This window comes from Hypomesus transpacificus, chromosome 22, assembly GCF_021917145.1.
Source record: "Hypomesus transpacificus isolate Combined female chromosome 22, fHypTra1, whole genome shotgun sequence".
In the NCBI taxonomy this organism is placed as follows: domain Eukaryota; kingdom Metazoa; phylum Chordata; class Actinopteri; order Osmeriformes; family Osmeridae; genus Hypomesus; species Hypomesus transpacificus.
In genome coordinates, this window is record NC_061081.1 from 9758375 (window position 1) to 9825427 (window position 67053).

The following is a 67053-nucleotide window of genomic DNA, read 5'->3' on the forward strand; positions in this document are numbered from 1 at the left end:
CACAATTGCCTTAAAATCACATTTTGATGGCCTAAAGAAGAGCAAAGAGTCCTATTAGAGGTAAATTATGTACAATAACAACCAGAGAACTGGTTTCCAAAGCAATTTCCATGTCCTTGTGTGCATCAGGAGTGTGTTTGTGCAATATGGCCAGGTTCAAGTATTGTTCTTTTACATAAATAAGAGACTGAGTCTTGGATTGTGTATGAACAGAAAGGTCCATGGCCTGTTCAGAGATAATGACTTCAAAGACCTCATAAGAAGCAGTTGTCTATTTACAGTAATATCTCTGGTCACTTGCCCAAACACTCTTTGAAAGTTAATATAAACTGAATAGCTAAGGAGCATGCATGCAGCCATAATTAATTCTCCTTATGCTTGAAGTCACAAAAACATATTTTCTCATTCTTATAAATGTGAGATCATTTAATCTGTCCCTGGATATGTAGTCCCTATGTATCTGCACAGTGTGTGTGTGTGTGTGTGTGTGTGTGACTGTGTTTGTGTTTGTGTGTAAGGTTGCATGTGTGAAACTGTGTGCGTGTGTTAAGTAAGGTAAAACAGATGATCTTTGATGTGTTTTCCCAAATGTGTGAAATTGGGCTTCTGCCAAACAATGAATGTGCTTCTCCCTTAAGAGCCCTGGCACACCTCCAGCCTCTCAAGCACCTGAAGATAAACAACATATAATCGACGTTACGGCAGAAAATTGTTGCATCAAAACATTTCTTTCTCGACAAACAGAGAATACAAGCTTTGCTGCCACCCATAACTGTCTAATTACTAGACGGTGATGCTCTGCTTTTAAGAGACAGTATCTAAGGAAGGCCTGGGATGTTCTTTGTAAAGTACTTCCATTTCACCACAGTTGCACAGTTAGCATGCACATTAGTTACATGATCAATTATGTTTGTGTGCAGGCCCGTAGTCAGCCTAGTGATAGGGGCGGGGGGGATTCATTTTTTGTAATTTAGTGGAACTACCCAACTTTTGTCGAACTATCCGAACCCCCGTGTCTATGGGCCTGGTGTGTGTGTGTGTGTGTGTGTGTGACAGTCAGACTTGTGTGCATGCTCTATGTGAGAAGAGGAGCTAATATGTAAAGCTTTGGTCACGTGATCGAGGGGTATCCTTCATCTAAATTCGTATCTGACTTGGATTGAAAGGTTTCAGTATTATTATTATTTATTTATTTTTACTGGGGCATGTGCTCAAGTAAAAAGGGTCAAGGGACGCCGCTGCTTTGTGCATCTATGTTCACTGCATGGAGTTGAAACATGCACATCCATTCAGAAGTGCACACACACACACACAGCAAAGAGAGCAGAGTTAAGAACTTTCCTCTGAATGTGTGCCTGGCATTTTGAAATTTTAATGAATGGGGAAAGTCTCTCGCAGCAAGCTGCACTGAGACGCTTGGATACCGGAGCTAAATCTTCGTCAAGCATGAGGGAACAAAAATAAATTGCTGGAGTGGGGAGCTTGGAAAAATAACATCCCAGCCTACAGGGAGATAATGCCACCAGTGCATCCACCCATGGACCAAACACAGGACTGCATGCAGGTTAAGCAAGCCAGGTAAAGAAGCGCTCCTTTAGCACAGCTTGATGCATTTCTGGCCCGGAGAATCTGCAGACAAAAATGCCAGACATGACACGGCATGTTTAAGCAAACACTGTCCATTTAATAGCTTGTTTTGGTTGTAAATATTTCAACAGTGGACCTAAATAGGCCATGTCTGCTTCTGCTCACATGCTTATCCACACATTCTTGCAGAAGGTGCAATGAGAGTAATTGCTAGAAATGTCAGTGAGTGTTGAGAGCACTTTGAAACCAATGTAGAAGTTTGGAGAATCTTTGAGCATACGCTCTTCAATCACAAAAGTGGGAGGTGCTGAATGAGGGAGAGTGAGGAAAGGAAGATTGTCGGAGGTGGAGCAGATGTTGTGGCACTTTAGTGTGTAATTTTGTGTTTGGCAAAGTTTGCTGCTTCAGTATTTGTAGATTACTTTTTCACATTACTATGGTATACTGGAAAACAATTAGAAGTGTTTCAAAACTTTTTAAATAGGTCTACATTTATTGGCAAAAACATTAAATACATGCAAAGAGCCCCTCTTTTATGGCAATCTGATTTTATAATCCAATCAGTATAATTGTGATTTCACCTGACTAGTTCAAATGTTTTCTATGTCCTGATGATATGATTAGTGAAATTATGTTGGCTGTACATTTTATGCTAGGGCCAAAAAAGTGTGCAATGCGGGTTTTTGTGATTTTTAGGGGAGCAAATTAAGCTTTTATTTAAAATCATCTGATCCCTCTGCACAATAATCTAGAACAATGTGAATCAACACCACAACAGCTGAAGCTAAACCTTTCAAAACATTCACTACCAATAGTTTTGGCCATGACTGTACTGCTGCTTAGCGGGAAAGGTAACTGGTGATTGGTGTTAAAAAGCAGTATTTTGGGGGAAGGAGGGGGGGGGGGGATTCCCTCAGACTTTCACCCTCTTGCTGCAGTACTTTGCTATTGATTTCAGATAGTCCCATAGGGGGGAGAAGTGGAGTGAGTGAAAAAAAGAGAGAATGAGGGCAAGAGTGCGTCTGCCATTACTGTGGGCCAAAAGTTCAAGATGATCAATCTGACCACTAAATAAAAACTCTCCTCTTCTCCCCTGCTACTCCCCTCCCACCACGTGCTCTACATAAGTGCATGGTGCTTTGGCTTCCAACAAGGGTGCCTCAAGGTTGCTTTTGACAGGCTTGAATTTCAGAGAGCACAAATGCAGGCTATCATCCTGCCTAGCTGGTAATGCTATCATAAATGGACTTCCCGTCACAGCACAAAACCTCACACAGTTTAAAACTGATACTGTGGGGATAGAATATATGCCTGCTGAGAGAATGAGTATGTGGGCTTGTGTGTATAAGGGCACCTGACTGACAAAACCCCCAATATCCACCTACCCGTCACATATAGGGTGGTTTTGCTGATGACCGTAGAGAACTACGTCCGGTGAGACTGACTTCAGTACCTGGGCTGCAGTGGCTGCACCGACCGAGGGGCTACTATGGAAGCTAGGAGCCTTCGAGATGCACTCATGATTAGGTCCTTAATCTGCCAGTTCTTAGAGGGTACTGGAGAGACCCCAACACGCCAGAGTGCCTCAGACTTTTAATACACAAACATCTGTTCTGTTTGAAGGCAAATTACTACAAGGTCAGTTTAATGGTCCTTCAGTGCTACATACACACACATACATACACACAAAAACACACAATAACTTAGTCACCGGCATGCACATGCATCACAGTCCTGTGGGTAACTACACAAATACACTGTACAAACATATATACATCATGATACTGAGAGAAATAATTGAAAGGAGAGTGAAGTGTATTTGGCCTTCAGTTAGCCTACATAAGTGAAACAAACACAGGATATCACTGTTGTGCTCAAGGACTAGCTCTAGTCTGTAATTCACCGTTGGCACAGTGTAAAAGCATAAGGAAATAAGAACAGGAAAGTTTACATTTACAGGGTAATACCAGTATATTACTACTCTCTCTGGAGACCCTGCCCAGGAGAAATACATTATTTTTTGTTTTTGTTTTTTGTAAATCAGTCACTTTCTCTGAGATTGATGGTTTGCATTAAACAAGCAAGAAGGGAGCAACTATGGGGGAAGTTCAACTGCCAGTTAGTGGGCATTGTACATGGCACAAATGGCACAAACAGCCCAGTAATCATACAGTTTAAGGGTTATGTGATGCTTGAGGTAGAAACCAGGGTTTTTCCTGGCTCTGAATGGGCCTGTCGGGGTCACTACGCATGACAGTAGGCACGACCAGTCAGCGTAGAGTAGAGACAATGACTTACCTTGACAGGAATCAATGCATTTTCATGTTATTTCTGACCATTTGATAAACTAAAATGCCGGTTCAAAATTTTTTGAACCAGCACATTGGAAGAGAGAGGGGAAGTGAGTTTGAGGTAGGGAGATGTGGAGTTGGGAGATGGGAGGCAGTCCATTGCAGAGGTCACATCCTGCTTCAGAGCATTTCACCCTCTTCCAGATAAAAGGATCTGACAAGGCCATGGTAGTCTCTCTCATCAGCCTTCGGTCCATCAATGGCCACCCTGCAGCACACGTCAAGGTGGTCATTATTGAGTCGCTTCCTCAATGGTGTTTTCACTTGTTGAAAATGTAATGGAGGATGCAATGATTGTGCTAAAATAGAGGATTTAATTTTTTGATTTAGGTTTGTCTTTGCAATTGTGCAATTACCCATTTATGTAGGCCTAGCTATGATCATTATTGTGGTAATTTAGATAGAGACATTTTATGTACAATCAGCCTTAACGTTTGATATCATAAACTGCCATATCATTAAAACGTAGGCTATGTAGGTTTGAATCATTCTGAAATCATTGTTCATCCTTGCATAGTTAAAAACATGTTTTATTTGTGTTACGTTTTCTTTATTTTTTTCAGTTATTTTTCTATAAACATACTTTTTGATAGTGATCAATAAGGTTGAGATTTGTCTTCTTTTTAATCTATCTATAAGGTGAGGAAAGGCTTAAACACAATTTATGGGCATTGTTCCAACTGACAAATAATTACCGTTAATGAGGTCGTCAGGGACACACAAAAAACACTCTCTTTGAACATTATCCTGCATTTAACATGAAAGATCTAGGCAGTACTACAACTCTTTGCTTATTGGAAAACGCACGATGAAGGGATACTTGGGCAATCTGCGAGAGTCTTCTTCTCTGGGCCTGCCAATAAGTTCCCCGTGGGTGCCAGGAAACTCCATCCTGTAACTCCAGTGCCAGAGAGATTCTATTGAACTGTAGCTCTGTGAATGCAGATGTATTTACCCAGACTTACTACCATGGGAAACATCAATCAAACAGGCAGAGAGTCTCCAAACCACAAAGCTGAAGGAAAGCATTGATGTGCAAAAACGTAGCTAAATGATTTAAGTCCAGCCACTTCTTCAGCCACACTTAGCAAACTAAAGCCTGGTGAGAGAGAGAAGTCCTCAGAGAGAAACATGGAGGCCATTTAAATTTTCTCTGGTAAATTACTCAGGAACAGGTAAAGCAAGTAAGAATTGTTAATTCAAAGTTCCAAGTAAAAATGCTTTGGAAGGTCATTTAATAGCTACATGATGCCTTATTGCTGTCACTTGGCACTAGGCTAGTGTTTAATATTGAACATGAATGTTCGAATTTTCCTTGCAGTATCCTATGTGTGTATGTGTCTGTGTAAAAAAACATACAGACATAAAATACTGCACTGCAGACATTCCTACATAATTTGCATGGCAACTGAAAACAGTCTCAATCAGAACGCATAAGCAAGACTTATCTACAAGCCCAAATAGACTGGGGACAAATGCTTCATGTCAAACGTACAGGAAGTAACATTTTGCATTCACAACAAAATTCAACTCTACGTTGGAATGAAGTTTCAGAATAATGCCATGATGAAGGACTTGCATGAAGACTAGTTCCCTTTCTCACTTCAAAAATGGAATTTGACAAGTTTTCTTAAAACGACCCCATGTGTCCCTTCCTGTTGAAGCAGATTTAACTGTCAGGAAAGTTGTTATGCAAGCTCTCCTCTACCAAACATCTCATTCACAATTCATGTTCTTACTTCCCCCATACCCCCCTGCTTTGTTTTGGTTCTGCTGCCAAGAGTTTCAGATAAAGTTCTGTAAACTTGTCATCACCTTTTCCAATTCAAACTGCTGCACGCTGTGCTTCAAGGGTTATGCCTCACGGCAAGTCTCAAGCTCTGCGTAGCTTCCGGGGGAAATCTTTTCTTTCTTTCTTTATTCATAACACATCAGCATAACTCGGGACTCCCTTGCCTCGCCATGCGTTCCTTTGGAAGAGGACTTTGCCTCCAGAATGCCCTCATAGAAACAGGAATCACCTGCAGCATGCTGTAACTCTCCTGCAATGTGTTTGTTCTACTATTGACAGTATAAGTTTGATCTGGACACAAACAAAGTGAGCATTAGCATTGTATGGACACAGGTGTGTGGAATTGAGACCAACCATTTTTCAATTTCACATTCATTGTAATTTTCCTAGTATTATGCTCTGTATTTCTACATATAAATTCACTTTGATTACAAAAGGACAGTTGTGGAGCACAGCTGGTACAGTACAACTGGTCCACATCATGCTCAAACGTCTGTCAGACCGTAGTACCTAGGGCCAGGGGGGAGTGAGACCCACGGCTGGAGAAGGCTTTCTCAAAAGTTTCCTTATTTTGTAACTTACATGCAATTTGTTTCGTTATTTTTACAAATCAAATCAAAACTAGGCAGCAATGCACAAATGGCTCTTCAGTATAGTGTAGTTGTTCCTATAAATTGACAAACAAAGCGTTTTCTACCCTGCTCCACATAAACTAGTAGTCACAGACTCTGCTCATCAAGTGTGTATTCGTCATCATTTATTAGCATGTTTAATATCAGTAAATGATTTTATTTCAGTCAGTCATACATAACTTTTTGAACTGTCGATTTGAGGGCTTTGTAATTCAAAAATGTTGGAAGAACCTCCAAAGTTATCTACAGGCTGTGTACAAACAGGACAAAATCATTTGTCTTTCGACTTCCAAATCTAATTTCAAATAAAGCTGTTGTAGCTAGTGCGTCTACTGGGTTGAAGCAACTAAAGGCTTTCTTATGTAAACCCAATTTAGCCGCACCCACACAAAAAAAATTGGTCGGGTAGTTGGGTCTGGGATCGCTAGTGTTGGGGGAAAATATGTCCGAAAAGGACCTGTTTGGACCAATCAAATAGTCAGGGCGGGCTTTATACAATGATGGACAGATGATCAACAGCAACGTAATCAATCACGTCACCAACGAGCACTTTGGTTGAATTCGTTTTCAACAAACAACATATAACGTTGCTCTGATTGGTTGTATGTCCATCCAATTGAGCGAAGAGGCATTTTTTTCTGGGTTCAGTTGAAACACGCCCCATACTCAGTCCAACGGAGCGGTTTCAGACTCATAATCTGACTAGAATTAGACAGATTATTAGTCAGAAGTATGACAACGTCAGGCAACCTTGACCTCAAGACAGGATTCAGGGTAGGAATTAAAACAATTAAAACACTAATTATGATTCTGTACACAAGTTGTCTATGGCTGCATATGCTCACAGATGCACCTCGGTGGCTTCTCTGGAAATACTGAAACACAGAATATTTAATCATGGAATGTTTATTCAGCGTTAAAGACCACTGGGCAAATTATTATAGGGAGGTGACAGGATCGAACAACGGAGAACATCAAACGTCATGCCGATGGCAACACGCCAACATCTATTTGGCTTGTACGTCGCTTGTACTGGTCACTTCTACAAAGTTCTCACCGCTGTGAGGAGTTTCGATAACTCCACTCATCTCCAGGTGGGTGAACAATACTACCCAGCATGAGAGCTTTCCCCACCATCATTAGATGGATTCATGTGGTAAAGCATGACAAAACTGTGTCGCCAATTTAACTTCATTTAAAGATACAAAAGTATTTGATTAGTTCTCGTAACGAGATAGACCACATAGTGCGGCCACATGGTCAGTCACGATGGTGGATTAGGGTGTATTCTGGTGTCCAATTGAAGGAAATCCTAAACTTCTTTAGTGTGAAAATTCTCAGTTTGTATAGTCATGGTAGAATCCTCACTTGTGTGAAAACCTTTTCCTCACAGCAAAAATAAACCATCCTTAACTGTCTTGAAGAAGTAGAGCTTCTTGCCATTTTCCCACTTCTCTCTCTCTATTCCCTGAACAATTCCAAGCCAGCGGTTCTATTAAAACAATGCTGTCTCATGCAAATTGCACACCATCGTCAAGCTCCTCGGTTTTATCTCATATCCTCACTGCTCCCTCTCCTTAACACTCAACTGTCTCCCTCTTTTTCTCTCTCCCTTCCCTCTCATGCTTTTATGGAGATTGTGATAACCATATGTTGCAGGTGGAACCAAGACATGTCTATGAATCAATTCAAAGTCGTAGCTCTTTTTGAACTGAAGGCTACAATGCACTCATTGAACATGAAGCGCTCATGAAATAGAAGTGTTTCTCAGAACCACAGATCACCAGGAAGTAGTTTACAAAACACACAAACAGGCATTGGCTGGTATGTGGACTGACAACCCAGTCATGGATGTTGAAGCTATGTTAGTGTCAGATTAGAAACCAAGATCATCTTCAAGCGGTCTTCTCTTCACTCTTCAACTTGCACAGATACATGGTAGGCATTTAGTTGACTTAGTTAAGACCGAAGGTCCTGGCACAGCAAGTTTGTCCGGGCTTGATTAGAAAGCACTCATAACGCTTCCCATTAACCCAGTTTCTTTTAAAGACCTTTGATAAAGAAAATAAATGTATGTTCTGATGCTACATGGCATACAGTACAATCCTTGAACAGGCCTACAGCTTAAGTGGAACATCGGCGAGAACATTTGCATAGGCCATACAAACGTGGTCATTATTCAGGGAGCAAAAAAGGTTTTTCAGCAGCAACTGAGGAAAGTCCACCCACACCAATCCACGCCCACACTATTCTATGGAGCTGAGAGTAATCATGTACCTGGGTATGCAAATGATCTTTAAAAGCCTTGCAATATCTGAACTCCACAATTAGGCCTATGATTTCAAACCTGCATTAAAATAAGCTTTGACAATGACAGAACTGCGTGTGGTGTATGATTGATTTTACCTTTACCTTTTATTTCATTCAATCCTTAATACATTGAAGCAATTCTAAAACTAGTGCAGACATTGACCCCTTTAACCTTTCAATGAGATGTGTAAGCTACAGAATTAACAAAACACACATCACAGTGTACTTTCCACTACACATACATGTTTCTCTGTGGGAGTGGAGGGAAATAAAACCAGAGCACATAGAATAGTTTGAGAAATACTTCTTATTCAGGTAGACAGCCAGTGAGATCAGTCGGTGTTTTACAGTAAGAGTGACAAAGCAGAGAGGCAGGAGCTAGATCACCAAGGTTACCATGGCAACCGCTATGCTGCTAGCTGACTAGGGACATAAATGAATCGAAACAAACATCACACCACTGCTACTAAAACGGATGGATGACTGTTCTCCAAAAGGCTGGTACTTCCATGTCCAACAAGCTTGTTAAAAAGCTGTTGGGATAGATGACTATACCGTTTCTTCTTTTTGGAAAGGTGAGTTCATAGCTGATCTTGAACTAATGTGGGTCTTTGTGTGCCGATGGCCGTTGAACTGCGAAGGGGCATCCTGACGTTTCAAACTGCTCAGCATCATGGTGGGAGGGGCAGAAGGTTGGTGGAAGTGGTTGAGGGGCAGAGGGTTGGTCGCTGTTCTCCTCTCCCCTTTTATAACATCTTCCTCTTCTCAAACTCCTGTAGTAAACAATGAAGGGAAGGGAGAGAGATGGAATATGGTGGGAAGAGAGAGAGGAGGAAGGAGATGGGTGAGAGAGGAAGAGATGGAATAAGGAGAGGCAGTTATGATTTATTCATGGAGAATTCACAAGGCTTGTTTTGATCTTGTGCTACAGATCTGCTGTTAAGGGGAAACAAGGGGGGGGAGGGGTGTGGGGGTAGCACAGAGACCTTGACAAGGCATATTTTCCTTCTTCATGTGTGTGCATATATGGGAAATTGGCATTATCTGACCTTGACAAACAGAATAAAGACGTAGAACTAGCTTGTCAATATATTTTATATATATATATATATATATATATAAAATTAAAATAAGCAAGATCACATTCTATACATTGAAATTTAGTTACTTGGTACAACTCATGAATCAAAGTGCATGTCGACTGCTGACAAAGCATTATATTGCGATTAAACAAGAAGGTACTTATATATTCAATGGCAAAAACATCTCAACAGGCAGCAGTATGATAGAATATTCTTCCATTGTAACACAAATGATTTCATGCAAATACCATTTCCCAGAACTAGTATGCACGTTGCCTATCGTAAATGGACCAGCAGATCCCTGGCAGCCTACTGCCACCTAGTGGACACTTTAGTTTTTCTTTCACAGGGAAGATAATCTCTGGAGTTCTTCCCTGTTATCTGTTAAATAAGGCTGGGTGAAAGTCTCAAGCTGTAGATGAACTGTATCGCTAGGCATGGATCAAGGTATGTCCTTGACTGTGAGTAAGATGAGTATGTAGCATTGGGAAAGAGGTGACAGGAGGAGGAAAACAGGAGACATGAAAAGGGCTCGAGCGTGATTGAAAGACAGCTTTATAATACACAAAGGCAGGATATAGTAAGAGGAAGTGTGTGAGTGTGTGTAGGCTGTGGGTCAGTGGGTCAGTTCTGTAAAAAAAGCTGGAGACAAATGAGACAGTCAGGAAAGACAAAAGGGAAACATGAGGAGAAGATAGACAATGGGCAGATGAAGATGCAGGGACGGGTTATTCTTGTGAACTGACACAGAGGGAACAAAGGAGAGAACTGGAACACACATGATGAGACTGCTGAAATGCCTGCACTTGCACACACAACTCGTTGGCCCATTGTGAGCCCCCATTCCAGCTCCCAGCAAATATGTTTTCCCAGAACCAACACAACAGCATTACTGACCCGCTGAGTCTTGACTCCTGGTCGTTCCTGTGTGTGCAGGTCACTCTGTGGTGAAACCCCCACAGAGCTTTGTTAACTTGCTCTCCTTGTGAGGGCATTACTCCGATTACACTGACCAATTAGATTAAGACAGATGTATGAACGCAACGGGCGGCTAAATTAACAACCAGGACAAGCGTTTTTCATCATTACGAGCAATGATTATGAATTAAAGTGGGGGAAAACAAACTAGCGGGCTGTAAAGCCTCGCAAGCCCATATTGGCATGTGCAGTTCGCTGGTAATGAAAGAGGAAGATGATGAATGGGTGCAATACTCGCTTTCGCTTTTTATACATCTTGTTAAAACTACTTCTCCTGGTGATAAATTGAAATAAAGAGGCAACAGCATAATCTTGACTGCCATCAACAGACATGTATTAATTGATCCTTACATTGTTAACACTGTTGCTGTTTCTTTATTGCATATTAGGTTCAGCCCCAAAATATACAATCCACTAATGAAAAATTATTATAAAAAATTTAAGTAACCGTTTGTTTCCTGGCTGTACCAGGCTTTTTTTTGCAGTTTGCTTTTTGTATTTTGGTACACTAAAAACCAAGATTTCAATGCTGACCGATACATATGCAAACATTTTGTGAAGAGGACCCCATGAGAACTCCTGAGACAATTAAGAAGGGGACAATGTTAGCCTTGGGTCAACCCCAACCCCACCTCACAGTTAGGGCAGTGTCTCACCTTGAACATGGTACTCCCCAGCTGAGCAGGAGACATGCTGACCACCACCCCGGCCGACTGTAGGGCGGCTATCTTCTCTTTGGCTCCGCCCTTGCCTCCGGCGATGATTGCGCCTGCGTGACCCATTCGACGTCCTGGAGGGGCAGTTAGCCCCGCAATGAAGGACACCACAGGCTTGGCGTTAGCTCCCTGGTGAGGCAGCGAGATAGAGGAACAAACAGGGACGGATAGGGACACAAGGGAGAGACAGAGAACATCAGTATGAAAGCAAAACCTCTGAATCTCCAACCATCCGTCCTGAGCACAATGCACCAAATTCACTCAAATCAAAACACCCGCCGTGTTCTCACATGACCAACGCCTGTAACAAGTCCCCCCCCTTCTCCTTCTTTCCCCAGCTTCCATTACTAAAACAAAGGGTCAATCAGCCCATTTAATTGCATTGGTGGATGTGTGCTGATAGGGCCCCTGCCATTTAACATCATCTCATTTCTAAAAAGACAATTAGTCATGTTGCCACTGATTAGCTCTGCTCCTGGACACGCCACCTAGCCACTGATGGATGGGTGTATTCAACAGTTGAGATCATTTCCAGTTGGGGAGGAATGTATTACTACATCCTCAGGAATAACATTGTGCGTGTGCATGTGCATGTGTGAGAGTGAGTGAGTGAGAGAGAGACAGACAGACAGAGAGACAGAGACAGTGTGTGTGCCCATGCTTTGGTGGTTGCGGAGCACACTAGCAGACAAGGCTAGGCTGAATAACATGCCTCCCCTTTTTCGGCCAGGATGTCTGCTCCCTTCCAACTAATAGCCAGGGTCTGGCAAGTACACAAGATGGCTGCTATTAATTCACACAGGCAGCAACAAGGGATAATTGTTTAAGCTTTGCCAAGCAGTTAATCTGCTAAGACAATAAAAGAACCGAGCCGTTTTTACCTTGGCTAACAATACAGGGCTGATTAGAGTAGCTCTGGTGGACATGCTGTAGAACACACACCTTCACAAATCAAGGTAATAGAGGAAATTAAGTTAGAAGGGGAGACTAACTTTATTACTGTCCTCAAACTGACTTTTGCACATGAAGGCGGAACTGCTTTGAAAACACATGGAGCTGCCATTGTCCGGCCTGTTATCGCTGTGTTCAACAGAGCCATAGAGCTTGCTGGCTTCTCTCTCCTCTCTCTTCTTCAGTAATTAATTTGTACATTGACAAAACACCCCTCTGTGAATCAAGCCTTAAATCTACCTAAACAGTTTAAGGAACAATTATTCAAAGAATCCCCACATCGCAGGGAAGTACTGGTATAAAAGACAGAAGTGGGGAGGGTTACATTAGCATCACCCCTCTCCTAACATTTGTCTTTTATTGTTACCAGTGAAGATGTACGACTTTAATTATGAGACAAAAGAAAAAGGCAGGGAGAATTACTTTCTTCTAACCCTAAAGCAGTGGGGTTTGTTTTATAGAAAGAGGGGGGGGGGGGGCACTCCAGGGTGACACATAATTATGTCAGATTAAGACACCAAACTGTGAAACAATTACACTGCACAGTGGGTGTGTATGAATCCTGTGCACGTGTTCACACGTAAAAACCCAAAGGGACACACACAGTGTTCCGCTTCTCTGTTCTACAACTGACATGTGTTCCGAGTGAATTACAAGGGTTTGAGAGTAGAAGTAGCATTTGAAGTGATACTGACAATAAATAACCCCAAGGTTCAGACAGGGAAACTGCTCAATTCCTGGAATACATTTGTTTCAAACAATGAGTCGTCCGACATTCTCTAAAATTGAATGTGTAAATCCTGAATGCTGGAAATCCGACAAAAGAGAACAGGACACTTAACAGGTGGATAATGCTCAAAAAGCTCTTGCACTTTCACTCAAAATAACAAAAAAGAAGGAGTTGTTTCAGGTGAAACAACAATTTCAAGGTTTAACTAAACTGCTGCCTCTGGTGTGTGGGCGCTCCGACGTAAATCAACTTTTCAGAGGAGAGATCCAGCAGCTCTTACACGCTCTGTTGAGCTTTTTCATGCATGTCAGTGTTTCATACCAGTGGTCTCTGCTTGTCAACACTTTAGATGATTGGGTGAGGGTGTTTGTATGTCAGAGAGAGAAGTTATTCTCCTGAGACGATAGGTTGAGAGATTTGCATGCATTAGGGCTACTGGGAGCGAATCTAATTCATTTTGCAGCTCCTGAGCACCTCAGATGTGGGGAGAAAAACGTCATCCAGTACACACACACAAAAGTTCACGCAAAAATATTCCCAGACAAACTTTTGCATTGAGCACACGAGTAGTAGGCAGATACAAAGTGGGAGGGTGTGGGGGGGGGGGGGGGGGGGGAGGGGGGGAGAGGGGGGAGGCAATACAACTGTAACCTGCTGGGCAGTGAATGTGAACGACTGTGGAGATGAAAGGAATGAGCCAAACAGTGCTTCACTTTCATCTTTCCGTGATGGCTGGAGCTGCTCTTCAGCGGACAGGGGGAAGAAGAGAGTGGTTCATCACCAGGGCAGGAAATCAAGGATGACAGATTCAGAGAGGCTGGCTGTGACTTTACAGGGGGTGGGGGGGGGGGGGGGGGGGTTGGTAATGCATCTGAAGTAGAGCGTTGACCTTTGCATGCATGTCCAGTGGAGGAGGTGCTGTGTCGTCTGTGGCCCAAGATCACAGGAGTCACATTCATGAGTTGAGATTGGTGCGTGCGTGCGTGTGTAAATGGTGGATCTGAAAGTAGGTCATGAGTAGACAGGTGTCTTTGCGTGTGTATGTGCATGTCTGTGTGCATACGCGTGTGTGCATGTGTACGTGAGGTGTGTTCCCTTACAGAATTGTGCTGTTTGAGATACTCTGCAGCATTCTCCTCTGCGTTGCCTCCAATCTCCCCAATCAGGATTATGCCCTCTGTCTTGGGGTCCATCAGGAACACCTCCAGGCAGTCGATGAAGTTTGTCCCATTGAAGGGGTCTCCGCCAATACCTGGAGGAACACAGACAGGACATGGATAATACATTTGGAACTCCAAGCATTTCTTATATAACAGTGCAATTTAGACAAACCTGGTACCTCATACTAAAAAATTGGTATCGCCTCCGTTGAGGTTTTAAGCGAGCTGAGGTGATACCAAAAGGTGACGTGAAAACACAGACTACTGATTGGTCAGAGAGAATTGCAACATGGGACATTCTGCACAAAGCCACCATTTCACCCTTGAAACAATAGCGGAAAATAACAGTGGTCGCAATTATATTGGTTTTTCCCACTGGACTACTAGAATAAATTACAACCTGCAAAACCACACCATGGTCGATTGAGGAGGTGCAGAAGTTCCTGTTTGGTTGCCGCCAAAAGGATCCAGCAATATTGGTATGAGTGCCGTTTAAGACGACAGACAGCTGACTGCTGGCATAAAATTGAATCAGTGCTTTCAAATGGTTGCCTTTATGGATGAAACACTGGCTAGCTAATGGAAAAACAATATAAATGGATACTTTATTTCAGGACAGGTCAATAAAATTTAGTTTTTTATTCATTATTATTATTTTTGTATTAATTTAAATTACATTTAAATGATGTGTTAACAGATGCAAAAACTCTGTTTGCCTGCACATTGCAAATGTGTAAAATCAACTAACCTAACTAATCTATCTATAGTTCCAGGAATCTGTGTTGGTGTTGTCTCACCGACATCTTCATCACCGACAGCATCTCACTGTGCACTAGTATGTATAACCCTGTAAGACCCGACCCTATAATTTCAACTTCACCTTTAGCTCTCCAAAAAAACACATTTGCAAATAAGATTGTTTTGGAACAACTACATTTACATAACCAATGGGTCCTATTGTCTTGCCTTGCAATACTATTGGATAAATTTGGTCTTTCAAAAAACAAGAAATTAGCATTAAAGAGCTAAAGGTGACGTCATTTTAAAACAAGGGGTCTTACAGGGATAATATATTAATAATACTTGAATCTGTATGGAAGATTACAGTAGTCATTAGTTAATAATGTTTACACTGTTATGTGATTTATGTTAATAATGCGTGTTAAATGTGATACGTACCAATACAGAGTGACTGTCCCAGGCCCACTTGTGTAGTTTGGTGCACAGCTTCATATGTGAGAGTTCCTGACCTGGACACAATGCCTGATAAAAGAAGAGGACAATTACATTCAGATTCAAATATTAGAAAAAGAAAGAAGGAATGAAAGAAGGAATTAAGGAACGAGGTACGGTGGAAGGTTCGAATTAAGGAAAAAAATAAGACATGAAGGACGATAGGAAGGGAGGGAAGAAGAGGAGGGAAGAGAAAAAAGCTGTGAAGAAAGGAGTTTTGCAAACGCGGCTGTGACAGGGTCGAACTGTCCTCAGTCAGGCAGCAAGCAGAGATAACTATATAGCAGGGCTTTAAACAGTCTGTCACTCATCATGGACACACACTGGCTGACCAACTCAAACGTGGACAATCGTTGGCTTCACACTAAAACCAAGTTACCTCAACTATCCTGACTTGGCTAACACGGCTAAGTACTAAATTATTTGGGTTGCTTTTAACTACTAGATCAGATGCTCATGACTTGAAGATAAGTTTTATGTAGTCATTACGAGCAATACATAAACTAACTTGAACTTTCTATTTGGCACAGAGAAAGTACAAAGCACTATCCATCGCAGAATAAAAGGTTTCATGGGTCTTGAGCAGTGGAGAAAATCTTACCAATTCTTCCTTTCTTGTGAATGTGGCCAGGCATGATCCCAATCTTACATTCTCCAGGCTGAAAACATTAAAACAAGGAATGTATCGACCAATATTAAAGAGTGCCTGCATACTTGTGTCCGGTGTGTCTGTTATATGAGTGCATCAGTGTGTCTGTGACTGTCTGTGAGTGAGTGTCCGTGCGAGTGACTGAGTGAACGTGTCCACACGCTTACGTTGATGACTCCAGGGCAGTTGGGTCCTATGAGGCGGGTGATGCCCTGACGCAGGAGCTTGTGTTTGACCCGCACCATGTCCTGCTGGGGGATGCCCTCTGTGATGCACACTACCAGAGGCATCTCGGCGTCCACCGCCTCAATGATGGCCGCCGCCGCAAAAGGAGGGGGCACATAGATCACTGTCGCATGTGCCCCCGTGCCCTCTCTGGCCTATGACACATGCAAAAAAAAAAAGAGGTCAAAAGCTGAACTACAAAGAACATCTTCATATTCAAACAGAAGCAACAATTGTAATGTCAAAAGCAGTTTTGTATGTTATTTGCTAATTGGCTTAATCTTTCAAACATTACAAGTGCTTATGAAGGCATTTCAAAAGGTTCAAGGTTGGGCTATGCAGCTCACAAATTCTCTTTCTTCCCATAGTCTTTCAGGGGCTAATAATCTAGGAGAGGCATAAATAAATGCCTTAGGCTACAGACCAGGTTGTGCATATCTCATTTAGTTTGTTTCTACCTCGGATGACTTTTCAACAAACCCTCCATACAGTACTCCTCAATGTGATCTAATGGGTTCTGAGCCAACAACAGTTCTTATTTACGCACCTCCTTGACTGAGTTGAACACCGGCAGGCCCAGGTGAGTCTTGCCTCCCTTGCCTGGGGACACCCCTCCTACTAGCTTGGATCCATAGTCCAGAGACTGCTGACTATGAAATGTCCCCTAGAGGAAAACACAGAGGACACTGGTCAGTTACAGTATGTGTGTGTGTGGCATTGCTCACATACTATATCTGACTGGGAGTCAGATGTCTACATGGAAACAGGTCAGCGACAAAAACAATTTTACCTGACAAGATATACGTTAATTATTCATATTTTGTACAACAACAAACATGGCACCACAGGAGGAGGTATTTTCAATGCATGTACGACATAAAAAGTGGCAACTTCTCCAAAATTAACTGCTATACACTGACTACTACCTCTACGCTTGTTTAACCAGTGTTCCAATAAAGGCTATCAGTCTATTCAAATCAGTACACTAAATGCATTTTCAACAACTTGTACCAGCCCCTTTAGTTAATTACTGAGCATGTTAAAACACTGCAGCTTAGGGGCATAGGGAACAACTTCAGTACAAGTCCAAATCAATGACCCGTATGTCAAATCAATCATTACCAGTGGTTAACAGAGAAGAGGAACACTGAGTCAGCATTTTCCCCCTTAGTTCAGATATCTCTTAATTTCTTCTCTTTTGCCAGCTTTTTGCTCATTCTTTTTTATTTTTTTTCTCCTGAATGCCACGTGCTTTGCTAACATTGCTTTTTTTGTGCCCCAGGGCCCTCTCATAGCTAATGACAGAGACTATGATATTTAAGTATGATCTGCTTATCTAGACAGAAAGGAAAGTCAATGTGTGGCATTGAACCTAGAGTCATCCCTCTTCTCTTTCTAATCATCACAAGTGTTCATTAGAACTGTATTTAATAACCTTTAATTATGTCGAAGAGTCGTTGGAGAGAAAAGGGCGCTGGCGAGAATAAAAGAGGATGGAGGGGGAGGGAAGACTTGTGGTATAAATCTCTGAAGGTGAAAGGTGTACGCTTGTTGGATATGATTGACACGATATGATATGATTGATTTTTTTCTCTCCGCCTGGATAGGGTTCAAAGATAATTATTGAGGTCATTCGTTCTAATCTAAAATGGAATTGTCAAAATGAGCTACAACCAGGCTGACTGGAGAGAGAATGCTTCTGTGTGTGTGTCAGGCATTGAATATTTTAGATGTCAAGGGATATGTAATAAATACATGGAATATAGGACAAATGTTTATGTCAAACATTTACATTTATTCATTTAGCAGATGCTTTTATCCAAAACGACTTCCAAGAGAGAGCTTTACAAAGTGCAAGGGAGTCAAGTGGCTGAGCGGGTAGAGCATCGGGCTAGTAATCTGAAGGTTGCCAGTTCGATTCCCGGCCAGTACACATGACGTTGTGTCCTTGGGCAAGGCACTTCACCCTACTTGCCCCGGGGAGAATGTCCCTGTACTTACTGTAAGTCGCTCTGGATAAGAGCGTCTGCTAAATGACTAAATGACTAAATGTAAATGTAAAATGTAAATGTCACTGTTAATAACAACAAGATGGCCCCAAAGCATTGCGGGTAGCCAAAACAAGAAGCACATATTGTGAACAACCAAAAAATAAGTGCCAAAGGGAAGAACCATAAGAGCATGTAGTTAAGCAACAGAGTTATTTAGGTGGAGTTTACATGTGATATGGGATTAATACATATGATACATTTGGGACCCATGTTCATACACCCCAGTGTTTCCCCTATGTCGATTTTGTCGTGGCGGCCCGCCACAGCTAAATTTCTGCCGCCACGGTATCAGAAATAGGGCTGTACAAGATGTTAGGCCATCTATCAGCAGTGATTGTTAGAGTGCATGTCGGAGAATAGCACGGACACACGCTTCACAGCGCAGTTGAGATTGCGTGTGTGCGTCCTTGAGAACTGTAAGTCGTATAACTTACGTTTTCTGTTCATTAAAGCCTGTTATTGTATCAGTCTACAGTTATTGCAAATTTAACTCAACTGGTGATTTTCGTTGTTTGTATTCTTCCCATGCTAGCTTAATTGCATGTCTGTTGATTCGATAGCGATTGCTGCCCTTGCTCATGTTTGTATTTTAGGTGCATTATTATGCTGAAGTAGTTTTAATTAATAGTGGGTATATTTTTATTATTTGCTACAGAATGCTCAGCCTATCAAGATCAAATGATTGGCTAGGCTACAGACCATTTACAATAAGTTGTTACGTCAATTATTAATTGGCAGCATATTTCTGCCATTTAGAACATACTTTACGTAGCCTAACTGTATTGCTTTACGGAAAATAGGACAAAAATATATGCAATATTACATTTGTTATTAAACTATTACATTAACCCACTCCGAAATATAGGGTTAGAACTTTATTTCGGCCAAGGGGCTGGGGGTGGGGGGTTAGGGGGTCGGACAGACCTGCCCCCACTGCTAAAAAAAAATCCTAGGGGAAACACTGCACCCATCCTAAAAACATATGGGTACATTTAAGATCATTTATTTATGGATTTCTATTTTGTTATGGCTGTTGGTACAGATCATAGTTAGCTGTTAGTGACTTAAGTGGCCTGTGAAAGTGAGAACAAGGTCTGTTGTGGTGAAGCTGGATGTGTTTGATAGGGCTGCTGTGTAAACAGACCTGTTTCCCTGTGAAGCCCTGGCAGATGACCTTAGTGTTCTTGTCAATGTAGAGGTGCTTCCTTGAGGCAGTGTAGCAGTGTCTCACCCCATTCTGCTGCACTGTAGGACCAGAGAGACAGACACAGGGGGAACAATGTTAAGTGAAATGATTACAAGGAAAAAAGTAGACTGTGGATGTTCCCTGCTGCATTCAATGCCTGCTGTTAACTAAACTACATTCTTAATATGAGGAAAATATTCATAATTTTTACTATTCGGCATTGAAGCATTGTAATATAAATTAATTCATCCTGTCAAATGAGCATCTGTCTCTGCCTCATCAAAGAGAATAATTGAAAGCAGAAGGCTATAACTATGGAAATAACTACAATCATGCACACTGTGTAACATATAACTCAGAATAGGTTGCAGATTTGTGAAGCAGATTGCATGATAGGACTTTGGACACAAGTCATGTTGATTGTTAGCTACTTTACAAAGCAAGTGCAAGCCTGAGTTGCCACACACTGGTGTCTTCCTACTGACAGAGGCAGCTGCTCTGTAGGTTAAGTCTGAACACATTCTGTATTAAGGAGGCTAGCTATTTGAGGTGGGTGGATATTGTAGACGCGCAGTGAGTATGGGGCTAATGTATGTTCCATCTAGTAGATAAGGTGCTAGCAAGCATTGTGTTTGATGCCCAACAATACTATATTTGAGCCATTAACTGCATTAAAATAGCTAACTAGCGTCAGTTTGTAAAACCTCACCAGACAACAACTTGACAATACCTGATAGCTGGTCTGTTAAAGGTAACCTAACCTGGCCAAATTATGCAGAATACATGCAGTGTCCACATTTAGAACCAGAATAAACTCATGCTTAGTTGGAGGACACACGGGGTCAAGGTTCAGCAATGGCCATTGATGAGCTACAGCAGCAAGCTAGTCCTGCTAACCAGGTCGATGGAAGCTGGACGCACGGGCGATATGTTTGCCTTCCTTGGCAAATGAATTGAAGACATACATTGAGTTCTGAACATGAGTGCATGGCTGAGACCTGTGTAGCAGATAAATAATGATCGTGGTAATTCAAATACACAATCGGAATACTTACAGAGCAGACGGGTAAACAATCTACTATGCGACATCTTCGGTCATTCACCAATGACACGGGAGGCTTGAGGACCTACAGTCAAAGGCACGAGTTAACTGTAAATATGCCTGACGTTTCTAAATATATTGAATTGACAAATTAAATGAGCAACTACTCAATGTATACTTTTAGATAATGATGTGTCAATAACTCAATACAATATAAGTTAATTATTTAGCAATGAATGAGTTTTACATTTTGTCAGGCAACTACCAAGGCTAACAATAAACCGCAGTGAATGTTGGATACTGTAGTAAAGACGGAACATATTCACAGCAGTGAATCTTCTCCCCAAAGGAGGGCGCAACATTACCACAATATGTTCCAAGTTTGAAAAATGTATCCAGTTTACGTGTGACTGCAGCGAGGGGATGTTCGTGTGGACATTATTTACTTTTATAACTTACAAGTTACTGTGTTGTAACTTACCTATTTATTACTTTATGTTTAACGTTTTCCCTTGTCCTTGTGAATTCTTTTGAGTTCTTCATCCTTGTCAAATGAAGAATTCAATCAAATAGGCCTACGTTACGCTCCATTTCTTTTGTACTTCCTATCACTCAAACCATATATGGAAAAATAAGCCATTGTAGTCTATTTTAATGGCTTTAGTCATCATCCTGTTAAGTTTCCCTCGTGATATATTTTTTATATGTGCCTGAAAAACTGTCCAATCATTTGACACCAACTCTCTACATTTTCATTGGGTAGCTCTTGTTGCGTTAGCTTCCGTAAATGCGGCCATTCACTATCAAGTCTACGCTCAGTTATTTTAGTTTTGGCATGAAGCGATAGTGCTCACCGGCTACGAGAAACAGCGCAATGACGTAAGCGTACCTCAGGAAATATCGAACAAATAATAACAACCTATCGATCCATTCAAGATGGTGTTAGATACTATTTCGCGAATCATAAAAACGCAGCTTCCAGCCTATCTCAAGAAGCTTCCCCTCCCGGAGACGATCGGTGGATTTGCAAGACTAACAGGTAAACTACAACGTTGCAATTGTAGAATTATAGCCATGCATTGCTTAGGTCTAGCTAATGTGGCTAGACTTACGAGCTAACTTTGGGAACATTGAAGAATAAGTTGTAAACTGTAAATACCAAAGGATAGTCACGTACAGAAATACCATTTACGTTTCACTTGACACGTGATGTTATAACACAATGTGGACATCAGAACACATGACAAAGATTTGAAGAGAGGAAAACTTGGAGGATGTTGTATGATGCCAGACACAAATGTATTATCATAATCACTGGAGTTTGGTTGAATACGAGTGCTCTCTGGTATGTCTTAAATGATCATTAAAGAATTAGCTAATGTAAAAAAAATGTTTGCTTATGTTTGCCAAAAACAGTTTTTCATTGTCTTCTTGTTCTGAAACATAACACTAACAACAACTCTACATTGAAAGTGAAGAAAATATCAGGGGTTGATATTTAGAAGGATTTATGTGCAGTCCCTTCTAAGGAAACTTGGCAAGAGGTTGAGATCTAAATGCTAATATGTCATTTATGTGCGTGTACATATTTCAAGTGAATATACATGAATACATAAAGGCCAAACCCTTACTTAATTGTTTGGAAAAATTCAAGAAACCATGTCCAGTTTGACCTTTAAGGCTAACTTGCTCAAATAGTGAGTGTCCGACAGGGCCTATTAATAGTCCTAAATGCTGAGCTAGGCTGACATGCCTGTGTGGGACATAACATACATGGAACATACATTGGCAAACTGGAAGAAGAGTGGGTGGACAATATGGGTTCTCTTGCAGTGAGCTGAGGAATGTACACCTTCTCCAAAACACTTCAATTAGGCTATCAGTCTTGATGATGGCCCGTCATTATTAGTGATCTGATCCAAGTTCAGAGCTGACATTGGATGACTCAGCAAACAGCCCAGTTTAAGCTTCCTCTTGCAGTCACTGTTCTTGTTAAGTACGGTAAAAAAAGTATCTTCTCTTTTTCAAGAGAAGGAGGAATTAAAACACACATGAACAGTTGTAAATACTAAGGCTTTACATGTGAGTCTGGGGCTAGGATCTTTACTTGTATCCCTGCAGATAAATCAGATTTACTTGAACCCCTTGACAAACTTGTTTAGTAATGTTTTGACAGGTATGTATTTTCACAATTATGTAAGTAAGACTTTATTTATATGGTACATTTCATACAAGAATTGTAGCTCAAGGTGCTTTGCATAAAATCAATAAAAACAATAATACAAGTGACAAAAGTAATAATTAAAATAGCAAATCTATAAGAACAATAATATAAGTAATAAAAGTAGTAAAACCCTTTTGAGATAAAATTACTTGAATGCTTCGGTTAAAAAGGTAGGTTTTAAGCCGTCTTAAAAAAAAATGTCTAGCGTGTTTGCTTCCCTAATATTTATAGGCCTGCATTTGATGATCGCAGTGTTCTACCTGTTGTGTAGTTCATAAGGGAGTTAGCAATGTAGCTAGGTCGTTGTCCGTGTAGAGCTTTGTATGTAAGGAAAAGGACCTTAAAGTCAATTCTGAAGGTAACAGGGAGCCAGTGTAAAGTGGCTAGGACAAGACTAATGTATTCTATGTGCGTGTGTGAATCCCTCCCAGTCTCAGAGTGGCTCCGGTTGCTGCCCCTCTTGGGAATCCTTGCTCTGCTAGGATATCTGACCATCCGGCCCTTCCTGCCTAAGAAGAAGAAGCAGAGAGACAGCTTGATCAACCTGAAGATCCAGAAAGAAAATCCCAAAGTTGTCAACGAGATTGATATTGAGGACCTGAAGAGCACCAACGTCTGTTACTGCCGTTGCTGGCGCTCCAAAACGGTCAGTAATGAAACAATACAGACATTGCATTGGGCACGACCATGCGTCCTCTAATGGGTCGCACAGCCGCCTAACTAGAAGTACTGAGCAGCAATCATCTGACTGGGGGGAGGGGTCATTACCAGGCTTGCACAGAGCTTGATAACAACCCGTTCATTTGAATCAGGTGTGTTGGGGCAGGGAAACATCTCAAACATATGGAACAGCGGATCCCGAGGACCAGGATTGAACAACCCTGTTATACGACGACAAAAAAAGTTGATTAAAAAGTGCATTGAAAAGACTGCAAAAAAGTGGATGAACCCACAACAAATAATCAGCCAAGATCTCAAAGCATTTTATTCTGTTAACTGTAGTCTAAATATTCTAAACCATCTTCCCCAATATTTTTTCTGTTCTCGAACGTGGCTCACACATAACAGCTTTTTCATAGAATCATTTTTGTTTAAAACCAATTTGTTTAAAACAAATTCAAAATTAAACAAATTCATTTTTTGCCTACGTCAGAGACACCATATACCTATCATTAAGCCAGGAGTCACTGTACTGCACACCCGGATGAGCCGTAAGTTCAACATGGCACTGAGCATATCTTGGGTTTGTGAGCTTCAATGCACCAATGAGCACTTGCCATAGAACCAACAATACCCTATCTTTAATAGTAGGTCTATGGATGCTACCCCAGTTTGTTAACACTTCCCAAATTTCAGCCACTTTAGTTTTAAGGGACATAGTAGGAAGATATAAGGGACATATTCCTACCAATGTCAAGAGGCTATTGAAACATACCCACCAATACTTAGCGCCAGAGCAGTGTTATACAAAAGGTTAGCTCCACCAGTGTTAAAATCAAACTGTTGTTGTTGTCCTTGTTTTTCTACTGTACTTTTTATATATTGCTTTAGATAAGTTTGATGAATAAAATCTCAAATGGTCATCTAATATTAAGTGTTGTTTCCTGTTTCAGTTTCCTGTTTGTGATAAATCACACATAAAACACAATGAGTTGACGGGAGACAACGTGGGCCCTCTCATACTGAAGAAGAAGATTCTATAATGAACCATCAACACCCTCTGTGGAGGCATCTGCCACCTCCCTGTCTACTTACACTATAGTTGCAGGTTTTTTTTTTGTCTTTTAAGTTTTATGTTATTTCTATACTTAAAATGTTTGTTTTTATCATCATTTTGTGTTCTGTCAATTCTTCACACTCATGACAATTTTGCCTATTGATGCTGAAAACTGTTATATAATAATGACTTCCTCACCTTCCTTCCAGACTGAATTCCCTTAATTTAGCAACAATGTGCCATAACTGAGATTGGTTTTACACTCCTTCTGATATGGACTGTCAAATTCTCTTAGCTAACCTGCAAAGCATTGCTCAGTTCCAGATTATTTGGGACCACTTTGAGGGAAACTTGAATCTCTTCCTACAACTGTCATTCACAAGGACAGTACCATTTTGTATGATATCACCAAAAGACAACTTTGTTTAACTTGCCTCAGAACTACTGTATACTTGTTAAGTGTTGAACCTGCCTACACACTTGTGAACTATTTAATAAATATTGTATGTATGGGACATAACACAAATTACGTAGCAAGGTAGGTTCAAACCTTTATCAATCCCTTAATTTTGTGTTGGTATTTTTTGTGTACTTCCAACTCGATTTGTAACATTACAGATCAACTGTAGGTAGAATTCTAATGCTGGGACACAATATTAGAACTCTTTAAACACCAAAATATGTTGTTAACTGTACTTATTTGTTGTCAAACAGAGCATTAGAATTATACCAATTAATTCGTACATTTATATAAGGAAGAGATACGATGATTTGGGTTAAATACCACATCCCGAAGATATAGATTTTGGTTCAACGGTAAAGCATAACTGTTGTAATATAAGAATAAAATATCAAATAAATTTCCCCATTATATGTAATGGTTTGCTAAGCAGGTAAAACACCTACCAACATATGTCTTTTGAGGAGGGTCTACTTTTATTCTGGAGACTAAGATGGTAGATAGGCAGTAACTCCCTGCATATTGGCCAGCGAGTTCCTGGTGGAGGTTATTTGGATTTTATTTACTTTGTTCAGGTTGCAAATGGAAGCATTCATATTAATGTGCCATATATGAACAGGAACACAACAGTACATTTATTTTTGATTTATTGCTATTTATTGCAAATTTTAAATTTTAAAACAATTATGTATCTCATTTTACTGCTTGAAATACAGAAAAAAACATTAATAAGAGGTCATATATAAAACATCTCTAATTCACAATACATTCTTTAAGTTATCAAAATAACATGGCCATAAAAACACTCAAATGTAAACTAAAATATATCTTCATGGTTGGTTTTACACTATTGACCTTTATTTAATTTTGGATTAAATTGAACAGTATTCTGAATTTCCAATTTTCCCTATCATATGACAATATTTAATCTACATGAGCATGGCTTTCAAAAAGATATATAAAGCAGGATGTCTCCAACCATCTAAAACCATCCCCTATTTATCATCTTGTCTTCATATTATCTTTTACAGCTAATACAACACACTAATAAATATACACACAACAGAAAACATCAGATGTTTTAACATTTTGTGCTTAAATCCTTAGGACTAAGCATACTTGACAGTATTCATAAGGTGTACAATTTAGAACTTTACACCTTTGTACAGCGAGTTACAGTTGTGGACATTTCAAGTATTGAAAGGTTTTGCACAAAAATATAGAGGTATAAAAAGGTTTGGTAAACCCGGGATAGACACCTCATTATATCTCAAAACATATGGTTACAAGTTTTTTTCAAAACAATGTAAATATACTCTTAAACAATATTGTCCATTATACTGCACATGCAATATGCTTGTATCCTCAGTACTGCGCTCATGCTCACTGCTTGGATGTAAAGTATCGGCTTTGTTGTGTGCATGAATAAAACTAACAGAGGCTATGAATAAAGACATGATTCATTTGTTCCTTCAGGGTATCAGCCAGGACTGACCGAAAATATTTTTAAAAAGGAACCAGAAACAGTCACTGATGTTTCAGAGGAGAAGCCCCTGCAAACTGAGGGGGAAGGAGGAGGCACCTGGAGCTCGGCTTCCATGATTGGTTCATGTACTCAGTATACAGGAAGTCTTGGTAGAAACAAGGTACTATCCAGGCATGCCAGGGGGTCAGGGGCTAGCACCGGCTGGAGGTCAGAGGGTACTCTCATAGGTGATAGGGCTCTCTGTGTCGCCGGGGCACTCCCCAACCTTGCCTAGAGATCCAGAAGAAACGGGGAAGAAAGGACAACTGTAGCCTAAACATCAAGGGTGGCAAGAAGGATAGGAAAAAGTCATGTCAGTGCTCTCAGTTAAAAAAGTTTAATTATTGCTGTATCGTATGGACTAATATTTCATGACACAACATACATTGATTGAGGTAGAAAGCTGAACTAACTATTCCCCTTTAGCCTATAGAGATTAAAAAGATTCCATTGTACAGTGGTGTACTATTGAAATGAAACATGCAATATGAGATGCAGTAAACAAAGGCAACCCACAGGATAATGCAAATTCTCACATCCCCACTTTCTATAAAGGGATTCAAAGAGATTAGATAAAGGGAATCTGTTTTTCATATTGGTCCTCTGTTCCATGTGGCTATACAGTAGGCCTAGATTCGAGGAGCTGTGGTGGGCGGGTAAATACACCATTAGCAAATATATCACAGATGACTATTGTTTTGTGTCACGTACGAATGGGCGTAAATGTTTGAGTGTGTGTGTGTGCGTCTTTGTGCATGAGTCTATGCATGTGTGTTCCTCACCCCAGGAAGAATTCCTTGGTTTTTGGAGCAGCAGTGGCCCACTGAGGCCGATGATCAGGGCCCCTATGGGGGCAGTGAGGAGAATAGAGAGCACCGCCACGGTCAGCACATCCATGCCGTATTTCTGCAGCTGCTGGTCATCCTTGGTGCGAGCCATGTCCAGAGCGGTGGAGCCAATTGCTGCCTGGGAAGATGGAGAGACCGTTGCCGGGGTTACGGTCTATTCCAATTCATAATAAAACCAACTGGCCGAACATCTTGGTGTTTGTTTGTTTGTTTGGTTCCATAGCCTATTTGTCGAGTTTAGCTTTCTGGTAATAGGTGGACTGGACTGGTTTAACATGGGCTTGCCTGTACGGTGGCTTTGGGGAGCCAAGCCAGGGAGATGAAAAGCTTCTCCTTGAAATTGAAGCCGGAACACAGCACGCAGACGAAAGTGAAGAGCACTCGTACCAGAAGAGCAATAGCCAGAGAGGCTATGCCCAGGCCTGAACACACAGGGACAGGAAGTGGACAACAAACACATAGTCAAACGTGAGAGAGGGGAGGAGGGATGAGTCTTTCACAATGTGTGTATTTGTATGCATTCACATGATTAAAAATTTGTATACAAAAGAAATACAAGGTCAAAATACATTTACTGCAGTTATCAAAACTTCTAACACTTTAGATTTGCCTTGACAGTGTAAGATGCTAATTTCTCTCACAGGAAACACCAGTGTGTGAATGCTTCTCACCAACAGTGTGCCCATCCAGCTTGCTGAGTCTTATCTCTGCCCCTATTAGACCAAAGAGCAACGGCTGGAACACATCCCAGGCCCTGCCCACTACTTCCTCCACAGGGACCTATACACACACACACAGAGACACACCTTAAGAATTTGTTCCAAACGTTATATTAACAAAAGCTGTGAAAAACCAGAGTTGAGAAAACTGCACATAATTGTAAACAACATCCAACAGACCCCCAATGTAACCAGACACTGCGACTTCATCGACCCCAACTGTCTCAAGCAGTGATAAAACAGAAAAACTATTTTCTTCACACACAGCAAATATATAATTGGATGCCTTGTGAGAAAAGGAATGAGCGTTTATATGAGTGTTTTGAAGCCTACCTTGGCCTTGCTCCAGCCCAGACCAGCCAGGAATGAGAGCACCAGAGTACACAGGCCTCCGGAGCCAGGGAGGCCTGCTACATTGCTGCCGAACACAGCAAACACAGCCAGGCCTAGCACCAGGAATGACCGCTTCATCACTACGTGTTTCTGTCACACAAAAAAACATATGCTGTTACACCGGCATAAGTAACTTTGGACGCTGAAAAACATGACATGAACTCTGATGGACATTGTGGGGATGAACAAGCCTGGCCTTTCATACATTTTCCTGAAGAGCTAATGCTTTCAAAACTGGTTCTATTCAATACTTAAACATTTCTGATAAGGACATTAAATTTGTAAACTGCAGTGTTGGTTCAGCAGAAATTTCAAGAGGGGGTACGTTGCAGATTAAAAAGTCTAATATTAATACAATTATACAAAACAACTATTTCAAAAAGGTTTCGGTTTTCAGCCACTTGTAGCCAGAATTTCTGTTTTGGTGCATCACTAACATAGACCCTATTCTCCATTCCTGGTGATAGTCTGTACCTGGTCTGGGCTGGGGAAATAGCGGATCAGACCCCCAAGCAGACCTCCGACCAGCAGACCTCCTGCCACCTCCAGTGCCCCTCTCCCCACGTTGTACCACGTGGAGCCTTGACAGGGAACAAACAACATGATTCACCACAAGACATCACCATCAAACAGCATTTTAAAAACAGGTCTGTGTACTCATTCACACTTATTGCAAGCACCTGGATCTGAAGTATTCAGTAAAATCTGGTTTTTGTTACATTTGTTTTTGTATTTTTGGACCATTTAAAACAAAGACATCATATCATATATGTAATGTTAATCACTGTGAATATGAGTTTTATGGGTGAAGAGAACATTGGTCATGGTGATGGTAACATGTATCTATGGTAAATGGATCAATGTCTAGGAGAGGTCACTGATAACAGTCTGCTGGTTCCACCTACTGGAAGTGCACATCAACACAGATAAATACCTCTCCAATTTACTGTGTAGTCTGAGGTTTAAGTTGAAGAGTATTGACTCTTGTCTTTTTCCCTCTAAACTTATACATATACACATACACACATGCTACCTGTGGCAAAGGCTACACCCAGGCAGGTGGTGAAGCCGGTTATGGCTAGGATATCATCAAAGCTGCCAGCAGCCATCAGCAGGGTGGGGATGCCCTGCTCAACGCCGTAGCCGTCCTTCTGCAGAATCAGCATAGAGGGGACAATAACAGCAGGGGACACTGCCCCCAGAACGAAGCTGCGGGGTCAGGGGAGGAGAACAAAGAGATTGGGGACATGAGAGGGCATATGGTTAATTTAATAATAACCACATTCAAGTCATTCACTTCTAAACTGTCATAAGAGTGTGGGCATCATTCTCAAGAAGAAACTAACAGAGTTTTGAAATAACAGAAGGGGAAAAAAAGCTGTGGAACGAGAAAAAGAAAGAAAGAACAAAAGGAGAGATAAGGAGGAATGGCGGAGTTTACCCCAGGATGAAGCCCCAAACCCACGGTAGGCCCATGAGAAAGTGAGAGACCACAGCAACAGTGCAGGCCTCAATCACACAGGGTCCCACTCCCAACCGCATGCAAACTGCTTTCAGCTTCCTCAATGCCTGAGAATACACACATTCACATTCACAATTAAAGGGAAGTTGAATAAACCAACAGAAACAATTTACACAATTGATAATTGAGAAAGAGGCAGGAAGTGAAACCACCCCTTTGTTTGACATACTGAGCCATCCAATCCCAGGCCTGCTCTGCTTAGGATTACAGCAAGGGCTATGTTCCTCAGGGAGGCAGACCACCTGAAGTCAATGTAAACTGCATCATTCACCACAGGGATGTTACGCAACAGGAAGCCCATCAACAGCATGCCTGCAGAGCACAAGCAAAATAAATACTATATTTAAAACAATATGTATGACACATTAAAGAAACACAGATATCAGTTTTCTACAACACTTAAAAAATTTAAAATAATAATTCTCACACCGAGACGGAAAAAGAAAACATGATCTCACTGCTGATGAAACATTCCTACACTGAAATAGTAAATAAAAAGCAGGTTTAAAATCCCCCTAAGACAGATCCAAAGGAATATACCTGGCTGACTCAATAAAGTCTTTGTTAAGGCTCCCTGGGTCTTTTGCTTTTTCAAGTATCAGTTCAATAACTTACTGTATTTACTGCAAGATAAAAAGGGGCTCATATTTGAGTGTGCTGAATATTATTTCTAGGGTGTGGAATTTATATGCCCCATATACTTTACAATATCAGCAGGGTTGCCGTAGCACTGTCCTGTCACAGGTGTGTTGTCTGTACCCTATGAAACCAGAATGTATATGTACTGTATACAGCTTACCAAGGAGTGGAGGAAAGGGTGGCAGTTTGGGCAGGCGTACGAGGGCCACTAGTTTTCCCCCGGTGACTGCACAGATAAAAAGCACGGTGATACCGAACAGGTTCCCACCTGGCAGACACTCCTTCTCTGTGATAGACCACACTGCTGCAAAGAGTACTGCAGCCAACAGCACTGAGGAAGGGAGGATTAAGAATGAGTCAGCATTAACAGAAAAACACAAATGTAGTAAAAATAAACTGCCACCACAGATATTTAAATGAATTAGCATTATGTAATCATGTCAAAGCATGGAAACAGCATCGACAGCAGGAAAATCCATGCAGGTATTCTACTTTTATAAATGTTTCTCTAATGAGGAGAGTTATTGGTTGAGTTGTCAAAAACTGATACAATTTGACGATCATCTGTGTATTTGGGGCTACATTACAGCCCCTCTAACCTTGTTTGGCACATTATAAACACCACCCCGTGAACCCATGGTAATGCTCTCCTATGTAACACGATTACAGTAACAAGCTGCCACTAAGGTACAACCACATGTGGCAATACAGACATTTAATAGATCAAAAGTAATTCACTATCTTTTCAGTTCTTACTTATTTACAGAGCATAATTGAAAAGGGCATGCTGTTTCCATGCAGTGGAAGCCCTAGTTTGCTCCAGGTGTCTTTCACCCACCTTTAGTCACAAGTGAGGCCCACAGGCCTCTGGGCGGGCAGGGGCATATCCTGCACAGCAGGGGGCAGCAGACCACAGGCGGGTCGGTGTTGGTGCTGGCGTCAACCACAGGGTTGTGAGGGATGAAATAGGTGGTCTCTTCTGTGACGTTAGGGCTGGAACAACGCCGGACCACCACCTGGATCTGGTTCACACTCAGATGTTGCTAAACGGACGGGGCGGACGGAGGGGGACAAAGGTCAAAATCTAATTATGTGATGGCCGTTGTTTCTTTTTTGAACCTTCAAAATGACTACGAACTTTACTTTAGTAAATATTGTTACATTCTTTATGTAGACTTGTTGAGTGCGTTTATGAACAAACTAATTGTAAGTGATTAAATAGTTTTAGTTCTGTTAAGTTGAGATACGAGTTGACTGATCTTGATAGCACACTACTTAATGGAGTGAATCTAGAAAACACTGATAAAAGGTTTTAAGAGTTGCATTGTTGCCTTTATCTATGTTCCACCGTTGTGGGACGATACTCCCTTTTGGTACACTTAACACTAGCTACCTTTCTTTCAATGCATTGAATGAAGTTATAATAAGATGATGAGGAAAACATTTAGATGAAAAAATGCTACATATTGGAACACAACCGTTCTTTCTGACCTCATTTGGCTATGGTTATGGTATATTTAAAGAAAAGAATCTGGAAACTCTCCCAAATGAATCTATTAACACATTAGGTTCCAAATTGTGGGGATTCCACAGTAAAACGATCACATTATATTACACAGCGTTCCCGACCTCGAACTACCTGGCTGATAGTCATGGCATATTAGTTATACCATGTGTAAAACCTTTTTACAGTTCTATTAGGAATATCACTGCGATAATGACTAGACTTTGTTATGATATTACAGCAAAACTATGTTTGCGTTTGAAAGACCATACCTCTGTATGATTGGCTGCTGGAGCAGCGGGTATGTCCGAGACGGGACTGGGTACTCGGCTGTGTGCTGGGCTGGGCACGGGTGTAGGTGGTTTAGGCTGAGCTTCCTCCATGGCATGTAAAATGATTTTACCCTTGTTCTAGTAACACTGCAAACCCAGTGGATGGGTGGGGTTGGCCATTGGTGGGCAGGTCCTTCTGCTCTGAATGACCTCTTGCTCTCATTCACACCTGTACCTGTCGAAAAAAGGAAAAATACATTAAGTAAATATGCCCATGAACTGCACCTGAACCAACCTAAACCCTCAAGAAATACAAGGAAAAACGTATAGGAAAACTCAAGGGAAGAAGAAACAATTCAGTCAGGGATCCTCTCCTCCAGAGAAGGGTAGGTGACACAGATAGGTGCATATCATAGGCTGAACACAGTGACGCATCAAGAATAGAGATTATTTTTGCTAATGGCTTACGAATCAATGTGTTAATATGGCAGTTTGGGGAGCGGTCAGCTACAGAGCTGGGAAGCAAATGATCAGCACAACACCACAAGGTGGCCAGGTAGATTACTACGGCAACGTACTCTGTGAAACAAACCTGCTCACTGGCATGTTTTCTTCAACTAACCCTGAGTTTCTCCTAGTCTTGAGGGTGAAGTAGGGTGACAAAACGGTGCAACTGTTGCAGACAATTCTCTCCTCAGCAGGCGAAGCTTTAGATTTACCCGTTGATCTACGTTCCAACCCGGTCATGAGCTTTGGGTAATGACCGAATACCGTATACCTGCATTTTCACATGGATACTTTTACGGTGGTTTTGTTCATAGGAAATCATATCATAAAATGATATCAGTAGAAAGTGAACACTACATATTTCTACACATCTCACACTTTTTCGGAAGAATTTAAGTATAATTAGAATACCGGTATTTGAACAATTTGGGAATTTAAAATTTTAAAGTTGACAATGCTTTGATACAGATTTCCAATTAATCAAGATAAGATGTTACAATTTCAGTTATATGTGTAAGATTACATTTTCAGTTGTGTAAGTGGATACATTTTCAATCATATGTGAGGTTACATTTTAATTTCCATGTGTGAGAGGTGTTCATTGTGGTATGAGAGGTTTGCACTAATGAGTATGAGACGGTTACAGTTGTCATCGTGAGGCTACATTTGCACTTGCATTTTAGGCGTTCAGCAGTGAATGTGAGTGTTTCAGTAGCGTTTGTGAGAGGCATGAAGGTGTTCTATGCAATGTATGAGAGGTGAGTTTGAATTTTGGTCCACATGGCCCAGACATGCCTTAACATGAGCAGAACTACTGTCTGAAATGAAGCCGTAGCACTGTCGTGGCACAGGTGAAATATGAACACTACAGTACCAGGAAATGTAGTATGAAAGTCCTAGTCACGGGACAGAAACAGAATTGTTTTGAACAGGAGCTACCTAGCAACAGACGTTGGTTAATCCACTTTTGAAGAGACCACACACTAATCAACGCTAGCATTACAGCGAGACCATATGGCACCTATTGACAGGCAGTTGAACTAGCTAATACTCAAGTGGTCCTCTCAAGGTTTCCTTTTGTTCTGACGTTTCTCCTTGTCTTCTTTGGGGAGTTAACGCTAGGGATGTTTGGGAGCGGGTCTGTGGGCATCTGTGTGATTGTACCCCTCTGTGACATTTACGAGTGAAGAGGGCTTGAGTACAGTCTGTAGCCTATAAATAATGTTTGAGCAAGCTAGGCTAGCTACCTTTCGAGAACACTTAAATACACACTATGAATTGGTGAATTGGCTATAGTTGTATTAGTCCATTTTACAACAAACTGTTTAGTATGAACCTTGGTCATTAAGAATTCAGACACCAAGTTACTAGTACTGTACAGCTAGCTAGCTCTACTGTAGCCAGGTATTCTATCTCTAACTAACGCGATATAAATCCATCGTAATATAAATCACTGAGCAATGTATTATCCTTTTTATATTATTTCCACGAAAAACAAAAACTACTCACCAATATCGCAATAACTGTCATGCTTCCACTTGAACTAGCTGCCTCCGTATGCCAGCGGATTTCACAGATGGAGACAAATAGGAACGAGAGGATTAGCATGCCTAGTTGACAGCCGCACTAGTTGCAACTAACGGGGAGGCGTAGAGCTGGGTGTTTTGGGGGGGTGGGCTAGTCAGTTCAATTCACCACTGACTTCATTTTAATAACTCGAAAACCGAAATATCTTTACGTTTCTTTATTTAATTCAGATTCATACACAATTACAGGCTCAAAAGTACAGCAAATATGTTAACATTAATTTGATGCATCACTATATTAAAAACCGTTGTGAAATTGTGAGGCAACATTGGTCTTTAATTGCAAATTAAGGCCCCACTGCTCAACGAGCAAAAAAAAAGGCCTAGGCTTTGATTTGAACTGAACACAGATGCTGTGATGTTCCCACTGCAGGGTCTTCAGAGCCTCCATCCTCCATCGATTATGTGTTCTGTCCCAGTTACATAGGCAGACTGGAAAATAAAATGAGACCGTCAAATCTGACATAACTAGTAAGCCATTAAACACGACTGTGCATTACCTAATAATGCTAGGCAACACATACTAGTCATACACCCAACATGCAGATACTCTCAACAGGCTCGAACCTTGTTTAGCCTATATTTTGTAATATGATTCAGAAACTGAGACTCACATTGTCAGTGCCAAGGGAGGGGGGGGGGGGGGGGGGGGGGGGGTACCTGAAGTTCTGCACTAGTTCCTAGTGCCAAAGCCTTAACCTCACTAAGTAAGTAGACCTAGGTCACATGCAGAATGCATAGGTGCTTTTCTGACCTAGTGGTAACTTCAAATCTGGCAAACAGCTTTTAGACAGTTTGTTACAGTAAAAATGAGCACAAGCCATGCCATCTCCTTACCTCATCTGAGGCCAGGTAAACACACAGGTGAGCCACCTCCTCAGCTGTGCACATTCTACCCGTCTTTTGTCTTGCCATAAAGTCCTTGAAGGCCTGTTCTGGGTCTGGTTGAGCCTGAATTCTCGCTCTCAGAGATGGCGTGTCAACAGTCCCTTCGGGGCACAGAGAAAGTGGACGGAATGAAATGAAAAGGACTTGTGTGAGCCGAGCATCGTGAACAATAGCTGTTGATGTGAATTACTCAGTAAAATGTGTACAAAGAAGCTATGGGGTGGTCAAATAGAAAAATGTAGAGCTGTAATTATTTTTACAGTGTTAAATTAACACTTGCTGTGGGTCAAAGTCAAATACAGTGAAATGCTTACCGGGACAGACACAGTTACAGCGAACGCCTTGCTCAAGAAAATCTGCTGCTACAGATTTAGTGAGTCCAATGATTGCAGCCTTGGAGGTGCTATATACACAACGGTTCACCACACCTGGGGAAACAGTTGACATGTACACACAGGTTTTATTTAAGTAATTACATTGTCAGAGCTAAGAGGATCAGCTTAAGTGTGCATGGACTTCTGAGGCCCTTCTCCTTGTTTGCACATTAACTGATGAATGTGGTAAAGGGCATATCAAGCATCAGGGGATGTACTTTTACACCTAACACAGCCAACCTTTTATACTGGATGCCACTGACGCCATGTTTATGATGTTCCCAGACTTCCTTTCCAGCATCTACATTATAAATTATAAACCGTTATAAAGGAGTTATAAGGAACTAATCGATTAAAAATGAAATACTTTAGACAGATTGATTCAAAAGAAAGCAAATAGGCATCAGTTAAGTCCCTCAACCCAAGGCTCTTTCTTCACACTTCAAGTGAAGATGGAAAAAATTTATATACATTGTGATATAACCACAGTACCAAACACTAATCGCCTTCCATTAGGCATCTTGTTCAGTTTATGGTTAAAGCAGGGTTAGCATTTAGTAGTAGTATCCTGGGCTCAAAGTAATACAGCTAATCCATACAAGCAGACAAAAAAAAAAAAAGAATCATGACAGCAACATATCAGGCAGTTATCTGTTTCAACCAAAGGATTAAGGGAATGCTAGAGGGGACATATGTTTCCTCTAATCCCCAAACTGGTGGTGGAAGAAGGGGGACATGGATTCAGGGTCACCTTGGGCAGGAAGGCCTTGATCATAAGGTACATGCTGCGAACATTAACGTCCATAGTGAAATCCCAGTCAGCCTCCTCTGTGTTCAAGATGGAGCCGTGGTGCACGTATCTAGGAGAGCAACATGTTTGCAGATATAAAGGACATTTAATTATTAACAATTGATTATTACCTACACCAATCCGCCCGTGGTCTTATTATTATTTTCATTAGGTATAGCTAGCTCTTTAATCATAGTCAGTGAACACTACTCTTAATCTCATACTGAGTAATGGCAATGTTTAAACAACTATGAAATATGCAGAACCTTTATTTTTATACATAATGATGCATAATATATAGATACAAAACTTCAATTTTGTGTGAAGAGCTCCTTTGACTTATAGGGTTTAAATGATCTACCCGGCAACATTAAACAGCACATCGACATGGTCGTGGTCTTTGGCAAGAGCTTCGACTTGGTCTTTCTTTGTCACATCCACAACCTTGATCTTGATTCCTAAGAGAAAGGAAGACAATGGCAGCCCATTTATAATATGCCAGCTACTTATTTTACTGATGGACAAAAAAGACCAACTGGTAGTTAACAATAAATTATGTTCAGCTATTTGCTACATTTGGTGCCCCTTGACCTCTTGCAGCCAACCACCATCCGAACACAGCGCTAGATGAAACAATGACACAAAAATACAAAACAAGAAAACAAAAATACTTTGCTTAAAGCAGTGCAAGTACTGCAGGGCGGGTATAAATGGCCACGTGAAGCGATTTGGGTCTCTAGATTAATAGGATTAGTATGGGTGTGTGTGAGGAGAGTAGCATGCGATGAAGGAATAGCACTCCACAGCCCCATTCATCTTCTGCTTGTGAATATGTCCTCTATATATAAAAGCACCCCTGGTGATAGTTGACTCAAAGGGGCAAATCCTTGCTTGATTTTAAAGTGGTATTACTTACAAATACAATTACTTACATATTACAATCACTGAAAGTGACGTGATTGCAGTAAGAAAAGATGTATGTGGCAAAGAAAAAATATATGTAAAAGGTACTAACGTCATTCATTGATGTTTCAGCGGAGAGTTTGACAATACTGAATCAAATATTTGGCCCATGTGTTGTTCAGTTGTTAAGAGGAAAAATCCTGAAGATTGTGGCCTGTATTTCTATTTACTGCCAGTAGATGGTACTAGTAAACAAATAATCCAGAATGTACCTGGATATCCATCAAGCTCCCTCAGTTTCTCTCCATTAATATCAGTCGCTGTGACCTGAGCCCCCTCTTTGGCAAAAGCCTACAATGGGAGAAAATATAATTGCTTGTTGAATGTCATAAACAGGCGCTTTTTATTTCTTCACAAACATGTAGGCCTAGGTGTTTTTGGGTGAAGGCAAGCCGAATGTTCCAGTTTGTGGGACCTTATAGTGAATCTTGAATCTTAGGCCCAACCATATTAAATTCCTTGAAGAAGTTAATATTTTACTGATTAGTCACTCACACACATTCCCTCTCACCTACTGACTCAATCAAGCTCAATCACTAGGTGAAGTATGTGTGTGGAGTAATATTACTATTGCTGCGGCTTGTCCGATCCCCTGAGCTGCAGCAGACAGTACGATCACTTTCCCATCGAGACGACCCATGGTTCAGCCTTCAATAGCAAAAATAAAACTGAGAATTACTAATTTTAACATTTTAATACTCAAAACACAATAGCAAGAGTGCAGTGAGGAGAGATTTGCTGATCTAGCTATTCCATTAGCTGAAACTGCCATAATTGACATTATAACATTGGCTATTCTAAAACTCCGACAATGATTCCTTGGTCAAATATAGAAATGTGTGAAATCTCATGGCCAGTGACTAAGATACAGACTGTGGTCAGTGGTCATAGATTAATAATTCAAAAGACAGGCCACTGTGTGCACATGCAATTACTAACACCGTCCACGCTGGTTCAGGATAGGATGTATGTTAGATAGACATGATAGGACACATAACAGGTTATTGTATCTACAATATTACTGCTGCTGTGTTTGTGGCTTGAGTTCATTGTGGTACTGACTTCTAAAATTCAACCCAATATATTTAGGCCTACCTATTGTAATTATCATTAACTACAACCTGCTCATTTAAATTTATATTACATGTATGCATTTAGCAGTCTCTTTTATCCAAAGCGACTTCCAAGAGAGAGTTTACAAAAGTGCATAGGTCACTGATCATAACAACGAGATAGCCCAAACATTGCGGGTAGCCAAACATGAAGCAGACATTGTGAAAACCAAATAATTCCCAAAGAGCATGTTGTTAGACAAGTTACAATTACATTATTATTATTATTATCATTATTTAAAGTGCACTTAAACTTAAACTATATTTGTGCATAGTTTGTGATTGTTATATATTGTCTATCACTTAATCAAGTTTACCCATTTTGTGTTTGCAGCAGTGGTTGTTTAGGAACTCAGGTGGCACCACTACACGCGTACATACATGCGCGCTCTGTTCCTTAACCTTGCGGACAACTGTTCGATTGCTAATCTACGGCAATATTTATTTAAATCATAAAAAATTAGGAATTTATTGAATTTACCTTCAAGTTCACACTGCAAAACCACACGTACTGAGTCCGGAGTTAAGTCACATGTGTATCGTGAGCAACGCAAGGCATTGTGGGATTTTAGGACAGGGAAGGGTGCGTCCCAATGCTACCATAATGGTATTGCCAGAAGTATGTAGTATGGCAAAAATAACAGGATGTCGCACTGCATTAGGTTGCATTTTGCAGCATACACCAGCATGCTTTTATGGCTATTCTGACCACATAGACTTATTATTATAGACCAAGCATCAAAGATGAAATTAGTGCCTTTGGTTTTATTTATGTATTTATTTTAAACAGTACAGAACATGGACATTGCCAGGGGGATACACAATCTTTATAGAACATTTCAAATAGATGCAATAATTTAACAGCTTTAGTATTTTTTCAAACTCTTTAGAAGTTACTGGAGCCGTCATTTGGTTTCGTAATTTTCAATCCATATTGACAAATGCAAGATAGGGCCGTAACATTGTTTCATACGTTTTGGAACCCAAACCTACAGTCAAGTTTTTCCTGTATTTGAGGCTGTTTACAAACCATAACCATAACACATGAAAAGTAGTTTTTTTTATCATTACACATAGGACTTCTCCGGTATTGAGCATCAGAAAAAGTATCCCTTTTGGACTCAATTTTTTAGATGGCATTTGCACCACTAATAAGGTGTCTTTAGAAAATGTTCTGATGTTCAGTCTTTGCCAGATAAATGTATGTTCTATCTCCAAGAGAGGGCAATGCAAGTCATTAAGACCTTAAGTGTAGTATACGTCCATTGATGTTTGTCTTTGACTGATCCCCAGGAGGATTACTAGTCTAATTAAAGCTTCCTTCTTCAGAAGAAGAGGACAGGCAAGAGAGAGAATTGCACAGAATGAAGAGAAAGAAGGTAGAGATAAAGAGAGCTGTGAGAAACATAAGAAAGAAGTCATTAGAGATACAATATGATTTACATATTACGTACAGTACGGGTCTGTGTAAGAATGAGCCTTTTGAATGCAGAGACATGTCAAACTTATAGTGGGCGCCATAGTGAAAAGAAGAATTGGCAGCTTTTACGTGTACATGTTGTACTCTGTTTTAAGTTATTTTGTTTAACTGTTATTTCTAGAAACTCTCTTCCACTCCCTTTTAATTTCTTCCTAATTTTCTTTTACTCTCACTCTTACCCCACCCTTTTTCTCTGTCTATCTCTCTACCTCCCTGTTTCTCTTCCCTTCTGTGCTGCAGTGGATGAAAAACAGAGCATTTTACTGAGAGGAAAATGAAGGGGGGATGTTTACAAGTTAGTGGATTAGTAAACATGAATAGAGTTACACGTATGTCTGCAGGTGTGTGCTGTGGATGTATGGGTGAGAGTGTGTATGTTTTTATATATGTCTGGAATATCGTCTTGGAGCTGCTATTCTTTTAAGACTAAATGGCAGAGCAGTTCAACTCATGCAAGGCCATTCTGGAGTAAAGTTCCACCAAGTTTAAAGGTCATTGAAAGCTCACAGATAACTAGGTCAGACGAGTAAAGACATGTCACAGAGAAGCAAAGGAGCCAGTTTATAGGGAATATTCTTAACCAAACCATACGGTAAGACACACCATACCATGTTTAGACTACTGTACAGTTCTTGTTATGCCTAGTCTGTCTCCAACAACTAAAGTAAGAAGTTTTTTAGGAATGTTACATGTACTGTAAGAAAGCATATGTTTTATTGAGTGCCTGTCAGTCTTTGCTAGTTTGAATAGGTTTGATTGCTAGTTAAAATGTGTCAGTGTTAGTCAGTATTCTGTGTCAGTTTTCTTGAATTGACTTACGTGTTTTTACTTTCACAGAATAATCTATCAAATTGCCTCTGTAATAACCATAAAAATAGAATTAAGTACATTTTACAGGGTGGGCGCAACCAAACGTTCTAGACACAATATGTCATTTGCCAAATTCTTTAGGCACTTTAGACACCAAATTAATCTACTTATTAATTGATAAGCTAATAACTCCAAGACTGTATTGTTATTTATAATTAAAAATTTAAGACACTGCAGGACTTTAGATGTGCGAAGACTGCAATGTTTCAATCTTTATGACACCAATGAGTGCCACGTAAAAAAATATATATACATACAGAGAATGCAGTTTAGAATGTGCCTGTGATACAGCAAACTGAAAAACTGTGACAAAAATCATGACAGAGCTTAACTAAAGTACAATTTGAGTCAGAACTTAGATCAGTAAATAGAGAAACTTGCACGAAAAAGTGTTAAAACAAGTATATTGGTTCAACCAAACAACAGTTGGAGGTTTTTCTGGAAAGAAATAATGTGTATAAAAACTGTAATTCAATCCAGATATTCTGGACAGGGAACCTTGTATAAAAGGTATCTTCCTACTAAGAACATTGACATGGTGATATTGTCAATGTTATATACTAAAAGAGATACTAAAAGAGAAATTGCAATGCAGGATGAGCAAGAGCAGGAGAAAACAGTGCAACCCCTAGTGAGGCATTAACTGGCATAAACTAGACACTGTAATGAGTGATGAAACTGCCTCTAATCATTGTCTTGGGCAATGGTTTCATCGGCCTCTGATGATCTCTAACCCATAAATCCTACCCCTTTAAGCTATCCATGAGCAGTCGACTATTGAACAGTATCCACTGAACTGTGACATAACTTTTGTTGATATAGCAAAGGTTGAAAAATCACACCAACCTTACTTTCACCAGATGGAACAGGTCTCTTTCCCTCCATTGTCCCGGGTTGCTGTCTGTGGTGGTACCCATGGCAACGAGATGTCAGGAGTGTATGTGGTGAGGGAGATGCAGAGGCAGAAGGTGGAGAAGGTGGGATCAGCTTCAGTTACCACAGTGATATCCAATCCGCGAGCTGTGGAGGTCTGCAGGAGATACACAGATACAGATCTCAATCGTTGTTTCACTGATGATATACTGAGGTAAAGAAAACAGAAATAAAATAAAATAAATAGACAACCAATCTGTGGTCTGTTATTCTGTGATTATTTGGTATTCCTGTCTTTTTCTGATGTCTCACTCTCTTTCTCTCTCTTCCTCCTTTCAGAGCAGCCAACCCATTTTACTCCTTCTAGAAGGCACACCATAAACTCTCACAAAACATGCCAACACTACTCTTTCTCTCCTTTCCCCGTCCTTCTTCCACGTCTGTTCCTTTTCTCCCAGCTCCCCGGTGACAGATGCCAGCCCATATGAAGTGGGTCGTGCCCAAGAGCTGAACCTCCAGCTGGGGCCCAAGGGGAGTGCAGAGGCTGTGGACTTGCTTTGTGACCTGCACAACACCACGTCCAACATGGGCCTCTGTATCATCTCCTATTCCTTCTCTGACTGGGTCTGCCTCCACATCTACAAGCACATCCAGGTAAGCTGAATCTGCACAAAGTTAAATCATAAACCTTAGTGTGTATAAATCATCTGTAGATTAGATTGGACTCCAATGCATTAATATTCAATAAAATTGATTACAATCCATTACAGGGATTAAAAAGGGGCAATTCCAATTGTCTGTGGTTCAGACAAACTGTTTAACTGTTTTACAAAGAAGATAAATTGTCAATCTCAGCTGGTTCTATTGTGGAGCAAGAGGCTTATTCAGATTCATACAAGACATGTGCCTTTTTCATCTGTTCTCAGAAGAAGATAACTTCTATACCTGTGAGGTTAATCTTGCTGGATATACCCCTTTCTGAGGCTTACTCCCAGGAATCTCTGGGAAAGCATGGCATAGGTACGTGTGTTAGTGTGTATGTGAGAGAGATACACACTGACAAAGTATAAGTGGGTTTAATGCACTTTATTTTGATAGGATTGTGCTTGTGTGGATGTCCAGGGATATCCACATTTCATTAAGCTCATGGAGTTTCTATTTACAATTCCATTACAACATATTTCTCAAAGTACACTGATGAATAGAGTGTTTTGTCCATCTCTTCACAAACGAAGTGACTAAATTCGGTTGAGATCTGGAAGTATTATCAATCTTCTGATGGGGAGAGAAAACCAGACCTCTGACAATAAATGACCACACAACACCAGGCTTAGGTCTAAAATATGTTTCTCTCAGCTCTGACGGCCGGAGGACCATCTTTTATAGGGCACAAGAAAGTAAACACAGAGGCAGTAATGGTGTTACAAAGAAGTCACAAAGAAAGAGATTCAAAACTCCCAGTCCATGACCACTCTCAGGGCAGAGATCATAGTTGGAACTCTCCCTGTAAGCCTAGTCATCACAAGGGACGTTTACCCAGTACTTTTTCCTGACCCTGGACATCTATTCAGCCTGACAAATAGACACAATCAACACTTATCAATAGCAAGTGCACATGAGAACATACCGACTAGTATACAATGACTAGTTCTATTGATTAGTGAAAATAAGTTCACAGGAAATTCAATTTATTCCACAAAACATTTCTAATTTATCTAACTGCAGCAATTGAGGTTGGTCCACAGCCACATGGGGTGGTCAGAGCTGATATCTACAATGCGATGAAAGAGGCAGTTGATCAGACACTAGACTGGGTCAAAGATTTCAACTCAGGTACTTGAGCTACAACTCCTAGATAACACACTGTAATTGTCTGTAAGAAACACTATATTTTATAAATCTTCCCATCTTATCTCATCCAGGAAGTGTCTTTGAAGGGGGTAAATTGGAGGTGTTCACTTTCATGAGTGTGGTTGACTACCCAAGACACCCTGAGACAAATCAAATCATGGCAGGTATCCACCCCCAACTACAGGTACTGTACATGAAAATTCATCATCTAAATTTGCCCCAAATGTGTTGTATTAATAAGGGTCACTTATGTTTACCAAAAGTAAAGGTATCTTTTTTTATTGTATTCAGTTTTATCATACAATTGCTCTTTCTAGGACAGAGACTTCTGTCTTCTCCAGAAGGGGGACCCGATTTTTCTGTCGTTTTTGGGGGAAACGGTGCATTATGAAGGGGAAGAGCCACTCTATCCATTCTTTGTGAACGAAAGAGCATACTACGAGAAGAATATTGCCTTTCGCCTAGCACGGAAGAAAATGATAACTATTCCATGCTTGCAAGTGAATAAAGATTGAGGAATCTTTCCTTGTCTTATGTAATTTCAGTCTCAATGTAATGGTTATTTTTTATCTCAGATATTTCTACTCTGTAAACAAATGTGAAGTTAAATAGACACTTGCAGACACATTAACTGTACTTGTCAGTTCCTTTTTTTTTATGTTGTTCAGTTGTTCAGACTTAATCCTAGGGATGGGACGTATGGCACTGACGCATCGATGCTTGTGTCGCAAAACCAATACGCACAGTTTCGAAAAAGTGTTTTGGAGCTTGTATCAAATTACGAAACCACGTGACAGATGACGTTCAATGCTTCAAACGTCACAAACTGGTTCGAAGTTTTGCCGCTCTTCTGAACCAGAGCCATGGAAGGAACGAAGCCACCGTTTCTTGTTAAAGACAAATCTCACATTGTCAGAGAAGCAGCACCAGGCATCGCTAGAGTTTCTTCCATCAGTCATTATTATTTAGCCAAATCCGTATAGTAATAATTATAAATCCGTGCATTTGTGTTGTGTTATTTTATTGAAATGAAACGTAACATGATAGGACTAGGTAGGTATATACAGTGCCCAGAAAACAAATGTTGATGATTCGTCAACATTGTCAACAGTAATAATAATTCGTAAAAATAAAGTTCCCCCAGTTCACAATAGACCTACATATAACAAATGTTAAGAAAAAATCTGTGTTATCTAGTTTAATTGATATAAAGACCATATCGTATAAAGTCCGTCCAACCGCTTTAACAAATAATGATCTCTTCGGTGGTGTAGTTGGTTAAAGCGTTGTACGTCTACATATTGTTAATGCGAATCTGGGATCCCAAGTTCGCGCCTCAGTCCAGTGAATCTCGTACGATATTCTTTAACTTTTACTGTGAGAAAATGACATAATTCTAAAGGCCTACGGATGTATCACAACATTTTAATGTGTGAGCACTAATATCAGATCAAAATGAACACATGTAGCCTTAATTAAATATTGAATAACGTAGGGTAGTCTACAGTCGGAGACAACCACTACGCCTCATTCAGCCAGTTTAAACGGCTGCTAGATGACGCTGTTCATTTTCAAAGCGCCGATAGTTCGGCTCTTTGGGCCGGCACAATCCGGAAGAAACCACCAAAGCTTCAAAAGGCATCGTTCGCCCATCCCTACTTAATCCTTAAAACTGTTTAGTTCTTGCTGAATCATCGAGTCAAGCAGCCTCAATTCATTTATTCAAAATGTATTCATACACACACAAATACACTGTGTGCTTTAGGCTGAACTATATATAAAACACTTATAAAATCCACAATTCACACCACAGTAAACTGTATTGTTGAGTGAGGTATCCTTTTCCCAAGGTAACATGGGGGTTATTGCAGTCTGAAAAAAATGACACCATGGACATCAAAATACGTAAGATAGCTGGAGTGGTATTAAATGTGAGCATGGATGATTCAAATAAACATCCGTAATCACAAGTGACAATAATTTTGAGGGAGTGGTTACATTCCGGGAAGTGACATTCGATCAGCATATACCACAAACATTTATGAAACCGATTATTATCTGATCAGATCATAGTTAAATGTAGGTTAAATAGTCTCTAGAAGGTTCAAACATTTACAGAAATAAACAAAAAACATTTGGGATCACATCCACATAATGGCTGAAGTAACCTAATCATGCATACATTCAGCAAGCTACTGTAAATAGTTAAGAAGTGATGGCAACAGATGAAGGCAAGAAATGTATGCATTTATTTTCACAATTATTTTTCTTGAATCAAAGTGGACAGAAAAAATTTAACTAAGTAGAAAACATCAATTCTAAATAAACCATTATTCATAATGGGTGTGGGTTTAGGTTTGGTGAGAGAAACGTTCAATATAAAACTGTTTTGAGGATTATGCCCAATTTAAAGATTGTACTAGCTAAAGGTGGGATTCAGCACGGTTATACTTTTAGGTGGAATATGGGATTTTAAACTGTAGGTCAACCCTATTTTCATTCAGGTGGGTATTAGATGAGGTGGTTCTTAGTTTCACTCCATAAGGTCTGTATTTAGGATTGCCATGACAACCTACTTGGCTATGTTGGCTAGTTGTGGTTATTGTAGGTCATTCGACATTGCCCCTTGATGTTTTCCTGTAGGCATTGACCTTGTGGGTAATGAATTTCTTGATCCACTATGCCACCCTGTAGGCGGTCATACGGGTGTAGGTTTGTCGGTGGCTCCTTGCAGCCCACAGGAACAAGGCAGCAGACATCATCTGTAGTGGAGAGGAGATGAGGGCCAGGTAGAGGGACCAGCCTAGTGAACCATCCACACCCTTGGGCAGGTCTGAGGCCCTGTGGAGCAGGTCCATCCCAGCCAGGAAACAGCACACAGTCCCTAGCGAACACAGTCCTGTAGGGGGAAGGATAGGAAAGCCATGTGTTCAATGAAACTCACACTTAAGCAGGCTTAAGCGTCAAGAAAGGTCTCAAATCAGAGACCCTTTCAATAGAGAATCCACATGGAAGTTCTTTCCTAGTGTCCATACTGGGAAGCAACCTCATGATACAAAATAGATATCATCCCTACAGCCAATCTTTAGCAGTTATCCTATTCCATTTCATACAAAATGTACAGAAATTGGGAGCTAGCAGAGCAGTGGCAGACTGTACACTCCTCTCACCTGCCAGTAGGTGGAGTACTCCCACTCCCAGGGTGGGGGTGAGGCTGCGGCACAGGCAGGCGCACACCCCGATCAGCCCGCTGAGGAAGACCAGGGCCAGGGACACAAGGGGCAGTAGGAACTGACATCTCCACAGGTCTGCTCCCACAGAGGCAGAGAAAACAAACACATTGGATTAAACAAACATCAGATTAAGTCAGTGAGTGTATGAGAGTGAGGGTAAAAGTGAGGGAATGGTTCTCACAGGTCCTCAACAGGTCTTCTCCACTGTTATGGTTCCCTGGTTCCTTATACTTAGGATTAAACTGTTGTGGCAGAGTGAAGCTCACACACTGGGTAACCATTGTGGGATCTGAGGGAATAAATCATAAATCATATATTTGCTGAATGTGATACTATATATGAGCAGAGATGTGTAGCCTATGAGTGTGTGTTTGTGTGTGTGCGTGTGTCCATGAGCCAGGACATACTCCCATCCTCACCAGGCTCTTTGAACCTGTGTGACTTTCCAGGCACCAAGATACATCTCCACCACAGTCCCAGAATCCCATTCAACTGGAAAAGAGTGTCACTGTAGGCCCTCTCATCAAACTCGCCATGGATGAACTCTTCCCGAAGCTTTGAGATGTTGCTAGCTTCGATTTTCATAGGCAGACTGTGATACTGGTACCAGTGCTGGGTTCCGATGGCGACAGATAAATAGACTGTAGCTAGAAGGCTCAGAACTGACCCAATGACCAGGGCTGTCGCATAGCGGTTATCTACCATGGTTTACGGTAGACCGAGAGTTTGCTGTACAGTAAATGGGTATGGGCGGGTTTATGTGTGATATTTTGGTTGAAGTCTTGATTGTCTACTTTTTTCTGCAGCTGTGTTCTAGAATCCCTACTGCCAAGAGTCGTTTTTGGTTGTATTCATCTTCATGCCTCAACCAAGCAAAGCTCCAACAGGACCTTTTCGGTTGGATTGTGCCTGCTACAGTAATCCGTGTTCGTTCTATAACAGACTGAAAGTGGTTCTCCTCTCACTGAATCACGACCAGGTACAGTTGAGGTACAATGGATAACGTTAGACTATAACTAAATGGAACAAACGGAAGTACAGTTAGTGTAATGAACGTTATATCGTAGGGTTGCAAGTCAGTATGTAGACTAGAGCTTGAAAGCTAGCTAGATGTACTACTAGCTAAGTAAAGCCCAAACAATAACAAGGGCTAAATGCAGGCTATTGCAACTATTAACAATGTTGTCATTTATATTGTAGCTCTAACTATCACACAGACACTGACTTAATGGTTAAGGTCAATAAAAAAAACCACAACGAATGGATATAACTAGTTTTAGCTGTGGTAATAGCTGTATTTCGTACTCACACGGAGACCCTTTCCGGCTGATCGAGTGTGTACCTCTAGCAGTACCGGGGGTAGTTGGGCGACTAAACGTCAACGTGTCTGGGTAATGTAGTTTTTTAGTTTAGAAATATTTTAGGCGCTTCCTAAAAGTACATCTGTAGCGATATAAACCTGGCCACTGAAGCCGAAAATGTTGGCCCTTAAAAACTTTCATACAGTGCTGACTGACATAGTATCCACTTCTTTGAAAGGTTTTGGCATATGGCTGTGGGCTAGACTAAAGCAAGACAATAAAATACGATGCAAATTCTCCCAAAGCAAATATAAATGCTTTTTATTTCAAGTATTTTAAAAGTTTGAAAATGCTTGTGCATCACACTTCCATGTTGTATACATTGCTATGGTTTCCTAAGGATTTGTGAAAAGTGCAAAATAATTACATTTTATGATTACAAAAAAGCCCAATGATAAATTCCATAAAAATTGCAGATATTGAAGAACCCCTGGCAGAGAGGAGTCACTAAACAAAACATCAAAAAAGCAGTTCAGAATTTGGCACATTATTAATTACATTTAGTCATTTAGCAGATGCTCTTATCCAGAGCGACATTATACTGCCATGCTTTTATAAATTTGCAGTTAAATAGCTGCATTTTACAGTACTCACAAATTAACAAGCTAAACTGACTGTCTGCACCACTCAAAGTACTGAAGTTCTGTAATTTGAATAAAAGCAAGTGTAAATTAGAATGAAAAATATCACAGAACACAATTAACGAGGTAGTATAATCAGCCTTTAACCTTATTAAAGTTAAATATATGTTTATATATAATAATAATATAATATAATAATAATATAAGATTATAAACATTAAATGCCACATCAGCTAATATGGTATTTATGCAAAGAACACATAACCTGATCCAGTAGTTTGAAGTATAGCTGTCCTCATAGTACCTACACCAATAAAGTCTGTATGAGCCACACGGATAAGGCTGGGTCGATATAGGACAGGGATATAATGAATAGTGCAAGCTCTAGTGCAAACTGTCCATTTCCTGATGTGCATTGGCAAGAAGAATCACAGCCAATCCTTCTTGTAAAACAGTATCCCTTTGTGATTGTCTTCTGACTTGACCGTCGCGTTGAGCACTGGGGTGATGGTGAACTTCACAGTGCAGGGCTCAGGAGCGCCCTCAAGCTCAAGAACCGTCACGTTATTGGGCATGGCTGTGCTGAGGACACTGGCAGGCACATATAAGGTCACCTGAGGGCCTCTGGAGGGCCAGTACCGGCCTAAGTTAAAACCATTGATCCAAACCTGTCCCTGATGGCAAAAAAAACAAAGAAACGAATACATTTACTTGATAAATCATTATGTGTTGGATATGTTTCACGCTAATTCCATTCATAAATATGTGATTACCTAATTAATTACAACAATGTAAAATGCATAATTAATTTTCTTTTCATAACCAGGAACCATATTGACACTTACCTTCCTCCAGCCAGGGAAATAAATGTAAGTGTCCTGGGGCAAGTCTGGGATGCCCTCGGGTATAGCAAAGCTGCCTACATAGAAGGCTGGAGGGGAAAGCTGGGAGGGAGGGGCAGCAGTGATAGCCCCCTCCAAAGAGTCCGTTTTCCAGAGGAGTCCCTGGCTGATGGCCTCATCAATGCTGAGGCTGTATGTGATCCAGCCCTCAAGCACATCTGCTGCCAGAGTCAAGTTGGATACCAGTCCCTGGGAGGTATAAGTCAAATTCACAAAGAAATATGACCAGTGACACCAACCACAGTTTTACCAACAATAGCAAAATACAAAAACGTAATTGGAATGATTTTGGTACCGCTCAAGCTACCGCTCAACTAAAAGTGGGAAAAAACCTTAAAGTCGTTGATCTCTTTTCCATAGTTGACCCTTCCCATATTTTCCACTAGAATGTCCACCTGGCTGCCAGCCTTCCCCGTGATATTCATCGTCTGGGCTTTGTTCCGTTCAAGGATACCCACGGCAACCTGATTAAAAGTCACAACATTACATTTCAGTGGTCAAAATGTATTTACATAAACTGAAATTTTGCCTGGGAACCAGACCAATCTGCAAGCTTATGGTTTATTTGCTCTGGCAGAAGGGTCTGGCGACCTTCCCATTCAAGCATATTTCCCTCTGGCATGAAAGGTGCTGGGCCAATCACAACCATTTATCTGATATGGGGTGGGTTTAATACAATAGCTGTACAGAGGAGCGCTGTTGAGGCATTTTTATAACACAAGATGATAATTTGTTGCTCTGATTGTTTGTGTCTATCCAATTCTATCAAATTGCATCCAGAGGCATTTTGGTCTGCACCCATTGAGAAAGCCCTTTGGATATAACAAATTAACTGAGAGGTTCCAGACTAATACACGTTTGCAAAATGGTCTGGCCGTTCCAGGCTAGTGTGAAGTAAAGAGAATAACAATCTATTTTTAAAAAAACAGCACCCTCTTGTGTTTGTACTCTGAATTGACAGTAGCATTTAGGACAGCATGTTTTAGGACAAAAACATAACTAAGAAACACCACCCATGACACCAAGAACTCACCCCATTTATTGACACGTAGGCTCTGTCGTGGACTCCATTCAGGGGAGAAGACAGAGGGGTGGGAGAGCTGCAGTCAACAGGTAGTATAGTCCGATAGAGAACAAACCCAAAGACCTAACGGAAACAGGAAAGAAATATCGCAATTAAGAGGTTTATGTATATTGTTAAATACATCATATCAAATATAAATTTTCAGATTCTGGAATTATATCAAAAAGTATTTTGTTGTATAAGTCACAAAACGTGGGGATCGGTCAATACGTTTTTCGGGAGTACCTGCTTCATGTCAATAAAGTTAAGAGGGTAGGTGCTTTTGACAGGTCCAGAGAAAGACAATATTCTTAGGGCATCAGTCACGGTCTGGTACTGTAAAGGGCAGGGCAAATCCAATTCACCTCAAGCAAGAAAATAAATCTTGGAAGATCCAAGTGCATATCAACAATACCCAATCAACAATAGCCATTGTTAAGTATATGGTTCTAAACATTTTGTCTGACCCTCACCTTCTTCATTTGTACTGGTCCATATGCATATTTAGGAGTTGTCGGAGGAACTGGACCCTCTGGAATCTTGTTGTACTATTTAGATGAAGAATAGAAACTGGTGTAGGTTTTGTATGCCTTTGAAACTATAAAGAATGATCAACTGCTTTTTCATATTCAGTTTCTTATTGTATTTGTACTGGGACTGTCTGACTGTAAAGTTCTGGCACAGAACTTAAAAAAGGAAATCTAAGCCACATACCATTTTTATCACATCTCGGATGGCAAAGTACTTGTCTGTAAGATCTCCAGCCTCTGTTAGTGGTGCGTTGTAATCGTAGCTAGTAGGCTGAGGGGCGTAGGGTGTATTGGCACCTAGAAACACCAGTAGATCTTCTTATTAACCGCCCTCAACATGATCATCATCTCCATCAAAAGAATGGTTTGGCAACCGAAGGACCACTCACCATTCCAGTATTCAAAATTCGTCCCTCCAATGAACATGTACCTGCAAAGTTACATGTGATGCTTACAACCATATCATTTGTTATTAATGACAAGTAACAGCCTAACCATGTATAGGTTTACATTCATATACACTGTTTATTGTATTCATGTTCAATGTACATACATATTTTCCCCTACCGACTTCACTAAGGTCTATCCCCCGCCTCCATGCCATTTCTGCCTGTCTCAGTCTCATCTACCTATAGACCTCCATCCATGCTTTTCACAATTACAATAACTAATAGCTATTCACTACTAGCAGATAATCAGAGGCGGATCCACAGTTTTAACGGTGTTACAGTGGTTAGTGCCACAGCATTGGTGGGTGACTCACATGTTCACATTAGCACCCAAGGCGAGGATCTCGTTCAGGGACTTTGCAACGATGGAGGTGGACACTACCGCATGGGGCTGCCCCCAGTGGTCAAGCCAGCCAGTGTAGAATTCAGAGTTCACCTATATCAGTAGATATCAGACAGTCAACTAAAAATATGTGCTACCAAGCACAACAATAAACATCTCAAAAAGAAGGGATATGGTAGTCTGTATGTACTGTATGCATACATATACTGTAGGTAGGTGATTTACCAGAGGGCCGTGTGGTTCGGCATGTCTTTGTGCTTCAAATGCAGCAGACACGTTCCCGCCTAGTCATGGAAACACACACACACATCCTTGTCATAGACACAATGTTAAAGTGACATACAGTCTGAATAATGGATCCAAATATAGTAAGAGTGTGAACACAACAAATAGGTAGTGCTTATCAACTTTTCACATCAAACCCCATGTGAAGTATTCAAAATCTGCCCATTTCTTTTTCAAATATCCTCTTTGAAATAAAGAGTGATCCATTACAATGATGAGCACAATTAACAATTGGAGCTCATCTTGACCACATTTACATCAGCAGCCTACACTGATCCAGCCTCTAACTTCAATCTGTACCTGGTCCAAAGTCCACAGTGGCATACAGCCCCTGTATGGAGCCACACTTGAGATAACCCAGACCAGCACCATCTGTGGTGAACAGCACCACTTCATCTCCCAGGTGGGAACGGAACAGCGCAATCAGATGACGAAGGTAGTTGTAGTCGCAGGCAAAGTAGCTGCCGTACTCATTCTCCACCTGACGCAGAGTAGTGTTTGAGTGTGTGCATGTGTATAAGACAGGAGACAGGCGAAGAGGAGTATTAATCACCACATGATTAACAAGTTAGTGACTGAAAATGACAACGTTCTTCATTCGATATTTGGTAATGGGTTTTATTTTGCCCTGGTTCTACATTAGGATACCAGTCCCCCTTACCTGAACAGTGATGATGGGTCCCCCATTCTGATAGAGGAAAGGTTTTATCATTGGCAGCAGCTTCCCCATCCAGTTATCAACAGCAGCAATGTAGTCTGAAACATATGGATTATTAAACAATGTGTAACAAATGTTATTAAAAAAGCATAGCTACAACTTATGGTACTTTGTTTGCAGTCTTGAACCATAGCCTTTACAAACCATGACTGATAGTTAAATATTTGGGAACTTCAAAATGGGAGAACCAGGTGTGGGTTCCAAGATGAGTCTAGTCCAAACCAACCAGAAAACTTCCCATTAGCGGGCTTTCTCACAGAGCAGTGTGAAACCATTTAATGTTCATTTGTAACACATAGTATCAGGCATATACATTATATTGCTGTACTACTTTGTTTATGTACTCATATACACTTGATATAACACCTGGATCTGAAGAACGCAGGACGATGTCTTTCTTGTTGAGCAGCCAGGCAGGTAAGCCACCCTTTCAAACAGACAGATTGGTTCACAGGTAGTGTACAATACAAGGTGCTTTGCAATGGGAAAATTACTACCATAAAGCTCAGACAACCACACCATACATCCACAGACATTCTCACCATGTCCCACTCTCCACATATGTATGGTCCTGGCCTGAGTATGACCAGGAGGCCCAAGTCATGGGCTAGCTGCAGGAAGTGATCCAGATCTCTGTCTCCGCCAAAATCATACCGGTTTGGAGACGGCTCGTGGTAGTTCCATGGAACATATCTGAAAGGAAAGCACATAAATGGATGGGCTTGTATGTATTTTGCGGATTCAATGGTGTTTTTTAATACTACTACTATTACAACACTGTTAGTCCTCTAACAAAGTGGACAAGATATGCGTGCATACGTCTGGATGGTGTTCAGTCCTGCCATGTACATCTTCAGCAGCCGGTCTTTCCAGTATACTCTAGGTATCCTGTTGTAATGGATGCTTCCTGAGATGTAGCGGAACTCTTCCCCATCTTTCCGGAAACAGTCGCTCTTGTAGTCCATGCTAAAGGTACGGGGCGCCCCATGCTGAGAACAATGAAAAATTGTCCTTCTAAATGTATTTAATAATCACATCCTTGTCTTTTCATAAGTGGACATGAGGAAAGCTAATAAGCATGTAATTGGCAGTATAATATCACTATGTTACCATAGTGATTAGTCTTTGCTAGATACAGCAATTAGAATGATCACAACTGCTGACTCTGTTGCACAATCCCATGTGACAGACAGGCTTTTACAACAATGGGATAGCTTGTCAGGTGATGTCCCTCTACAGTTAACAATCTATCCTTCCAATGTTTGAGATTGTATTATGTGATTTATGCTGGTGGAGAGACATACAGAAGAAATACAAATATACAGTGACAAAATTATCGTGGATTTTTGAACCATTAATTGCGACTTTTACAGTAAACAATCATAAAATCACCAATCAGAGCAGCCCAATTACTAAGTATAATAAATGTGTACCAGACAGAAAATAACAATTTATTGTTCTTAGTATTCATAATAGCCTACACCAGATAGGCTACTATTAAAGTCTACTTAGTGCATCCTTCTGTACATCCTGGAGCTGTTGCGCTATACAGCTAACCAACATAATTATGTGACCGACAGGGAGTAAGAGTCTAAGCAAACTTATATTAAGGATGTGAACTGGGTACTTACTGTACACAAAGCAAAGCAAAGCAAACTCAAAAACAGAACTCCCACACCGGTGACAGCCATCTCTCAGAGGACACAGCTTGCTGCTCGGCATTCAAAGGCACTGTGCCTACCTAGATCACAAGACGAGACCGCTGTCATGTCTGAACCAGGAAGCGTGCGGAAGTCACATGACCAGTATGATGGGCATTGCCACCATAGACATGTCAATCTATGATTGCCACATTCTGACCACATTAGGTACGTTCGACTTCAGCAGCGCCGGCGGCGCCGAATTGAAGCAGTGAATGCCATTGGCTGCTTCAAGTCAGGCGGCTGACACTATTAAAAGCAAGCTAACAGGACCAAGTAAAAGCTGTAAATGAGGAAGTCAACTATATTGGACATGGCGTGTAGTGACACACTTCCATCAATAGGCGGCAAGTGCGAGTCTTTTAATGAGGAACTACCAACACGTGTGTATACGTGTGTTCTTCGCTAGGTCTGTTGTTCTTTAAAACAGTTTTTAACAACATTGACGTCTCATAAGTTTATGACGATCGTTACATATATTCATAACTTCGTTTAAAGATGTTTATGAGTGAAGAAAGTACCCAATACAACCCGAACGAGGCAGAAGAGGCCGAAGTAAACCCAGAGCTCGAGCTGCCTCCTGTGGTAACACGGACCCGTAGCGGACGCAGAGTGCGAACTCCTGCAGCCCTTCTAGATTCTGAAGTACCCAGCCTCGTGAAGACTCCCAGTCGCAGAACTAGAAAGTCTGCTATTCAAAAGTTACCTGAAAACAAGACAGGAAATCATAACACGGAACCGAATACAACCATTCTAGCCGTAAAACAAATGATTGAGTCTCGTGAGTATGCATACGTCACGCCGGCTGTTTTTTCCAGAGCTGCAACGTTTGTGTTTACCTCTCTACTGTGTTCACAGCGACCATGGTCAAATCCGATGGCGTATCAAATGATACATGCAACGAGAAGGAAAACGATGCCCGCACAATACTAACGGAATTAGCTACCCGGCCGCAAATTAAAACTGCGAAAAGGACAAACCATATGGAGTCAAGTGAGAAACAGAACTCGAGTATACCGCTGGGCAAGCCTAAATCTGGACGAGTATGGAAGGATCGCAACAAGCAAAGGTAATATGGGATCAAACAGACAACATAGTGAAAACGTGTTGCCAAGTTGTCATGGCATTATTTTGTGAATACTGTAAAACCGGTCATGCCCTTTTTGTTTTCGTTTTTTTTTACACGTCTTGTGTAATATCCTGAAATCTCTCTCAATGCTTTGAATCTCCAGCTCATCACGTTATTTGTCATTGATCTGAAGGACTAAAGACATGTTATTTGTCATTTTAATGTCAAACGATCAATACGCCTTGTCTAAATATCTTGAATTTGTATTCAAGGTTCTCTGCTTTGCTGAGGGATAAGCCACTGCGTTCCTCGTGGGAAAAGAAGATGGAGGCCAAAAGAGGAAAGGAGATGGTGAAAAAATATTCTCTTCAACTGAAAGAGGACAAGGCCAGAGAAAAGGAGGCAAGTAACAAGTAAAGACTAGTTCAGGCACGTCCTCTCGCTCATCAACATCATGTCTATGGTTATTCCATGATTATGAATAAATGCTCAGATCGTACGCGAGTGTCTTGACTGAAATATATTTCAACAATTGTTTTGTCAATTGTGTTTTTTTGTGTGCCAACATCTTGTATTGTTTTTTTCCTTATGAAGGATAAGAGGAAAAGGAGGGAAGAGAACTTAAAACGACGTGCAGAGAATGAGAGGAAGGCAGAGGTTGTTCAAGTGGTAAGTGAACCATCCCAGCTGAACACTTACCTAATTTTCTCATATACTGTTGCACTTTTAGTTCTTTTCGCATACATCATTAGTCTGTTTTCATGTCACCTAAAATCAAGTAATAAACTATTCTAACTGAACCTCCATTCTGCACCTTTCATTCCCAGGCTAACTGGGTTAGTAAACAGATAACTGTAGACTACACCTGGCTGTACTTTTCATTTTTTTCTACATCACATATTCTTTCGCAGATCCGAAACACATCAAAAATCAAGAGAATGAAAAAGAAACAACTGAGGAAGATTGAGAAAAGGGATACGTTAGCCATGCTGCAGAAGGCAAAACCCAAGACCCCAAAGTCCCCAGAGAAAGTGATCAGTAAATGTTGATTTGAGTGGGACGTTGAAATATGGTTAAACACACTATATATTGATTGTGTGTATGGGGGTTTTAAAATCTAACAATGAATCTGTGGGTTAACACAGATGGTTAGATGGGATGTGTACATTTTATTGACACTGGAAATTAACATCTGATCAATCGTGTTCCTATGTTTTTCAATAATAAACATATACATTTCCGATGTCCCATATTGTGGTTTTTTAGCCATACAGAAAGTGAGAGATTTTATGATTGTCATTTGTTTGTGATAAGAAAAAGGATTCTTCTTTAAACACAAAGTAGACTACATTATATCTGATGTGGTTTCTGTGAAGGAATTATATCTATACTGGTACTGCTCTGTTTATGTGTTGTGCTTCCTAACGTTAACAAGAGCCAGGAAAGGAAAATGAGCCTTCTTGCTTCTTTACAACAATGAAATGGAGTGAAACTACGAATAAAGAGAAAGTAGAAAAACTTGCTTAATTATAAAATACATTACATAACTGATATTATTAGCAAATATGCTCATATCCATAACAGATTCAGAAAAGAGAAATGTCTTTTTGTTTAGCACTTATAGGCCTAGCAGCGCAGTTCCTACTGTGGTGTAGATTCAATTTCGTTATTTTCATTTATATAGCACACTAAACAACAGGATCATTTAACCATTTGAAATCTATTGTAATGACTTGACTAGCTCAGAAAGGAACAATCGTCCAGGCATAAGATGAAGTTCCCAAATTGACGTTTATTAACCACACGGTACACAGGCACAGTAAGCCAAACCGCTGTTTGGCCCTAGCCCACGCTAAATAAAAGAAAGGTAGCCCACAAAACAATAGTGACCGTCGCTTGTGAAACAGGGGGTGTCCAGACATTTTTGATAGGGGTGGCACAAGGGGTGGCCCGCCTCTGACTGGGCATATAGCAAATCATATTTTAAGATATTGGGGTGGCCAATCAGATTTCAGGGGTGGCCCGTGCCACCCTAGGCCACTCCCTGAACACGCCACTGTTGTGAAACCCAGACGTAACAGAAAGAACAGATGCTAAACCTGGTCTTAACTTCGATGTTCCAACCCCCCTGCCCAACCCCACTGCCCAACCCCCCACCATACCCCTTCTCCAACCACCAGGATGCCCGGCATCCAAACATTCTGGGCATTCCCGTGATTAGCAGACAGCAAGTTGATTGGCATGTCGGACCCCGCGAACACTACTGGTAAACAACCAACCAACAGCCTAACATAACACATGTCTTTCGGTGTGGGTCGCTACACTATTTTTGTACTTTAACTGCTAAGATTCCTTGATGAGATGCCTTATCAATTTACTAATGTTACAAAAGATTAACGCTGCAGTCAGATAGTTAGTTACCCTGTTTGCTATTGTATAATGCCTGTTCTAAATACGTATTTCAGAGTAGGGCTAGCCATGATTTAGTAGTTGATTGAAGATAATAATGGGAATATGTTTGAGATTGAGATTGGACTCAAATCAGAATCAGAATCAGAATTGGTGTTTATTCGCCATGAAAGTTTGCACAGACAAGGAATTTACTTTGGCAGGAAAGCCTACCTAAGCAGCCATTTTCGGCGCCAACTAGAAAAGTTACAGCATAACATGAGGAGAGAGGAGAGAAAAAGGCAACCCCCATACAATGCTCCTAGAGGAGTACAGTGTGGGAACAGGCAAAAACCTCAGCACATAAGCCCAACAACATTTACAAACATGACTTGCAGGAGGGGGGGGGGGGGGGTAGACAAGCAGCATCTGGACCTGCAGCCATGGTAGGCGCTGGACACAGACCCGCCTGCCACCCTGGGGAAACAAGCAGTCGCAGGCGTTGGATGGAGGTGGGGGGGTGATATCTGTAGTAGGTGAAAGTTAATATGTGAGTGATCTGGGTTGGCGCCCTCGACCTATAGGTCACAATCAGTCCATTTCTCCCTATGCAGATTGTGTTGGCAAGGAGAGATCCTTGGTCATGACCCGGGCAGAGCAGGGAAGAGCAAGATAGTCTCGCTTCAGCGCTCTCCAGGGGAGTTGTTTTCCAGCAACGGCCTTGGCCATGGCCTGTGCTGGTTACGGGGCGGAAAGTAGATAAGATTGGGGTAGTTGTTTTGACGAGTAGCCGCGACTCAATTTTCACGTCCACCCTTCAGGAAGGTCTCCAACTCCTCCGTCTTCCTTTGCAGAGCCGCAAACTCATCCCTGTTGTAATCCATACTGCGTTGTAAATTCATAGTCTGAGCTCCAACAGCTCTGCCCACCGAATCAACCAGGTCGGGCAGCCTAACGGGGCTTATGATGGCCACAGCCGTTTAGAAAGCCTGTAATCACGGTTCCGAATATGAAGATGTCTTCAACATCCTCCACGGAAAGCGCCGCTAGACACACGACACGCCAATTCGCCCACTCATCCATCGTGTAGCCAGCTGCAAACGTCCCGTGAGGACAGTTGGGTTCCCCCGAACTCGAGCTTCTCTTCAAAAAGATGGTGTCAATTGCATTAAGAGACCAGCTAATTAATTCCATGCTTCTAGTTTCGGAGAGTGATGGTGAGAGAGTATCTTGAGACAGACAAGACAAGACAGAGCCAAGCAGGGAAGGTCAGGGAGGGGAAATGTGGGTAATTGGATGTGTAAGCCTACATGTTATAGCCTACATGAGATAGCAGAGCCTATGTGTAAGCCTACATGTTATAGCCTACATGAGATAGCAGACTTCTTCAAAAAGCTGAGCAAACAGTATCAGGTGGAAATAGATCCCAGTCCTTGCACCACCCCAAGACCTCAGAGCAGCATACAAGTCAGTCAGTCACATGCCAAGTTTAGCCTGTGTTTGTAGGCCACACATGTAAGCCTACACAAAAGTTTTTTTCCAGATTAAGCCTCACATTAAAATGTTGGTTGTTGATTCATGAGTGTTCTTGTTTTGATGGCTGTGGCATTGTTTGTGTGAGTATACACAAAACATTATGTTTTAATGTAAAAGAAGGATCTAACTTGGTTAGACCCAGATTATACAGTGTATTCATGAAAACAGAGTGACCAAAGCTCTCCAGTTTGTGAGTAGCCTACACTGCAGTGTGTGTAAGAAAGAAATGAGTTGCAAATTCAGATGTAAAGACACAGTCTATTCATAGTAAATGTATAATTTGACTAAAGTAACCCTAGTGGACCATACTAGGCCATACTGAAGAACTCTGGCTTAGTGAATTTTAATTTATATTTCTCGTCAGCAATCATATGAATAATTTACACTGCTTAGATGCCAGGCTAAGGTTACACACACATTTTCAGTCTGGTCTGTTTACCCCCTGAAGTAGCCTTGGCCACCCCTTGGCCACCCCAAATATAAAAGTCTGGTTCCGCCACTGAAGATACAGACCAGAGACAAAAACGGTGGTCCTCGGACTGACGTCAGTCCGGTGGCTTTGTTGAAAAGCTAGTGTTTTACAGCCACATTTTTTCATTTTGAGTTTGGCATAGGAAAGACGTATCAATGGACTTTGAGGTTAATTTTACCCACTGAACTGTCGTTATTCGACAAGGTAAAATCGGTTTTGCAATCAATCACCCCTTTAAAGTAAATTAAAGTCACATTTTGCCAGGTTTAATGCTGTATGGGGGTCAGTTGGCTGAGCGGTTAGGAGTCGAGCTATTAATCAGAAGGTTGTTGGTTCAATTCCCAGCTGTGCCAAATGAACTTGTGTCCTTGGGAAAGGCACTTCACCATACTTGCCTCGGGGAGAATGTCCCTGTACTTACTATAAGTTGTCTGGATAAGAGCGTCTGCTTAATGACTAAATATGAAAGAAATATTATTATGAAAAAACTTTATTCTGAGAATTAGTCAATACAAAAATCATTAATTAGATTTGATGACAACTCAAACTTTTCAAAAAGGTTTCATACATCACAAGAAACTATAAAGGTTAAATATAAGAGTATTTGCATTACAGAAATTCAAGCTTTTTAATTTGTGTATCTAGGATTGTTTAGTCATCTTTTTGATTACATAATACATTATTTAAACAAGTAATTGTGCTATTTGTTTTTAATCTGACAGTACTACAATTTCATATAAAAGGAAAAAAAAAAAAGGCAGAAAATATTTACATCAAAATGTACAGAAAGTTGACTAAAGTGAATGGTAGTAGAAAAGTGACCATATCTACAGGTTTGCTCCTTGCCATTGCACCGCTGGTGGTATGTGCTGTTGCAGTTTGTGTTGTTTGTGTTGTTGTACTGGTACTTGCAGTTGTTGTACTTGTGGTTGTAGCTGCTACTGTGGAATTACTTGCCTCCACAGTTGTAGGAGTTACAGTACTGGAGGCATTTGGTTCAGCTATTGTGGGGAAAGAAGAAAAACATTGTTTCTTGCAAAACATTAAACTGAGTTCAATCAAACATTTAAACATTTCTACTTTTTTTTTTTTACATAAGAACATAATGGAATTATTTAGATTATAATCATTACAAACCTGCAACAATACTGCCAGTGATAACATTCAGGAAAACCAGGGATTCATTTAAAGCCGTTTTTAATGAGTCTTCTGCACTGGTGATGTTTGGAACTACACTCTCATTCTGGAATATTAAGTTGGCTGTGACACCCACTGACCCAGGCCTGAAAAGTAGAGATTCATAAATGGATTGTTTATACTCAAGCAATAGAGCATGAATACATTGAAAGAGCCAACTTAAACATTTAAATTACAGTTACATTTAGTTATTTAGCAAACGCTCTTATCCAATGCGACTTACAGTAAGTACAGGGACATTCTCCCTGAGGCAAGTAAGGTGAAGTGCCTTGCCCAAGGACACAACGTCATTTGTCACGGTCGGGAATCAAACTGGCAACCTTCTGATAAATAGCCCCACTCCCTAACCGCTCAGCCATCTGACCCCCCTATAAACTTAAATCTCTTGTCACGGATCACTTACCAAAATCCAAGAATTATGCATCTCAGGAAAGTGAAAGGGTACCGCTTCCTGTATCCCCAATTCAGCTGGAAAATATGATAAAAATTATTGAAAAAATCAATGTCAAATGACTTTCCTATTGAATTGAAATGACGGATTTTAGATGAGAATTACCTCAGCTGTGACATTGGCAGCCAGTTCTTGATATTGCGGTGACTTTGGGTTGTTATATTCAATTACGAAAACCCGCACCAAGCGCATCCTCAGAAAGAGGTAACCCTCATTTTGTTGAGGGGGTTCTGTTGATGCACCTGTGCTAGTGGTGGTAAATCTGGTAGTGCTAGAAGTTTGTGTCGCAGGGATAGCTATTTTGGTTGTGGATGTAGTTGAATGTGGTAGAGAAGTTGGGGCTGTTGCGATACTTGTAAAAGATGCTGTGGTAGTTGTAGGGGCAACTGTGGTACTTGTAGGGGCAGCTGTGGTTGTAGTAGGAGCAGCTGTGGTTGTAGTAGGAGCAGCTGTGGTTGTTGTAGGGGCAACTGTGGTTATAATCGGAGCAGCTCTTGTAGTTGTAGGTGCAGCTGTGGTTGTAGTAGGGGCGACTGTTGTCGTTGTTGGGGCGGCTGTGGTTGTACTGGGAGTAGCTGTGGCTGTTGTTGGAGCCTCTGTGGTAGTTGTTGGGGTGGCTGTGGTAGTAGTGGGAGAAACTGTGGATGTTGTTGGAGTGTCTGTGGTATTTTTAGGGGCAGCTGTGGTTGTAGTGGGAGAAGTTGCAGATGTTGTTGGAGTGTCTGTGGTAGTTGTAGGGGCAGCTGTGGTCTTAGTGGGAGAAGCTGTGGTTGTTGTTGGAAACTCTGTTGCTATTAAAGGTGCAGTTGATGTTGTAGTAGGAGCGGCTGTTGTTGTTGGAGCCTCTGAGGTAGTTGTTGGGGAATTTGTAGGTGCAAATGTGGTTGCAGTGGGAGAAGCTGTGGTTGTGGTTGGACCAGATGTGGTCGTTGTGGGAGAAGCTCTTGTTGCTGTTGGATTCTCTGTAGTAGTTGTAGGGGTAGCTGTGGTTGTAGTTGGAGCAGCTGTGGTCGTAGTGGGAGAAGCTGTGCTTGTAGTTGGAGCAGCTGTGGTCGTAGTGGGAGGAGCCGTTGTTGTTGGAGCCTCTGTTGTAATAGTAGGTGCAGCTGTGGTTATATTTGGAGCCTCTGTTGTAGTTGTAGGTGAAGCTGTGGTTGTTGTTTGATCCTCTCTGGTAGTTGTAGGGGCAGCTGTGGTTGTTGTGGGAGAAGCTTTTGTAGCTGTAGGTGCCACTGTGGTTGTTTTTGGAGCCTCTGTGATAGTTGTAGGTGCAGCTGTTGTTGTAGTGGGAGCAGCTGTGGTTGTTATTGGATCCTCTGGTGTAATTGTCGGTGCACCTTTGGTTGTAGTGAGAGAAGCGTTGGTAGTAGTGGGAGAAACTGTGGTTGTTGTTGGAGCTTCTGTTGTAGTTGTAGTTGCAGCTGTGGTTGTTGTTTGATCCTCTGTGGTAGTTGTAGGGGCTGCTGTGGTTGTTGTGGGAGCAGCTGTTGTAGTTGTAGGTGCAGCTGTGGTTGTAGTGGGGGCACCTGTTGTAGTTGTAGGTGCAGTTGTGGTTCTTGTCGGAGCCTCTGCTGCAGTTGTAGGTGTAGCTGTGGTCGCAGTGGGAGCAGCCGTTGTTTTACGAGCCTCTGTTGTAGTTGTAGGTGAAGCTGTGGTCGAAGTGGGAGCAGCCGTTGTTGCTGTTGTTGGAATCTCTGTTGTAATTGTAGGTGCAGCTTTGGTTGTAGTGGGAGCACCTGTTGTAGTTGTAGGTGCAGCTTTGGTTGTAGCGGTAGAACCTGTTGTAGTTGTAGGTGCAGCTGTTGTTGTAGGTAGAGCGTCTGTGGTAGTTGTTTGGGCGGCTGTTGTTGTAATGGGAGCAGTTGTGGTAGTTGTAGGTGCAGCTGTGGTCATAGTAGGAGCAGCTGTTGTTGTTGAAGCCTCTAGTGTAGTTGTTGGGTTAGCTGTGGTTGTATTGGGAGCAGCTCTGGTTGTTGTTGGAGCCTGTGTTGTAGTTGTAGCTGCAGCTGTGGTTGTTGTTTGATCCTCTGTGGTAGTTGTAGGGGCAGCTGTGATTGATGTGGGAGCAGCTGTGGTAGTCGTGGGAGAAGCTGTGGTTTTAGTGGGGGCACCTGTTGTAGTTGTAGGTGCAGCTGTGATTGTAGTAGGGGCGACTGTTGTCGTTGTTGGGGCGGCTGTGGTTGTACTGAGAGTAGCTGTGGCTGTTGTTGGAGCCTCTGTGGTAGTTGTTGGGGTGGCTGTGGTAGTAGTGGGAGAAACTGTGGATGTTGTTGGAGTGTCTGTGGTATTTTTAGGGGCAGCTGTGGTTGTAGTGGGAGAAGTTGCAGATGTTGTTGGAGTGTCTGTGGTAGTTGTAGGGGCAGCTGTGGTCTTAGTGGGAGAAGCTGTGGTTGTTGTTGGAAACTCTGTTGCTATTAAAGGTGCAGTTGATGTTGTAGTAGGAGCGGCTGTTGTTGTTGGAGCCTCTGAGGTAGTTGTTGGGGAATTTGTAGGTGCAAATGTGGTTGCAGTGGGAGAAGCTGTGGTTGTGGTTGGACCAGATGTGGTCGTTGTGGGAGAAGCTCTTGTTGCTGTTGGATTCTCTGTAGTAGTTGTAGGGGTAGCTGTGGTTGTAGTTGGAGCAGCTGTGGTCGTAGTGGGAGAAGCTGTGCTTGTAGTTGGAGCAGCTGTGGTCGTAGTGGGAGGAGCCGTTGTTGTTGGAGCCTCTGTTGTAACAGTAGGTGCAGCTGTGGTTATATTTGGAGCCTCTGTTGTAGTTGTAGGTGAAGCTGTGGTTGTTGTTTGATCCTCTCTGGTAGTTGTAGGGGCAGCTGTGGTTGTTGTGGGAGAAGCTTTTGTAGCTGTAGGTGCCACTGTGGTTGTTTTTGGAGCCTCTGTGATAGTTGTAGGTGCAGCTGTTGTTGTAGTGGGAGCAGCTGTGGTTGTTATTGGATCCTCTGGTGTAATTGTCGGTGCACCTTTGGTTGTAGTGAGAGAAGCGTTGGTAGTAGTGGGAGAAACTGTGGTTGTTGTTGGAGCTTCTGTTGTAGTTGTAGTTGCAGCTGTGGTTGTTGTTTGATCCTCTGTGGTAGTTGTAGGGGCTGCTGTGGTTGTTGTGGGAGCAGCTGTTGTAGTTGTAGGTGCAGCTGTGGTTGTAGTGGGGGCACCTGTTGTAGTTGTAGGTGCAGTTGTGGTTCTTGTCGGAGCCTCTGCTGCAGTTGTAGGTGTAGCTGTGGTCGCAGTGGGAGCAGCCGTTGTTTTACGAGCCTCTGTTGTAGTTGTAGGTGCAGCTGTGGTCGAAGTGGGAGCAGCCGTTGTTGCTGTTGTTGGAATCTCTGTTGTAATTGTAGGTGCAGCTTTGGTTGTAGTGGGAGCACCTGTTGTAGTTGTAGGTGCAGCTTTGGTTGTAGCGGTAGAACCTGTTGTAGTTGTAGGTGCAGCTGTTGTTGTAGGTAGAGCGTCTGTGGTAGTTGTTTGGGCGGCTGTTGTTGTAATGGGAGCAGTTGTGGTAGTTGTAGGTGCAGCTGTGGTCATAGTAGGAGCAGCTGTTGTTGTTGAAGCCTCTGTTGTAGTTGTTGGGTTAGCTGTGGTTGTATTGGGAGCAGCTCTGGTTATTGTTGGAGCCTGTGTTGTAGTTGTAGCTGCAGCTGTGGTTGTTGTTTGATCCTCTGTGGTAGTTGTAGGGGCAGCTGTGATTGATGTGGGAGCAGCTGTAGTAGTCGTGGGAGAAGCTGTGGTTTTAGTGGGGGCACCTGTTGTAGTTGTAGGTGCAGCTGTGATTGTTGTTGGAGCCTCTGTGGTAGTTGTAGGTGTAGCTGTGGTCGCAGTGGGAGCAGCCGTTGTTATTGGAGCCTCTGTTGTAGTTGTAGGTGCAGCTGTGGTCATAATGGGAGCATACGTTGTTGTTGTTGGAGCCTCTGTTGTAGTTGTAGGTGCAGCTGTTGTTGTAGTGGGAGCAGCTGTGGTTGTTGTTGGATTCTCTGTTGTAGTTGTAGGTACAGCTGTTGTTGTAGTGTGAGCAGCTGTGGTTGTTGTTGGATCCTCTGGTGTAATTGTGGGTGCACCTTTGGTTGTAGTGAGAGAAGCGTTGGTAGTGGTGGGAGAAACTGTGGTTGTTGTTGGAGCCTCTGTTGTAGTTGTAGCTGCAGCTCTGGTTGTTGTTGAGTTAGCTGTGGTTGTTGTTGGAGCCTCTATTGTAGTTGTAGTTGCAGCTGTGGTTGTTGTTTGATCCTCTGTGGTAGTTGTAGGGGCAGCTGTGGTTGTTGTGGGAGCAACTGTTGTGGTTGTAGGTGCAGCTGTGGTTGTAGTGGGGTTACCTGTTGTAGTTGTAGGTGCAGTTGTGGTTCTTGTCGGAGCCTCTGCTGCAGTTGTAGGTGTAGCTGTGGTCTTAGTGGGAGCAGCCGTTGTTGTTGTTGGAGCCTCTGTTGTAGTTGTAAGTGCAGCTGTGGTTGTAGTCGGAGCAGACGTTGTTTTACGAGCCTCTGTTGTAGTTGTAGGTGCAGCTGTGGTCGAAGTGGGAGCAGCCGTTGTTGTTGTTGTTGGAATCTCTGTTGTAATTGTAGGTGCAGCTTTGGTTGTAGTGGGAGCACCTGTTGTAGTTGTAGGTGCAGCTTTGGTTGTAGTGGGAGAACCTGTTGTAGTTGTAGGTGCAGCTGTTGTTGTAGGTAGAGCGTCTGTGGTAGTTGTTTGGGCGGCTGTGGTTGTAATGGGAGCAGCTGTGGTAGTTGTAGGTGCAGCTGTGGTCATAGTAGGAGCAGCTGTTGTTGTTGAAGCCTCTGTTGTAGTTGTTGGGTTAGCTGTGGTTGTATTGGGAGCAGCTGTGGTTGTTGTTGGAGCCTGTGTTGTAGTTGTAGCTGCAGCTGTGGTTGTTGTTTGATCCTCTGTGGTAGTTGTAGGGGCAGCTGTGGTTGATGTGGGAGCAGCTGTGGTAGTCGTGGGAGAAGCTGTGGTTTTAGTGGGGGCACCTGTTGTAGTTGTAGGTGCAGCTGTGATTGTTGTTGGAGC

At 41.5% G+C, this 67053-nt stretch overlaps 10 protein-coding genes across 15 annotated transcripts in view; 3 read left to right on the plus strand and 7 right to left on the minus strand.

The window, feature by feature from the left end:
- Positions 1 to 8961: 8961 nt before the first annotated feature.
- On the minus strand, positions 8962 to 21284 carry suclg1 (succinate-CoA ligase GDP/ADP-forming subunit alph). The gene is made up of 10 exons (XM_047044428.1): positions 21157 to 21284; positions 20689 to 20760; positions 19592 to 19692; positions 16944 to 17060; positions 16339 to 16551; positions 16124 to 16181; positions 15469 to 15552; positions 14230 to 14381; positions 11389 to 11577; positions 8962 to 9445 (listed from the first exon to the last, which is right to left on the minus strand). Exons 2-10 carry the CDS (start codon positions 20720 to 20722, stop codon positions 9419 to 9421), a joined length of 975 nt encoding a protein of 324 aa, XP_046900384.1. The 5' UTR covers positions 20723 to 20760; positions 21157 to 21284; the 3' UTR covers positions 8962 to 9418.
- A 109-nt stretch (positions 21285 to 21393) lies between these two features.
- cisd2 (CDGSH iron sulfur domain 2) lies at positions 21394 to 25136 on the plus strand. The gene is made up of 3 exons (XM_047044435.1): positions 21394 to 21714; positions 23331 to 23545; positions 24513 to 25136. The coding sequence occupies exons 1-3, from the start codon at positions 21612 to 21614 to the stop codon at positions 24600 to 24602; spliced, it is 408 nt and encodes a 135-aa protein (XP_046900391.1). The 5' UTR covers positions 21394 to 21611; the 3' UTR covers positions 24603 to 25136.
- On the minus strand, positions 24732 to 32619 carry si:dkey-162b23.4 (sodium/hydrogen exchanger 9B2). Of its 2 annotated transcripts, none has more exons than XM_047044427.1 (12): positions 32499 to 32619; positions 31561 to 31765; positions 30883 to 31053; positions 30253 to 30395; positions 30003 to 30130; positions 29595 to 29770; positions 29036 to 29142; positions 28502 to 28651; positions 28121 to 28229; positions 27735 to 27871; positions 27384 to 27567; positions 24732 to 26832 (listed from the first exon to the last, which is right to left on the minus strand). In XM_047044427.1, exons 1-12 carry the CDS (start codon positions 32607 to 32609, stop codon positions 26771 to 26773), a joined length of 1683 nt encoding a protein of 560 aa, XP_046900383.1. In that variant the 5' UTR covers positions 32610 to 32619; the 3' UTR covers positions 24732 to 26770. The 2 variants fall into 2 exon arrangements, with proteins under 2 accessions (XP_046900383.1, XP_046900382.1); XM_047044426.1 differs by having other exon boundaries at positions 24732 to 26874.
- A 182-nt stretch (positions 32620 to 32801) lies between these two features.
- On the plus strand, positions 32802 to 44331 carry acy3.2 (aspartoacylase (aminocyclase) 3, tandem duplicate 2). Of its 5 annotated transcripts, none has more exons than XM_047044430.1 (7): positions 32802 to 32884; positions 41929 to 42155; positions 42400 to 42595; positions 42868 to 42961; positions 43667 to 43774; positions 43864 to 43976; positions 44110 to 44331. In XM_047044430.1, exons 2-7 carry the CDS (start codon positions 41929 to 41931, stop codon positions 44305 to 44307), a joined length of 936 nt encoding a protein of 311 aa, XP_046900386.1. In that variant the 5' UTR covers positions 32802 to 32884; the 3' UTR covers positions 44308 to 44331. The 5 variants fall into 5 exon arrangements, with proteins under 5 accessions (XP_046900386.1, XP_046900385.1, XP_046900387.1 ...); XM_047044429.1 differs by lacking the exon at positions 32802 to 32884 and adding an exon at positions 40442 to 40790; XM_047044431.1 differs by lacking the exon at positions 32802 to 32884 and adding an exon at positions 40442 to 40790 and having other exon boundaries at positions 42871 to 42961.
- On the minus strand, positions 34768 to 39282 carry bdh2 (3-hydroxybutyrate dehydrogenase, type 2). Its single transcript, XM_047044434.1, has 9 exons — positions 39200 to 39282; positions 38175 to 38254; positions 37819 to 37897; positions 37005 to 37101; positions 36605 to 36713; positions 36094 to 36154; positions 35794 to 35907; positions 35429 to 35580; positions 34768 to 35023 (listed from the first exon to the last, which is right to left on the minus strand). Exons 2-9 carry the CDS (start codon positions 38244 to 38246, stop codon positions 34970 to 34972), a joined length of 738 nt encoding a protein of 245 aa, XP_046900390.1. The 5' UTR covers positions 38247 to 38254; positions 39200 to 39282; the 3' UTR covers positions 34768 to 34969.
- Positions 44332 to 45496: 1165 nt separating the features above from the next.
- On the minus strand, positions 45497 to 48393 carry cldnd1b (claudin domain containing 1b). The gene is made up of 5 exons (XM_047044919.1): positions 48335 to 48393; positions 47445 to 48041; positions 47207 to 47314; positions 46963 to 47100; positions 45497 to 46691 (listed from the first exon to the last, which is right to left on the minus strand). The coding sequence occupies exons 2-5, from the start codon at positions 47728 to 47730 to the stop codon at positions 46471 to 46473; spliced, it is 753 nt and encodes a 250-aa protein (XP_046900875.1). The 5' UTR covers positions 47731 to 48041; positions 48335 to 48393; the 3' UTR covers positions 45497 to 46470.
- A 233-nt stretch (positions 48394 to 48626) lies between these two features.
- Positions 48627 to 55564, minus strand: glb1 (galactosidase, beta 1). The gene is made up of 17 exons (XM_047045188.1): positions 55479 to 55564; positions 54889 to 54998; positions 54077 to 54246; positions 53800 to 53950; positions 53624 to 53684; positions 53201 to 53295; positions 52840 to 53020; positions 52480 to 52538; positions 52226 to 52347; positions 51852 to 51892; positions 51647 to 51759; positions 51406 to 51480; positions 51179 to 51268; positions 50903 to 51016; positions 50202 to 50333; positions 49813 to 50058; positions 48627 to 49641 (listed from the first exon to the last, which is right to left on the minus strand). Exons 2-17 carry the CDS (start codon positions 54946 to 54948, stop codon positions 49396 to 49398), a joined length of 1956 nt encoding a protein of 651 aa, XP_046901144.1. The 5' UTR covers positions 54949 to 54998; positions 55479 to 55564; the 3' UTR covers positions 48627 to 49395.
- ccdc86 (coiled-coil domain containing 86) lies at positions 55067 to 57271 on the plus strand. Its single transcript, XM_047045189.1, has 5 exons — positions 55067 to 55738; positions 55816 to 56026; positions 56299 to 56428; positions 56621 to 56695; positions 56938 to 57271. Exons 1-5 carry the CDS (start codon positions 55456 to 55458, stop codon positions 57073 to 57075), a joined length of 837 nt encoding a protein of 278 aa, XP_046901145.1. The 5' UTR covers positions 55067 to 55455; the 3' UTR covers positions 57076 to 57271.
- Positions 57272 to 61973: 4702 nt separating this feature from the next.
- LOC124483924 (mucin-2-like) lies at positions 61974 to 63126 on the minus strand (the record flags this gene model as incomplete). Its single annotated transcript, XM_047044525.1, has 2 exons — positions 61974 to 62087; positions 62176 to 63126. Coding segments are annotated over 2 exons (1020 nt in total), but the record flags the coding sequence as incomplete, so codon positions are not given.
- A 3816-nt stretch (positions 63127 to 66942) lies between these two features.
- Positions 66943 to 67053, minus strand: part of LOC124484387 (mucin-5AC-like) — a gene marked incomplete at its 3' end in the record, with an annotated part of 3125 nt that continues 3014 nt past the window's right edge. The window contains exon 3 of the mRNA XM_047045288.1: positions 66943 to 67053. This exon is cut by the window's right edge and continues 93 nt beyond it. Coding sequence (XP_046901244.1) covers positions 66943 to 67053 — 111 coding nt within the window.

What these genes read in the sequence shown, in the direction of transcription:
- acy3.2 (XM_047044430.1), top strand. Translation starts at nt 41,929, where the DNA reads ATGGAACAGGTCTCTTTCCCTCCATTGTCCCGGGTTGCTGTCTGTGGT. An exon ending in ACATCTACAAGCACATCCAG is followed by an intron (nt 42,596 to 42,867) that starts GTAAGCTGAATC and finishes ATCTGTTCTCAG; the next exon opens with AAGAAGATAACTTCTATACC. An exon ending in GGTCAAAGATTTCAACTCAG is followed by an intron (nt 43,775 to 43,863) that starts GTACTTGAGCTA and finishes TATCTCATCCAG; the next exon opens with GAAGTGTCTTTGAAGGGGGT.
- glb1 (XM_047045188.1), bottom strand. Translation starts at nt 54,948, where the DNA reads ATGGCTGTCACCGGTGTGGGAGTTCTGTTTTTGAGTTTGCTTTGCTTT. An exon ending in TTTGCTTTGCTTTGTGTACA is followed by an intron (nt 54,247 to 54,888) that starts GTAAGTACCCAG and finishes CATTGTTCTCAG; the next exon opens with CATGGGGCGCCCCGTACCTT. An exon ending in AAGAGATCAACGACTTTAAG is followed by an intron (nt 50,059 to 50,201) that starts GTTTTTTCCCAC and finishes TATACCTCCCAG; the next exon opens with GGACTGGTATCCAACTTGAC.
- cisd2 (XM_047044435.1), top strand. Translation starts at nt 21,612, where the DNA reads ATGGTGTTAGATACTATTTCGCGAATCATAAAAACGCAGCTTCCAGCC. An exon ending in TGGATTTGCAAGACTAACAG is followed by an intron (nt 21,715 to 23,330) that starts GTAAACTACAAC and finishes AATCCCTCCCAG; the next exon opens with TCTCAGAGTGGCTCCGGTTG. An exon ending in GTTGCTGGCGCTCCAAAACG is followed by an intron (nt 23,546 to 24,512) that starts GTCAGTAATGAA and finishes TTCCTGTTTCAG; the next exon opens with TTTCCTGTTTGTGATAAATC.
- bdh2 (XM_047044434.1), bottom strand. Translation starts at nt 38,246, where the DNA reads ATGGGTCGTCTCGATGGGAAAGTGATCGTACTGTCTGCTGCAGCTCAG. An exon ending in AGTGGCATCCAGTATAAAAG is followed by an intron (nt 35,908 to 36,093) that starts GTTGGCTGTGTT and finishes CTGTTTCCCCAG; the next exon opens with GTGTGGTGAACCGTTGTGTA. An exon ending in CTGTAACTGTGTCTGTCCCG is followed by an intron (nt 35,581 to 35,793) that starts GTAAGCATTTCA and finishes TGTGCCCCGAAG; the next exon opens with GGACTGTTGACACGCCATCT.
- ccdc86 (XM_047045189.1), top strand. Translation starts at nt 55,456, where the DNA reads ATGTTTATGAGTGAAGAAAGTACCCAATACAACCCGAACGAGGCAGAA. An exon ending in AAAACAAATGATTGAGTCTC is followed by an intron (nt 55,739 to 55,815) that starts GTGAGTATGCAT and finishes CTGTGTTCACAG; the next exon opens with CGACCATGGTCAAATCCGAT. An exon ending in AGGCAGAGGTTGTTCAAGTG is followed by an intron (nt 56,696 to 56,937) that starts GTAAGTGAACCA and finishes ATTCTTTCGCAG; the next exon opens with ATCCGAAACACATCAAAAAT.
- suclg1 (XM_047044428.1), bottom strand. Translation starts at nt 20,722, where the DNA reads ATGTCGCATAGTAGATTGTTTACCCGTCTGCTCT. An exon ending in TGTTCAACTCAGTCAAGGAG is followed by an intron (nt 16,552 to 16,943) that starts GTGCGTAAATAA and finishes CATGTGTCATAG; the next exon opens with GCCAGAGAGGGCACGGGGGC. An exon ending in TGGGGAGTACCATGTTCAAG is followed by an intron (nt 9,446 to 11,388) that starts GTGAGACACTGC and finishes TGTTTACTACAG; the next exon opens with GAGTTTGAGAAGAGGAAGAT.
- cldnd1b (XM_047044919.1), bottom strand. Translation starts at nt 47,730, where the DNA reads ATGGTAGATAACCGCTATGCGACAGCCCTGGTCATTGGGTCAGTTCTG. An exon ending in AGAAGACCTGTTGAGGACCT is followed by an intron (nt 47,101 to 47,206) that starts GTGAGAACCATT and finishes CTGTGGGAGCAG; the next exon opens with ACCTGTGGAGATGTCAGTTC. An exon ending in AGTACTCCACCTACTGGCAG is followed by an intron (nt 46,692 to 46,962) that starts GTGAGAGGAGTG and finishes TTCCCCCTACAG; the next exon opens with GACTGTGTTCGCTAGGGACT.
- si:dkey-162b23.4 (XM_047044426.1), bottom strand. Translation starts at nt 32,609, where the DNA reads ATGGAGGAAGCTCAGCCTAAACCACCTACACCCGTGCCCAGCCCAGCA. An exon ending in GTTTGGGGCTTCATCCTGGG is followed by an intron (nt 29,771 to 30,002) that starts GTAAACTCCGCC and finishes CTGACCCCGCAG; the next exon opens with CTTCGTTCTGGGGGCAGTGT. An exon ending in GCTGGATGGGCACACTGTTG is followed by an intron (nt 27,872 to 28,120) that starts GTGAGAAGCATT and finishes CTGTGTGTTCAG; the next exon opens with GCCTGGGCATAGCCTCTCTG.